We start from the raw sequence: 72,089 nt of genomic DNA, 5'->3' as shown, positions 1-72,089 counted from the left end.
TTAAAAAGGTGCTATATAAATGAAAATGATTGTTACTGTAATTTGAAAACTTTGATCCTTATCATTGTGCAATGTTGTAATTTCCAAGGGAAACTGAAATAGGCTAGGTAAGCTTAGATTCAGTTGTACAACTTGCATACAAATTTACTGAAAGTTACTGAGACATTGATGACCAGACAGCTTCATATCCTGAGCTTGTTAGGGATAGTTGCAATTAGTACAACCAGACAGTTGTTGCGTGAGATAGCAGACTTACCATCATCCGCTACACCCTCCTCTTCCAGCACTTCTGCTCCTGGGATATAGTCTTTGGAATCCAGTTCACCATATCCATGACATCTGGCTTCCTTTGAGGCTTCTGTAGGTTTACCCTATCACAAATATACATTTTCTGTTTGATAACAATTTCAAACAAGTTTTCCTTATGCCTATTTAATAAACTTCAACATTTAATATTTGCAAACTGTGCCCTTTAGTGTCTTTGCTCTTTATCTACACCCCACCCTTTGTTGTCCAGAACAGCTAAAACTCTGCTCCACAGTTTTCTTCCTCAGCAGAGACAGATACATGGAACAAGCAAGTTTAAAAAAAAATAAAAGACACATAACATATTGCAAGTGCTTGAAGAACCTTAAATCATGATCTGGGTGCCATATTATAATGACAGCAATTGGTTTAATTGCCTAAGAGGGAAAGCGCCTCACTAGACCACCTCAGTTACAGCACACTTTCATTTGGGAACTTGCTTGTTGAACACTAGCACTTAAATTGGTCCTTGGATTGGCCAGGAAGCTAACACTGATTACCTGCCTTAGAACTGAAGAAAATGACATGCAGGTTTAGTGGGCTTCAATGTCAGCCTGCAGTAAAACGCCAAGTTCACAACTAAAATGTAATTTATGAATCAGTCTGATAGAACCTTTCCACAGATTACATGCACTACAATGATAGTCCAGCACAGGAGGAGGCTGGTTAGTCTGTACCGACTCTTTCGAAGAACAATCTAGTTAGTTCCACATCATGCCACCACCACCTCTCTTGACCCTTTCAATGTGTGCAAATTTACATATATCCAGTACCAGATATTTCCTCTATATATTGGGAAGACCGAGGCCATGGTCTTCAGTCTCTACAACAAACTCCATTCCTCTCTCTGCTGGCATGCTGCTGCAACATGCTTATATGTGATATTAATCTTTAATTTCATTGGCTGATCAAATATATATTGAAATTCTTTAAAAGGACTTTTGAAAAAGTAAGCCAGGGCATTTACTTATGCTGCCTCAGGTCACCTTACGTCTGGTATTATAAGCTGGCCAGTTTCTGGAAGGTTCCAATGTCGATTACAATTAAGACATGCTAACACAATCTCCCTTCGCTGGCATGTTCAAGACTGTAGGGCAGGATTTTCAGCTACTGGAAACAGTTTCTTTTTATATTCTATTCAAAGCCTTCAAGATTTTAAACACCTCTATCAAAGCCTCTCTTAGTCTTTTCTGTTCTCGGAGTCCAGCTTCTCCAATCTATCCAGCTAACAGTAATCCCTCATTCCTGGAATGATTCCGGTAAATCTTTTCTATACCCTCTCCAAAGTCTTCATGTCTGTTATAAAAATTCTTACCCTGTCTTTCTTGTGCAACATCTGAGGGTTCATTGTTCTAAAAAGCTGAATCAAGGATCTGGCAGACATCATTACATCTAGGGAAAAGAAAAAAACTTAAGAATGCATGGCCTCAGAAATAGACACTCGTCCCATCAAATCCACATGTACAGTCTATTCGATTATGGATCCTACCACATTCTCTTAAACTTTACAGGAAATTCTTTGTAAGTACCCGCATTACCAAAAGTAATCAAGCAAAACTTCACAAAGAATGCATCTTCACCATCTGATCCTAGATATCTTATCTCCAATAAGGGTGACTTCTCCTTTCAGCACAGTGGTTGGCACTGCTGCCTCACAGCACCAAGGACCCAGGCTCAATGCCGGCCTTGGGTGACTGTCTGCGTGGGTTTCCTCCGGGTGCTCTGGTTTCCTCCTACAGTGCAAAGATGTGCAGGGTAGCTGGATTGGCTCTGCTAAATTGCCCCTTAGTGTCCCAAGATGTGTAGATTAGCAGGTTAAATGTTCAGGATTATGAGGATAGGGCAGCGGGTGGGCTTGATAAGATGCTCTGTCGGAGAGCACGGTAGCTTCCCAATTATGGAGAGAGAAAAAAGCAAATTCTGTTTTCCCTCAGAGCAATCTTTGATGACAACTAGTTTGGATTCTCTTGAGTGCTGGGTTCAAATCCAGTACAGACCAATGGGATAAATGCGTCCCCATCTGCAGTTTTTAGGACCCTATAAGAAATATGCTTGGAAAGTCTCAATCCAGTTCCAGTGACCAAGGATTAAAACAAACTGTCCTAAATTTGACACAAATTAGCAACAGTGTAGGGAATGGCATAAATCTCATAGGTAAAGTAAAAGGTAAATCTCATACTGGTGCAGTAAAGAACGTTCTTCGAGGAGTCAATATTGGGAACAGCAGAAAGAACTTTACTCTGTGACTTGCCCAGAACTAATCTGGGATCATAATACTGACAACAGGTATTTGAAGCGGAGAATATTCCAATACCTAGCACCACCCTTCCTCGACTTTGGTAAAAAGGGAAAAGGGAATTTCAATCCTACAGTATCAAAAATAACCACTGATTAACCACTAAAAATGATTATTTTATTGTATTGAAACATATTTCTGTCCTTCATTGCAAATCAAAAATAAATCAGTTTTGCAATGGGTTGGCATGTTCATATAGCTAAACACAGTCCATGCCAGAGTTTGTACCACCACCGTATGACTGATAAATCTTGGATATAGTGTAAAATACATATTTCCCGTTAAACCTCTCAAAATATTTGTGCTCAATTCAGTTAGAACTGGAGATTTGAACAGAATATTCAACATATTTTCTATCTGAATAGTCAAAGAATATATTCAAAATAAAGAAAGACACTATTCACTATTGTTACTGATAATGGCAATACCATTATAAAATAATAATTTTTAAATTAAATGTTTAAATCTGACCACTCACTTTTGTCTTTGTGCGTCTTGTATTGAGCAAGGTCCTGGAGCAGATCTTCTGTGATGGCAAGGGGACATCGCGCACTTATTTCTTTGATAGTATTAATCCTGTTTGTGAAAAGATTTGTTTTAAGATGTTAGTCCATTAATCAAACTAGGTTCCCTGAAGCATAGTGGGGCTGTAAAGTCATCAGATCTTTGTCAATCTTAAGGATTCTGAATCATTCCATACTTATTGGCTTACCCATCCATTATTTCTGCTGCTATTTACTAATAAATTCTTTACGTGAAATGATACAACTGTTTTCCATACTATCATAGTCTTATGATAGTTAAAGTGAGATTTCCATTATTGTTTGTATTGCCCTAAAGTTCTTCATTCAAAGAATTACTTTTTATGGGCAAGCTGAAACTGCAAACATGCCCAATTCTGACTTCATTCAATATCCACATGTTAGCAGCGGCCAGAAACTGAAGTCTTGATTGAATGCCCATTACCAAACTCAGTTTAACTGAGGCCAGTCATGATGCTCCCACTGTTCCTTCAGATCAGTTCAGCAAACAAGGACTAAAGGTTAAGTTTGGGACTTGATCTGTATAACTCAGTCTCACAGCAGGAAACATATTTACTCACTAGGCCACCAGGGACTTATTTATAGAAACTAGGAGCAGAAGTAGGTCATTCGGCCCTTCAAGCCTGCTCCGCCATTCATTTTGATCATGGCTGATCATCAACATTCAATTATTTTAGAAAAATGGAGGTCATTGTATTAAATGCATATATATATATTTAAAGGAAATAATAAATTAATGATTATTTTACACACCCAACCGTCATAACTTCACCGGAATTTCGGTCTGTGACGAAGTTGTTTGCTATAGTCATCACCATTGTTTGGATCATCTAGAAAACGGTATAAAACATTAATGACAATATTCTTAATTCTAATAATGCTCACAATATTTGTTGATTTGGTAACATATATCCTTCAGCAAGAGGAATTTACATGCAATTTATCCGTTGACAATTGTCAAGGTTAAAATTAATTCTCACTTAGGGGAGCATGCGTTAAGAAGGGACAGCCAGCATAGATTTGTTAAAGACAAATCATGTCTGTCTAACCTGTTTGAGTATTTTAATGAAGTAACAGTGAGAGCTGATCATGCAAAATATATTACATATGGGCTTTCAAAAGATATTGATGAAGCATCACTTAACAGATGTCAGAAAAATAGAAGCACATGATATTAAAGAGGTTGCAACTTGGATATGTAATTGGCTCAGGGTTAGGGGACAGAGAGTAGTAGTAAATGGATGCTTTTCTGACTGAAGAAAAATATGCAGAAGACCACTATTTACTTGTTTATATATAAAGGATCTAGACTCCAGTTTAAGGAGAACAATTTTGAACCTTGTGGATGAAACAAAACTTGACAGGGAATGGGAAGGCAGAGGAAGACATGGATAGACTGATAAGAAGAGCAGACATATGACAGATTGCAATTTAATGCAGATACGTTTGAAATGGTACACTTCGGAGGAATCCACGTGGAGAGATAGTATAACCTAAATGGTACTATTTTGAAGGGAGTGCAAGAGCAGAGGGACTGGTAAAGGGGTAGGGGTCATATTCCCAAATCTTTGAAAGTGGAAGAGCAAGTTGATAGGGCAGTTAAAAAAAGAGGATGGGATATTTGGCTTTGTGAACAAGGACACTGGATACCAAACCAGGAAGTCTTGCTAATCCTTTAAAACAATCCGTAGGCCTTAGCTGGGGTATAGAGTACAATCCTATTTAATAAAGATGTCAAGGCCGTAAAGAGGGGAAAGTGAGGTTTACGAGGCTCATACTAGGGATGAGGGACTTCAGTTATCTGGAGAAATTGGAAAAGCTGGGATCATCTTCCTTAGAGCAGTACAAATTAAAGGGTGACTGTTACGAACTCGGCTGACGTTATATGCACCAGTATCTCGACTTGAAAAACTGGCTCGAAGTGGTGTAGGTTTGTTTGGATTAATGTGAGGAGCAACCCAGTGAGAAAACAGTCCAGTCCTTATGCAAAGTAATAAAGAGCATTTATTAAAGAAAAAAAAGTGACAAGTCACCAGGTGGAAAAATCTGTTTGATTCCGCTGCCTTTTCAAGACGCATATTCCAGATCTTAACAATCCCTGGGGGATAAATTTGTTTGTTTAGTGCCGTCACAAATGACTTCCATGGACTCAACTCAAATGCCTGGGGGCAGACAGCATGGTGGGCTGCTATTTGTGCGGTATTCACCATTGATACATCATTGAAGAACACTGTATAGTCTGTATGACTTTGCCCACAGAGAGTTATGATCTGGAAAGCACCAGTTGAAAGGCTGGTGGAATCAGGTTCCCTAGGAAGCTTCAAAAGGCAATTGGGCATGTATCTGAACAGGACCAATTTACAGGTATAATGGAGAAGAGGCTGGATATTGGGACTAAATTGAATAGCTTTTTCTTCCCAAAAAGCAGCAATGATGGGCCAAACAGCCTCCCCCTGTGCTGTTAGATGCTACGGTTCTATTTTAATCCTTCACTTTGGAACTATCCACTTAATGTGCACTCTTCAACAGCTGTGAGTAGTACAGAAGAACTGGCTGAGACAATACACCCTAATGCCTGGAGATAAACCAGCAAATGGCTGGCAATGTACATGCATACCAGATGACCAAGATCTAGTTTGACTGAGGCTAATGAAATTTCCATAATACAAATAGATAGAACTGGTGGAACTTTTAGCTTTCCAGCACAGCCTCAGTATTTCCAAATGGAATACCAACCTGCATTGGACATCAACTTTGAGTTAAGTATGTTGCGAAATAACTGGAGCAGTGGCTGCACAGATTAAATCACTACTAGACATCTATTACATACTTGAATGTGTTCACTATTTGAGAAATTCTGTACACATTTAAGGCACAGTTCAAGATCCTGGCAATACAAGGGGGTAGTCACAAACCTTTGTAGGTAAAAGATTGCATTACAATTGGTAATAGTTATTAACATTTCAAATATAAAGATTTTAGATTGTGAGATTAAAAACTAAACATAGCAGCAAATGCTTTCTAAAAATCTAAATGGGAAGCATTTTAGATATTGAATCATTACCTCTGGTGGAACCAGCTGGTGGCTGGCCTGTGCTGCATACAGAAGAATCTTGGTCACATCTAAAAGGGGGGGGATATAGAAAGATCACATAAACAAAACAAAGAACAATACAGCACAGGAACAGGCCCTTCGGCCCTCCAAGCCCACGCCGCTCCCTGGTCCAAACTAGACCATTCTTTTGTATCCCTCCATTCCCACTCCGTTCATATGGCTGTCTAGATAAGTCTTAAACGTTCCCAGTGTGTTCGCCTCCACCACCTTGCCTGGCAGCGCATTCCAGGCCCCCACCACCCTCTGTGTAAAATATGTCCGTCTGATATCTGTGTTAAACCTCCCCCTCTTCACCTTGAACCTATGACCCCTCATGAACGTCACCACCGACCTGGGGAAAAGCTTCCCACCGTTCACCCTATCTATGCCTTTCATAATTTTATACACCTCTATTAAGTCTCCCCTCATCCTCCGTCTTTCCAGGGAGAACAACCCCAGTTTACCCAATCTCTCCTCATAACTAAGCCCCTCCATACCAGGTAACATCCTGGTAAACCTCCTCTGTACTCTCTCCAAAGTCTCCACGTCCTTCTGGTAGTGTGGCGACCAGAACTGGACGCAGTATTCCAGATGCGGCCGAACCAACGTTCTATACATCTGCAACATCAGACCCCAACTTTTATACTCTATGCCCCGTCCTATAAAGGCAAGCATGCCATATGCCTTCTTCACCGCCTTCTCCACCTGTGACGTCACTTTCAAGGATCTGTGGACTTGCACACCCAGGTCCCTCTGCGTATCTACACCCTTTATGGTTCTGCCATTTATCATATAGCTCCTCCCTACATTATTTCTACCAAAATGCATCGCTTCGCATTTATCAGGATTGAACTCCATCTGCCATTTCTTTGCCCAAATTTCCAGCCTATCTATATCCTTCTGTAGCTTCTGACAATGCTCCTCACTATCTGCAAGTCCTGCCAATTTTGTGTCGTCCGCAAACTTACTGATCACCCCAGTTACACCTTCTTCCAGATCATTTATATAAATCACAAACAGCAGAGGTCCCAGTAGAGCCCTGCGGAACACCACTAGTCACAGGCCTCCAGCCGGAAAAAGACCCTTCCACTACCACCCTCTGTCTTCTGTGAGCAAGCCAGTTCTCCACCCATCTAGCCACCTCCACCTTTATCCCATGAGATCCAACCTTTTTCACCAGCCTACCATGAGGGACTTTGTCAAACGCTTTACTAAAGTCCATATAGACGACATCCACGGCCCTTCCCTCGTCAACCATTTTGGTCACTTCTTCAAAAAACTCCACCAGGTTAGTGAGGCATGACCTCCCTCTCACAAAACCATGCTGACTATCGTTAATGAGTTTATTCCTTTCTAAATGCGCATACATCCTATCTCTAAGAATCTTCTCCAACAACTTCCCCACCACGGACGTCAAGCTCACCGACCTATAATTACCCGGGTTATCCTTCCTACCCTTCTTAAATAACGGGACCACATTAGCTATCCTCCAATCCTCTGGGACCTCACCTGCGTCCAGTGACGAGACAAAGATTTGCGTCAGAGGCCCAGCGATTTCATCTCTCGTCTCCCTGAGCAGCCTTGGATAGATTCCATCAGGCCCTGGGGATTTGTCAGTCTTTAACTTCTCTAACAAACCTAACACTTCCTCCTTTGTAATGGAGATTTTCTCCAACGGTTCAACACTCCCCTCCGAGACACTCCCAGTCAACACATCCCTCTCCTTTGTGAATACCGACGCAAAGTATTCATTTAGGATCTCCCCTACTTCTTTGGGCTCCAAGCATAATTCCCCACATGTAAATACATTCAATGGCTTTGCTACAAATAAATAATACTGGAAATAGTCTCACCTCTTTGATGTGGCTGAAGGAAACGTTGTGCGAATGGGTAGAAGTTAAACAGGAATAACTGGGAGGAAAAAGGAGAAACAAGTGAAACAACGGTGCACAAGGCTATTCTTTCCCTTTTCACGTCAAGGAAAGAGTTAAAAGTTTCATTTTGTGGCTATAAATGTCACTAGCCCATGAATACAAATGTTCCAGGCAAAGGCAATGCCTTGGGCATCTAGACTCTAAATTAAGATTACAGGGCAATTTTCTGGCTGTGTTGCACCCAGTGCAGATTGAGGCTGTGCGGGGTCAGAGATTCACAGGCGCGGGGCCTAGCACATTTAGCTCCGGCAAGAACCCCTTTTGGTATTTTCCCAGCCCTGCGCCCCAATGTAATTTGGTTCCCACCCAGCAAGCGCAGGAACCAAATTAGCATTTTAAAATATAAATACGTTTAGCCAATTTCAAGTTGGATTCTCCCTACTCCCAGGACTCTCCAACCTTCAGGTGCAGCAGGAACCTGGTGTGAATCACTACTGGACTTCACAAACGGAAACCAGGTATAATGGCCATGCCAAGGGGCTTGGAGCCTTTGAAGCCCCTGGGTAGTCGGGGACATGGCTGGGCAGTTCCCACCTGGCATTGCCCCCAGCACCCTGGCGACCCAATGTCCAAAGGGAGAGGGATCTTCAATTTCATGTTGAGATTGAGACACCCTTTAAAAACGGTGCCCGATCTCTGTGAAGCGAGGCTTGCCAGCATGTTTAGGCTCTCAGAACTGGTGCAAAACTTGCCCCTCTTCCAGAAAATGACCAAGTTTGGGAAGATCACAATCCAATTCGTACTTGCACCAGTTTTCTCACCTGAAATTGTTTTATCATATTTTGGGGAAATACTTGTGCTCCAATAGAATACAAGATTACAAATCTATACAATATAGCGAACATTCAATTATTCTTTGAAAAATAACTATCCAAGCCTCAATCTGTAATCAACAGGGTGCTGCCCCAGTGTTTTATCAAGTTCAAAAACATAAAGTTAAACACAAAATTCAGAAAAACATTAAAGGTAGAGTGTCTCAAAACTGGCAATCTCAGGACCAAGTCCGTTGCAGATTTCAGATCTTGTCAGTTTTTGAAGGCAAAGAACATCAGAAATAGAAGGAAGAGGAGACCATTCAGCCCCTTGAGTCTACTCCATCATTCAATTAGATCACCTCAACACCATTTTCCTGTTCCATCCCCATATCTCTTGATGTACTTACTATCTAAGAATCTACCAATCTTTGTCTTGAACATGCTCAATGACTGAGCCTCTGGCAAGGAACATTCCAAAGGGTTACCATCCTCTGAGTGAAGAAATTCCTCCTCAGCTCAGTTCTAAATGGCCTACCTCCTTATTCTGTCGTAAAAACCCATCTGGTTCACTATTGTCCTTTAGGGAAGGAAATCTGCCATCTTTACCTGGTCTGGCCTACATATGACTCTGTTAATTCTCAGTCTTATCGCCAGTATATTGCTCCCAATCCACTGTGCTCTAACTTTGTTTACTAACCTCGTGCGGGACCTTATCGAAAGTCTTCAGAAAATGCAAATACACTCCACCCAATGGTTTGTTCTCATCTATTGTGCTAGTGAGGTGATAGTTAGTTTCAGCCTCATGTATATTGCAACATGTCTGCTCCTAGGTGTTGATCTCTCCTTTATGGGTCTTGTTGGCCCTGGAATCTTATGGGTCTTGTTGGCCCTGGAATCTGGCTATTTGCCTCTGCTATGTTGCTTCTTTTCATTCTACAGGTCATGTCGTTTCCATGGATGGTCCTAGGTGCTGCTTACCTGTCAGTAACAAAGGAAACTGGCATACAGTACTTCCATTCACCAGTGATACCTGCAGCAGGGCACTAATGGTGAGACTGGCACCATGTTGTAACTAAGGTTTGACTTGGGCCTAGCTAGGTTGGGCCTAGCTAGCTCGTTGAGATCAAGGGTCACTTTGACTACTTGGAACACGGGAAATGGCAGGCACGTGATACTGCATGGAAGCATTCACTCTATTCTTCATTCTCCTACAGGCAAGAGGCCACATCTGCAATTTTGCTTTGTACTGCGGATTGGTGGTTAATTCACTAACTAAAACCAGCCGAGAATTTAAAATCTTTTGGAGGCTGAATGCTTAAATTATTAAACTTTTAGTTATGCACTTGTCTCCATGGGGTATTCTTGCATGGATTGTTTAAAAAATGTCGAGTTTTTAGGTAGCCAGATTTGAGTACTATACCTATAATGAGAATCTGGAGCAAGATACAAAAGTTCAATTGAAAATAGTGTTCATAAACCAAGAGATCAACGTGTTACCAGAGACAGGTTAGCAATTCACGCCAGCAGCTATTTTGTTTCTCTTATTCAGTTGTCTGATGTCTCCGGGCCTGCTAGCCTCCACATCCCCGTCCCCGGCCAGGAGAGCTTCACTCCAATGGGGTTTATGATAGCTCCCCACTGGCAGGAGTGATGGGGGGCCATGGAGGCCCAGAGTTCCCCCAGGAGGTATGGGGTGAGGGGGGTACCCCTGGGCATTGCTACCTTGGCAGTGCCACTCTGGCCCCTTGGTACTGCCCCATGCCCAAGGGCAAAGTGGCAATTCCCAGGGGGCACCTTGGCACTGCCCACCAGGTCCTGGGCAGTGCCAAGGGCGTGGGGCCTAATGGAGAGGTGGAGCCTCTAGGGGGAGGAGAGATGAATGGAGGTGGAGGGCCCCACTGCCACTCTGCACTCGGCAGTGACAAAGGGAGGTCAGTTATTGGGGCTGGCCATCCAGGTGAGGGAGGGGGGAGTGAGGTAGGCTGGGGGTAGGGGGGTGGCTGGCCCAGACACATTCGGAGGGGCAACATTACGGGGTCACGGGGCTGGCCAGCAATCGAGTTGGCCAGTGATCAGGAAGCCGGCAGTGCAGGGCAACTGCACATGCGCCGATCTCAGCGCTGACAGATCAGCGCATGTGCAGTGGCCCACTTGGCACTATACTGCCAGCCGCTCCACCAGGGATAGGCTCAGCCCACAGCTTTTTTGCGTGAATCACGCTGGTGCACTCTGCAGTGCAGAGTGTGGGAGATTCATTTTGAAAGTCCTGCTGAAAAAAACAGCGGGATTTACTTTAGTTCATATGCGAATTTGACATTTAGAATGTTTTTAGGAGAATTGTCCCCTTCATCTTTTAAAGATCTGAAAATGCTGGAAAAACTCAGCAGATGTAACAGCATCTGGGAGAGAGAATAGAGCCAACATTTCGTGTCAGGATGACTCTCCATCAGAGCTGCTCTGTTTTTGTTTCAGATTCCAGCATTCACAATATTTTGCCATTATCTTCTAATGATCTGTGTTAATATCTCATGTGACTCAATATTAAATTTTACTTGGCAACAGTCCAATTAAGTATCTTGATATGTTTTATTATTTTAAAAGTGCAATAGAATGCACTTATAAATGCAAGTAGTGGTTGTTATTTGGCACCTTTCACATTCCCAGACTGTTTCAATCAATTATTTTTGAGTCATTGTTTCAAAACATAATCTGCACACAGCAAGGTCTTGCAACCAATGAAGAAAATGACTAATTAATTGGTGGCACTGCTCGAGGAATAAATGTTGAAGACAGGCACCAGGAGAACTACTTTGTTCTGCTTTGAATAGTAGGAGATCTTTTATATCCTGAGTTTAATGTCTCATCCAAAGGATAGCACATTTGACAATGGGACTCACCTTCATTACTACAAGAAGCACCACCCTAGATCATATGCTCAAGTCTTGGAGTATGGCATAAACCCACAGCTTCTGATTCAGAGGCAAGGATAGTACTAATGAACCACTGAAGCCTGAAGGATCCTTTGATGACTGGCCTGGTGTTACCACAATGATTGGGGGGTCGGTTAGCTCAGTTGGTTGGACAGTTGGTTTGTGATGCAGAGCAACGTCAACCGCACAGGTTCTATTGTCACACCGGCTGAGGTTATTCATGAAGACTTTCCCAACCTTGCCTCTTGCCTGAGGTATGGTGATCCTCAGGTTAAATCACCACCGGTCAGCTCTCTGCCTCAAAGGGGTGAGCAAAGGGGTCATCTAGGACTGTGGCGTCTTAACCTTTTTTTTAAACTATAATGATTGCTAGTGCTGCATATTTGGTTATTTAACACAATGGAACCTTGGTTTCCTTTGCATTCATCATTTGAATTGTACTGCCAAAGAATTATTTCTGTAAAGTTTTGTTTATGAAGGTTAAAAAATTCACCTCATGAATCCCAATCAATCTTGATATTAGATCCATCATCATCATCTTAACTTCAAATCTTTCCTTAGAATCTTCCAAATGTTTGAAAAGTTTTTCTGCAAAACCTGCAACAAAATGAATCATAAAAATTTCATCAAGTGACACAGGTTAAAGCAAATTTTGACCAATTAGGGACAGATGCAGAATGTTTCTGTATCATTTAGACCTAAGTAACTTGACCAAGTTTTCATTTCCATGAATTTTACACAAGGGAATGCTACCATTTTCTTATCCATAATGTAAATCAGTCAAAACAAAAATATTTCTATTCCAGAAGTTAACATCTTTCTCTCTATAAGGAACAACTTCACTAATAGTTTGAACGGACTAAAGTCATCACATGGGCAGTAACTAATTTATGGCATTAGCATCTAACAGCTTCTCAACTTAGAACCACAAAAGGTATGAGGCAAATATTCGAGTGCTCGATCATCTGACAAGGACTGTATCTGCAAATTAATAGAAAAGGCATTGGGGGAAAATTAATGCATATAGAACCAACTGATTTTCATCAAAAAGGATAAACTTATTGGCAATAATAGCCTTGTACCATTTCTAAAACTGTAATATTCCTATGTACATAACTGCTGATTATTCAATTGATAAAATCCCAGGACGCAAATTAACTCACAGAGACCTGATGATTCCGAGGTAATGCTTGTGCTACAAATTGAATAAATTTAGAAAATCCCAGATCTCAGCTGAGGCAATATTAAGGTCAATACAGTTGTCCACAAGTGCTCCAGAATTTGGGATGAGCAAATCTTATGCTACTACTTATAGTTGTAATTTGCTATCCCATATCACAACACCGTGCATGTGAACACAGCTCATGGTCAGGGGATCATATGGGGGATGGGGCGGGAGGAGTGGCGCACGAATCTCCCATCCCGCTTTACTGATTTTTTAGTGCAGCGGGCGGGAGATTTCAGCGGGGCCGGATTAGTGTGATCCGCACTGGGCGTCCAACCCCAAGTATGTCTCCCAGCGCCGAATTTCTGGTGCCATCAGCGGCACGAAGTTGTATGCCAAAGAATGTTTCACTCCAGCAGGGTTTACAGTAGCTCCCCACTTGCGGGGAGCTAGCGGCCCGACCCTGCTGGAATCCCCTCGTGCATTGGCACTTTGGCAGTGCTAGCCTGAGCCCCCTGGCACTGCCTAAAGGGCAAAGTGCCAATGCGCAGGGGGCACCTTGGCACTGCCCACCGGGCATGGGGCAGTGCCAATGCCACTCTGCATTTGGGATCACGAGCAGAGGGAGAGAGGCCAGCGATCAGGGCTGCCCATCAGGTGGGAGTGGTCAGCCTGCTTGGGGGATGACGGGATTGGAAGATCGGGGCTCCGGCAGGGTGGTGTGGGGGGGGGGGGGGGGGGGGGGGGGGGGGGCCGAGACTGGTCCTGGGCATGCTCGTGGGGCCAGCAATCAGGTCAGTGGGGGCTGGAGTTGCAGGGATCACAGGGCTGGCCAACAATCGAGCTGGCCAGCAATCAGGAGGCTGGCAGTCAGGGGCCACTGCGCATGCACCGATCTCAGCGTTGACAGATCAGCACACACGCAGTGGCCCTTTCAGCGCTATGCTGCCTGCCTCCTGGGTGGGAATTAGGCCCCGCCCACTGATTTCTAACATGATTTACGCTGGTGCACTCAGTAGTGCACCAAGTGTGGGAAATTCTTTTCTGAACTCCCACTGAAAAAACCAGTGTGATTTACTCCAGTTTTCGCGTGAATTCGACACTTAGAATTTTTTCGGGAGAATCGCCCCTCTGGTGCTCGTCACAGTCAAATAGCCTCTCGGTATTTACTCATAACACTTACATAATGAATATAATGACAATTACTTAGAGAACAGAACTAAACAATAACTACTGGCCATTTGGACTGCAGCAAAATGAGATCAATTGTTTTATCAGCCACAAGGGGAGAAACGGTGAGACAGAATATTCATTTGGAAATGGTTAACCGCGTCACAACTTGACTTTGATTTAATGCAGTTAATTTTTTACCTTGTGGATCATGAATCAGGTGAATAGCTGAAAAATTAAATACTTCTGCCTTTTTCTTGTTTTTATGTTTCTGTAAAAAGTAAATTGAAACAGAAACTTAAGTTAATAAATTAATAAACTAAAATTAAGGGCCTTTAGAAAGGAACCCATACACAAAGATAAAAAGCACCTTGGATGCTTATTGTTCTTTAGTAAGCACAAGCAACATTTAATCAAATTATAAAGTTTATACAATTTTATAATTGTAAATCTTTTTTGATTTAGAAACTTTTTATGCTTATTGAGGAGAGGGATTCTAGTATTAGAAAATCTAACACTTCCCCATTGAGAAGCCGGTGTCAGTATTAAGCAGCCAATTCACTCTTAACAAGATGCACTGCCCCCAACCTCAGAAGCATCGCGCAGGACTGTGACATCCCCAGTTCCCTATACTGTACCTCTCACATATCCGAATGTGGCTGCTAATTTAGTGTCATCTTGCACTGAATTTTGAACAGTTTTATGCTGAAAAGCCAACAGGAAATAGGCTGAGTCTGACCCATTGCATTTCATGCAAGTTCCCCAACAAATATAAGTTCAATTACAGGAATTGGATGCACTTCTATCCCAGACTTATGAAAACCACTGTCCAGCTAACAGCACAACTCAACAGCCAGGATTCTGCACCATGGCGACAGCAACATGGTTGCAAAATCCCGCAAGAGACAGAAAACTAGAATCTTGCTGGCAAAATCTCTTTTTCAGATTTTCTCCACTCGCTGCTGGTGACATAATGAGGTTCATTTAATAAATTATGACAGCAAAGGGCTCCTCTGCCATATACTCTCCCCACATTGGGATCTCCCCTCTTGCCGACATGACGCCATGTCGGTGAGGTTTACAACAGGTTTTAAAAAACGGGAACCAGGCAGCTGGACCCCACTAGGGGGGACACAGCTAAGTATAGGCCCGGGCGGCAGGGGTGGGGGGACATGCCCAGGCAGTACCCTGGCACCACAGCAGTACCAAGGGGGATCCCTCTGGGAAGTTCCAATGGGTGTGGAATTCTCCTTATAATTCCCCTTATCTTGGGGAGGGGGTTGGGGGTGGGTGTTCCCCCGTTTCCTGGAAGGGGGGTTGGGAAGTTGTCCGTGTGTGTCGGGGGAAAGGGAGGGGGGGATTCCTATTTTTCTGAAATCAGAGATCGGGGAATCCTGACGTCGCTGGCTTTTTCCAACCCTCCAGCCACACCTTTTTTTTGCACAATGTGGCGTAAAAAGCCAGCTGTCCAGCTGCACACTGGTTTTCACACCTCAGCCAGCACTCAGTGCAAAAAGGTAAAATTCCACCCATAGTGCTTGATGTTAAGTCAATTAATTGTTATTAAAAAAGCTTATATGTTGCACACAATGAGGGAATAAGTTGGCAGATAACTGCTGATTTCACCTGGAAAACTCTAGATATTGCTAGTGTGGGAAATCTCACATTTGTTTAATAAATTACATGTCTCCTCCTCCTTTATATAACAGCTCTAAGTTTAACTGCTGGCATGACTAATCTTCATATTAGCTATTATTCAGCAACAAAAATACTTCACTGCTCAAACAATGGCTTACTTTTAGGACTTTCAGAGCCTTTTCTAGCTTCTTTTTGTTTTTTGTAGATTTCTTTGCCGTTGCGTATTTCAAGGTTATGTCTCGTGTTGTTGGTCCTTCATCCTTAAAATAAATTGTCCATAAGATTATTTAACAGATAACGCTTGCCTTTTGCATAGAACTGCACAGAAATTATGATATATAGCAGACTGTTGTTTGGCCGAACCAGTCCATGATGGTGGTTACCATCCACGTGAGCAGTAATCCTAAATCTTCCTGCCAAACTGGACAATTTCACATTTTCCCACATTATACTCCATTTGCCCACTCACTTAACCTATGTCATATCGTAGTCTCCTTACGTACTCTTCACAACTTACTTTCCTACCTATTTTTGTGCTGTCATTAAATTTAGCAACCATATCTGGCCTTGGAAAGGGTCCAGAGGAAGTTAACAAGAATGATCCCTGGAATGAGGGATCTTCTGAGGAACAGTTGAGGACTCTGGGTATGTACTCGTTGGAGTTTAGAAGGATGAGGGGGGGGGGTGGAATCTTATTGAAACTTACAGGATACTGCAAGGCCTGGATAGACTGGACATGGAGAGGATGTTTCCACTAGTAGGAAAAATTAGAACCAGAGAGCACAACCTCAGACTAAAGGGACGATCCTTTAAAACAGAGATGAGGAGGAATTTCTTCAGCCAGAGAGTAGTGAATCTGTGCAACTCTTTACTGCAGAAGGCTGTGGAAGCCAGGTCATCGAGTGTCATTAAGGCAGAGATGGATAGGTCCTTGATTGATAAGGGGATCAGGGATTATGGGGAAAAGGCAAGAGAATGGGGATGAGAAAAATATCAGCCATGATTGAATGGCGGAACAGACTCGATGGGCCGACTGGCCTAATTCTGCTCCTATGTCTCATGGTCATATTGTCTGTCCCATCAAAGTCATTTATAGATATTGTAAAATGTTCAGGCCCCAGCACTGATCCTTGTGACACCACTCATTATATCCTGCCAAACAGAAAAAGACAATGGTGACCCTCTGTTTCCTGCTAGCTAGCCAATCTTCAATCTATATCAATATGTTACCCCCTACAACATGAGCTTCTATTTTCTGCAATAATCTTTGATGTGGTACCTTATCAAATGCCTCCTGGAAATCTAAGTACAATGCATCCACCAGTTCCCCTTTATCCCCAGCACAGGTGACTCCTTCAAAGAACTCCAAGAAAGTGGTTAAATGTGATTTCCCTTTCACAAAGCCATGTTAATTCTGCCTGACTGCCTTAAACCCTGCTATAACATCTTTAATAATAACTTTTAACATTTTCCTATGATAAATATTAAGCTAACTTGTTTACTAATGTCCCTTTAGGGAAGGAAATCTGCCATCCTGACCTGTTCTGACTTACACATGACTCCAGACCCACAGATGTTGGTTGACTCTTAAATGGCCTAGCAAGCCACTCAGTTGAACAAATGTCAGCCCAGCCAGCGACACCCACATCCCATGAAAAAAAAATCTTATTTTGGGGTTACTTTTAATGTCTTCTAACCTGAACTTCCAAATTCTTCTGCTATTTCACATCATCCATTACTCCTTTGCTTCCTACTTTATTACTATCTACATACTAAAGCACCACTCCCTCTCATCTTATATCTAAATCACGCATGTATACGTTAAGTAATCAAATCCTACCTATTTCCAATCATTCTGAAAATCTGTCCTTAATGCCTCATCTGATTCAAGAATAAAGCTTTCAGACATACCTCAGATTCCAAATCGCTCTCATTTTTTTCATCTTCATCTTTACCCAGAAAGAATTTCAGAGCACCAACCAAAATCTGAATGTTCAAAAACAAAAGTCTTTTTGAATTACAAGGCTAAGGTGACAAGATGAAATATAAAATGCTGAAGTTTATATCCATCATACAGTAGTTTGTTTCCATAAAAGAGTCACCACTCAAAAGGTCAGAACAATGGTGCTGAAATTTGGAACACAAACTTAACACTGAGGATGATCAAGTTCTGAAATACCAAGCATAAATGAATGAGGAAAGTGAAGCTAATGGGATCCAGCTGGAAAAAGAATCAAACATAAGATGTTGTTAAAATTAACAGAAGATTCCTTAAGATCAAGAGAGATCAATAGAATTAAGAAATATAAAAGAATTGTAAAACGGTAAGCCAAACCCACACAACAAATAGGGAAGAAAAGGAAAAAAGTATTAGCCAACCAGCAAAAATCTAACATCACTGAAAAAAAGGATTCAAGACAATTAAAATCATAGAATCCCTACAGTGCAGAAGGAGGCGATTCAGCCCATCAAGCCTGCACCGACAACAATCCCACCCAGGCCCTATCCCCATAACCCTCTGTATTTACCCTGCTAATCCCCTTGACACTAAAGGGCAATTTAGCATAACCAATCAACCTAACCCGCACATCTTTGGACTGTGGGAGGGAACCGGAGCACCCGGGGGAAACCCATGCAAACTCAGGGAGAATGTGCAAACTCCACAGTCACTTGAGGCCAGAATTGAACTCTGGTCCCTGGAGCTGTGAGGCAGCAGTGCTAACCACAGTGCACTCTAGATGGCACTGTTGTGGTCCACCTCAGGGCTCAAAATCTATTCTCGGCCAATTCACCAACATTGGAAGTTACCACAAGGAAAATTAAAAATAATCTTCCATTTTTTGAAAAAAGGTTTCCCTCTCTGTTCTTTGTCCAGCTCTATGGGTGCAATTTCTTTTTTCTTTAGAACCAACCCTCCCCAAATACAAATAAAATATGTTCATAGCTGTGGTATCCAGTCTGCCCCCACTGCAGATAAACAAAAAGGTTATTTGCCTGATCATAGCCACCAGAATAAAGTTATTTCTCTCGTCCAGCCACCAGCTCGGCCCCATTTTTAGCAACAATTTAAAAATGTTAATTGCAGCTTCCCGCTACTAACAGTGAATTAACTAGCTCTGCTGTTTAGTCCCACTGACGGCTGAAAAATCTTCCCAGTTCAATCCCTTTCCTCAGGCCACTCTCTCCATACAGCCTTAGCTTTGAACAAATTAAAAATTAATTCATAGAATATTTCCCAGTCCCACGCTCAGTTGCAATGCAAATTAATTAAAAAATATTGCAGCCTCACTCCTGGTTGTATCTGCAAACTTAATAGCCAGACTTTGTTGCAGTAATAATGGTGAATTTGTCAGCATTCCCCACTATTACCCCTCTGACACTGACAACAATTCTACACCTCTGCAATTAAACAGAGTCTGGAAATTACTGTCACTGATTCTACATTTCCCCAATTAGTGCACTTTTGAAATCCCTGCACACCTATGAACAATCAGAATTCAATAAATAGATGAGAATTTGACCGTTTAACATCATTAATACTCTTGAAAAAGTTCTACGTTTTGAATGAGGTGTATTGGATTTTTATAGGCATGCAAAATTCATAATTATTATTGAACAGCCTCACTGGCCCTGAATTTCAGAAATTAAAAATTCATTACTTTATTTTCAAAATTTTCTGCCATAAGTCCAAGCACATGTCATAGAGTCACAGAGTCATAGAGTTTACAGCATGGAAAGAGGCCCTCTGGCCCATCATGTCTGCACCAGCCATGAAGCACCTATCTATTCTAATCCCATTTTCTAGCACTTGGTCCGTAACCTTGTATGTGATGACATTTCACAATTTCTTTCATAAACATTTCACCTAATCTTTGCTACAGCAGCAACTTTCCACAATTTCACTTAGTTCCGAACCTGCTACAAAGCCAAATAGCACAGCTGTATTTCACAATATTTCATATCCACCATGTTTTCAAATGCCTGTCGCACTTGCCACTTATGGTAATTCATATCATGTTCCAATAAAATAAATGCTTTCACTTCAAAGAAAGGTTAGGTCAACTTTATCTTGGTGATGATTCTGAATCTCTGACCCTCATTACCATCAAGATAACCAGCAGAAATAACCTTGTCGCCATTTTCCAGTGGGAACCTTTCATAAGATGGAAGCCCTGAAAAAAGCCCTGGATTTGGAGCCCCTCTTCCAAATTATATATTCGAATACAAATCCAGCAAATCTTCAGCAAACTCCACCTTAATAAGATTGTGCAACTTAGTGGAGAAACTAAGGTGGCAGCCTATAGGATGTCTAAACACAAATTTGCTTGTCTTGCCATCTCTCTTTTGAAAGCTAGCGGTAGTGCTTTTTTTTCTTGATTTTTAGCTTTTTAGAAATTTCATTATTGTTTTCTTTCCTTCATTCCATATCCTTACTTGTTTAGTAAGGATCTGTTGCTGCTTTTGAGAGTACAAAATTTGAATCACTTTGCGTCAAGTTTGGCTTTAAGGCTTAAAAAAAAACCTTTATCGTGATGTCCAGGAAGTTGCCTGTGGACGCTAGAACTCCATAGGGTTAGGAAGAATTTCATGATAGCAGAGTGTGCTGCATCCATGGAATCGTAGCCAAGCATCCGTCAGAGTGGAGAATGCAGGCTGAGGTAAGGCAAGGACTCATAATTACAGGATATCACTGCTGCTCAGCCCTCCTTCTTTCATCGCTCACTTGCAGACAGTCTCAGAACTCACCTCTGAATCAGTAGAAAATGGCAGTTTTCACAATACAGAAGGAAGTCTCAGATAAAATAGACCCCATGACACTCCAGTTTATAACTGTTGGCTAATTAACAGATTATGGGTTTTCTCCCCCCTTCTGTTTGTGGAAAAGTCAGTGACCGCTTAAAAGAGAAACAGCAACATAAAAATACAAATACTGCGCTTAATCTGATCTCCTTCCCCCACCAGTTTACATATTTATGAATAACCAGTTCTACTTGAAGGACTAAAATCAGCATCTTCATTTTGGTTTGCAATATGTGAGGAAATGCCTGAATTTTAAAAACGAAATGTGCTACGGACCTCATTCTAAATGGATTTATTGATTTGACCTGTCAAAGTGGAGGAGGATGGAGAAAAAAACTGTTATTCACAGCCTCACTTCAACTAAGTATGAAGTTAAAGTATACAAACTGCACCTTTTTTTCTGAAAATCAAATTAAAACACGTCTCAAACATTTATTTTGCTATCTGTGAAATTTTTCATTTAAAATTCAGAGCATTTTGCTTCCTGGTTTGCTCTCTGTGGGAAAATTTCAATCTGGTTGGCTGCTTATCCTGATAACATCACTATTCATAGAAACCCTACAGTGCAGAAAGAGGCCATTTGGCCCATCGAGTCTGCACCGGCCACAATCCCACCCAGGCCCTACCCCCCATATCCCGACATATTTACCCACTAATCCCTCTAACCTACACATCTCAGGACACTAAGGGGAAATTTTAGCATAGCCAATCAACCTAACCCACACATCTTTGGACTGAGAGAGGAAACCGGAGCACCCGGAGGAAACCCATGGAGAACGTGCAAACTCCACACAGACAGTGACCCAAGCCGGGAATCGAACCCAGGTCCCTGGAGCTGTGAAGCAGCAGTGCTAACCACTGTGCTACCGTGCCGCCCCAATATTGTTGAACACCTGAAGACCCCCTTGGCATCAGATGTCAGGAAAGGGGAAATCCATGTCAGAGATCACTAGATCTTTGTGGGCAGCTGATGCGAGGATAGCGGTAAGCATTGTCGCTTCACCACTGACCACAAAATCTGGGCCGATGTTTGAAAAAAACTATCCTGGCTTTTCTCTCCACTGTTGAACAATTAATTTAACAACGTTCATTAATAAGTTCTGGGTAACTATACTGTGCTTATTACAAAGTAATTAGAAATTACTTCAAAAGATTGTGAATCTTTGGAATTCGCAATTATCTAATCTACAGGTTGTGGATGCTCCCTCATTGAATACATTTAAGGTTGGGATAGAGAGACTTTTGATCTCTCGGGGAATTAAGGAATATAGGGATCAGGTCGGCAAATGGAGTTGAAACCCAGGATCAGCCATGATCATACTGAATGGCAAAGCAGGTTCGATGGATGATGTGGTCTACTCCTGCTCCTATTTCTTTTTTTCTTATTTCTTTCATTTCATTGACAACGTTTAGCGCAATCTTGTTAAATTAAATGGTCACTGCTACTTAATTCATGACAATTTTGGAGAAATTCCTTTGCAGTAAATGTCTGTTGCTTTTATTTAATTGATAAATCTCAAGGGTGTGGTTCCATTCTTCAGAATTCCCCTCGAATTGTCCTGCCACTCATGGTAAATCATTTCATGTTCTATTACAATAATATATCAATTCCTCCTTACCTTGGTCACTTTTGAGAAGCAAGCTGTTGTAATAACATTCACAGTTTTTGCATCATTCCTGCAAATAAATCATATCTTTGTCTCAGTAAGGTTCAGCCTGATGATTGTCCAGATTCTAGACATTTTATTTGATATTCTAGAGGCATCAATTCACGAGCAGTGGCAACTTTCCAGCATTGGTCAATGAGACCACACTTCACATTTGAGTCGTGACAGTGAGTATCAACAAGTTATTCCAGCATGTGAAATGATTACATTGAACCTGTTCCTATTTTTACCCAACAACCATCTGCATCCATCCTCCAAGAAAGTGCACAGGAACAGGAACCCGGGACTTTCTACTTCCTAGCTAGAGAGACACTTAAGCCAACTGGTGCATTTCCACCAATAGTTTGGATGAATTGAACTAATTCATCACAGAACGGATTTACTGTAAATTCAACTTAACTTTGAGATCAAGGTGCCCTTTAGAAATGGCAGCCGGATCTCTGGGGAGCCAGTCCTGCCGATGTCTTTCAGTCCCACACATCACTTTGCCGGCTCTACCTTCACAAGCTCTACAACAATTACTAAGTTTGGATGAATCGTGATCTGTATTGTGCTGATCCACCCAGTGGGAATCTTATCGCTTTTCCCACTGGGGATAACAGTCATTTATTGAAAGAATTCAGCCCCACATATTGTCAGGTCGAGTTTATTAAATCCTCAATCATTTACATACTATTTATAAGTTTTATGAAATAGAAGATGGGTTGTTTCATGTTATATTCATTCTGCATCTTATTTGCTCAATGGTGTCTTTCCCCTCAATTCCTTTGCACATTTACTTTTGTGTGGTTCTTCCCCTGCTTGGTCTCTCTCTCTCGACGGGACCTTGTCAAAAACTTTGCCAAAATCCATATAGACTCCATAAATCTTTCAGTCCTCTGGCAGCAGTTCCATGTCCAAGGAGAATTGAAAAATTGTAATCAATTTTTCTATACTTCCTAGGATACAACAGCCCTGGGATCAAACTTGCATCTTTCTGATCAGATCAATATTTTCACTGAACCTCCGTATGAACAAGGTATATGGCTGAGGTTCTAATATTAATTATTTGAGAAGCACATCGCTATTTGCGGATAGCGATGAGCATTGTCGGGCAATACAGCAAGATATAGATAGGCTGGAAAATTGGGCGGAGAGGTGGCAGGTGGAATTTAATCCAGATAAATGCAAAGTGATGCATTTTGGAAGAAATAATGTAGGGAGGAGTTATACAATAAATGGCAGAGCCATCAAGAGTATAGAAACACAGAGGGACCTAGGTGTGCAAGTCCACAAATCCTTGAAAGTGGCAACACAGGTGGAGAAGGTGGTGAAGAAGGCATATGGTATGCTTGCCTTTATAGGACGGGGTATAGAGTATAAAAGCTGGAGTCTGATGATGCAGCTGTATAGAACGTTGGTTAGGCCACATTTGGAGTACTGCGTCCGGTTCTGGTCGCCGCACTACCGGAAGGACATGGAGGCGTTAGAGGGAGTGCAGAGAAGGTTTACCAGGATGTTGCCTGGTATGGAGGGTCTTAGCTATGAGGAGAGATTGGGTACACTGGGGTTGTTCTCCCTGGAAAGACGGAGAATGAGGGGAGATCTAATAGAGGTGTACAAGATTATGAAGGGGATAGATAGGGTGAACGGTGGGAAGCTTTTTCCCAGATCAGAAGTGACGATCACGAGGGGTCACGGGCTCAAGGTGAGAGGGGCGAAGTATAACTCAGATATTAGAGGGATGTTTTTTTACACAGAGGGTGGTGGGGGCCTGGAATGCGCTGCCAAGTAGGGTGGTGGAGGCAGACATGCTGACATCGTTTAAGACTTACCTGGATAGTCACATGAGCAGCCTGGGAATGGAGGATACAAACGATTGGTCTAGTTGGACCAAGGAGCAGCACAGGCTTGGAGGGCCGAAGGGCCTGTTTCCTGTGCTGTACTGTTCTTTGTTCACAGCTAATGATGAAACTTGAAAGCACAAGCATCTACTAAATATTAAGTTGGAAGAAAAATAACCCACTTTATAAGTAACTACTTAGGAACACCTAAACTTACCAGATGTTTCTTTTGTACAGTTCTATCATCACATCCAGGGACATCTTGGCTGCTTTCGGGTTGCTGTCCCTCAACATGGTGTACATAAAATTTTGCAAAACCTGAGAATATACAAGCAAGGTTAATTTAATCCCACAGGAATACATTGAGTAGCATTCACCAATTTGTTTTTTTTTAAAATGTCTACAATTAAATAAATTTAACTGAAAATACATTTCAGCCTAGGGGAAGAAAATCAAAATCAGTTTTTTTTTCAATAAAAGAAACATCAAGATTCCTACCAGGTAGGGGGGCACGCGTGAACGGCACCAATTCTTGATGTCACCAGTGAGAATATTCTTGTATGCCCCTCAGAATATCTCCATAAAAACAGCAAGTATCACAACCTCTGCCCAGCACAAGAGTCAAACTGAAGTCATGAAACCCCGGAAACATTACACCGCTGTCTAGAAGTGCAGTTATAACTCCAGTAACTTGTCTCATTAAATCCCTACATATTCCTTGAAATATGAAGGATGTGAAGAATGAATGGGGAAATTACCGGATTTAACCCAGTGAAGTCACATGGGATCCGCGGTAAGTTGGATACAGAACTGGCTTGATCATAGAAGACAGAGTAATGGTGGAAGGATGTTTTTCTGACTGGAAATCTGTGACCAGTTCCACAGGGATCAGTGCTGTGACCCCTGTTTATAATATATATAAATGTAGGAGTATGTGGGTGGTCTGATTAGTAAGTTTGCAGATGACACAAAGGTTAGGGGAGCTGCGAATAGTGAGGAGGATTACCAGAGGATACAACAAGATATAGATAGGCTGGAGACTTGGATGGAGAAATGGCAGATGGAATTTGATCCAGACAATACGAGTTGATGCGTTTTGGAAGGTCTAATGCAGAAGGTCTAATACAGTAAATGACAGAACCCTTAGAAGCATTAACGTACAAAGGAATCGAGGTGTACTGGTCCATATTTCCCTGAAAGTGGCAAAACAAGTGAATAAGGTAGTCAAAAGGCCTTTGGTATGCTTGCTCGCCTTCATCAGTCATAGCACAGAATATAAAATTTGGCAAGTCATGTTTGCAGCTGTATAAAACTTTAGTTCGGCTGCAGTTCTGGTCACCACACTACCAGAAAGATGTGGAGGCTTTGGAAAGGGGACCAAAAAGTTTACCGAGACGTTGCCTGGTTTGGAGAGTATTGGCAATGACGCAAGATTGGACAAACTTGGTTTGTTTTCACTTGAACATCGGAGGCTAAGGGGCCACCTGATAAAAGTTTACAAAATTATGAGAGGCATGGATAGTGGGAGTCTTTTTCCCCAGGGTAGAAATGTCAATTACTAGAAGACATAGATTTAAGGTAAAGGGGGAAAGTTTAAAGGAGATGTGAGAGGCAAGTTTTTTTTTTACACAGAGAATGTTAAGTGCCTGGAATGCACTGCCAGAGGTGGTAGAAGCAGATACAACAGCAACATTTAACAGACATCTTAACAGATGCCTCTACACGGTCCATATCCTTCTATTCCCTGCCCATGAATAAGTGGGAATAGAAGGATATGGACTGTGTAGAGGCAAATGGTCTTTAGTTTAAAAATGCATCATATGTCGGCCAAGGCTTGGTGGGCCGAAGGGCCTGTTCCTGTGCTGTACTGTTCTTTGTTTCTATTACAATGTGAAACTACAGTGACACCTACAGGGGGGAGATTAATAAAACTGTTACTGTAGTATGATCCATTTTAATATGCACGTGCTACAATGAGGTTTTACTCTACCATGCTACTTAAAGGTCACATGCGCACACCCTGTGTATAGTTCGTTTCCAATGTTGCTTGAGAAACCCTGCTCTATTTAAGTCTATTTAGCCCAGTAACGTTGGAAGCTTGGCTATCATGCAGACCCAACCTCCATGGTAGACTGTGAACTGTTTGCATTTCACTGCCAGCAGTTTGTGCTGAATACAACAAATGAAATGTATATTCCTGTAAGTTATTGCTCTTTCCAACAGCAACATTATAATGTTCCTCATACCGAACGTTCATCACAGAAGTTATTCTTGTTACTGAAAGCATCCCTTAACAGGAGTGGGCCAACCTTGTGACACAATTACTTTGTGAGAAGACTGATTCTGATCAAATTAATTTTGAATCATTGTATATTGACACCAAATTTAAGTTTCATTTATTGCAATCCTTGTACCTTTTATACCTAATTAATGCCGGTCCTTTTTTCATTCTCCTCTCCTTCAGTTCTGGCTATTTTTCTGCTTTTAATTACAGCCTCTCAATCTCTCCTCCTTCACTTTTCACTATCTTTCTTTCGCCTTCCCTTTCATACCCTATTTTTATCTCTTCTGTTTGTCTCTTCAACTGTTATTGGAAATAAAGCAGAAGCCACTGTATCTGGGGCTACAATGAGAAGCAATGCTGGAGAAGCTGATGTATTCTGGGGTCAGAATACAGACTCTCCTAGCGATGGACTTTTGTAAGGGGCATTGGCATATTCATACTGAGGACTTATGAGCCTTGGTCAGTGATTTGCTCCAAAGTTGGATATGCTCCTTCCCAATGCTAATCCAGCAGGATAATTAGAAAGTAACACAGGGTGAGTCTTAGTAAGAAAAAGCTCTTCTCATCTGTGAGAAACCTGCACAGATGAGAAGTGTAGGTGCAAGAATTATTTAAGATTATAGTCAGCACATCCAGCTTTCTCAGCAAGAGGGGACTGGGCTGGTAAGCATAGAATAAAGTCCCACCATCAGCAAATTTGCTTATCCGTGCAAAACATTATGTTGACCAATTGTTGGTCTAAGGTTCACTTATCTGCAGTTTTCAGAAAAAGAAACTAAAAGAAAAGGAGAACATGTCATAAAATAGAAAAACCTTAATGAATATAAAACAAATGCGAAACAGAAGATGTCCATGATGCATTTCCTGGACTAGAAGGTGTGCACTGCACGTATATTGTCCGTCATGTTGTTGACTGCAGTGTTTGCACGTGGTGTTCATAGTTGTTACAATATCTTTTTTGTCTATTGTACCATACAGTGCAAGAGCTGAGCAATCTTTAAGTCACTATTATTGAACAATGAGTGAATCTGAACTAAACAGTAAATGGTTTAAAAGAGTGATAACACTTGCTGAAAATGTTAGCTAGGCTGAAAAGCAGCACTAGTGCTATCGCTTTGATCAGGGAATACAGTGTTAATGAATACACAATTAGGTGCATTAGGCGGTCTGAAGATAAAATAAGGACCACTGTTAGTGTTTCTGGTTATCGTGCTGCCAGATGAACGTTTGTAATTAGGAGAGATCCATACTTTGTAAGAAATGGAGAAAGTCTTCAATATGTGGGTGGAGCATCAACATCAAAAACAAACAATGATTAGAAATACAAAATACTACAAAATTATTCACTTGTCCTAAATAAAGTTTATAAAGTTCTCTTAAAATTACTCACTGTGTTCATTTTGTTGTTTTTGTGTTTGGCGTTGATATTCTTAATATCAGTCACAATATGCAAGTAGAGAGTCTTTCGCAGGAGTTTGTCATTACACCTCAGAAGTTCAAAGAATAATTCCAGCAAATTTGTAGGATTCAGGAGATTCTTATTTCTCAACAAAATCAAAGCTTTACAAAACGTCTAAACAAGATTTGAACAAAAAAAAATTATACACTGAGACAAAGACCAGAGCACAACATTAAATAAGTGACTAAGGAACTTGATGCATTTGATCACTTTTCATGAGTGCTTTCTACATTACCAGCCAAGAAAGCAGAAAGGCGCCCTGCTTCCAAGGTTGTTCTGGTTGGTAACCAGCAGCTAGGTGTGCCAGGGTGGCTAACTGCCCTCTGAGAAAGCAACAGGAAATTGCTGTACTTCTCCAATCCAGTCACAGAAAACTAATTGGGGGTGCTATCCAACTTCAGCAGTAACATGGCAGTTAAAACAGGTTGCCAATTCAGTACTCCTTGCTTCGCAATGCTCTTGAAGTTGAACTTCTCTCCCATTACGTGGAGAATTGTGGCCATAAATTCCACACCCCATCCCTGGTCATTCTGCAGCTACAGTACGTCAGACTATTAATTCATTATGTCAGCAAATAATAATTCGCAAGACAGGCTATCTGATCCTAAAACTAACAAAATGAATTCAACAGTACAGCTTTTACTATATATTCAAACTTAGAAGTTAAAGTATAATCAAGGATTTGCAATCTTTGATATGGATATACAATCAATGTTTTAAAATTAAAATTGTCCCTTGGTAAAATTCTTGAAAAAGATATTTTAAAATTAAATAATAATTAAGTATTGAACTATTATCCTATCAGGTCAACATCAAAAGGCATATGTGTTTCCAAACTATCTAAGGTTTTAAACATAAACTCATAGTGGAATAACTAAAATCCTGAATATTTCAATATACCTAATTGAATAATATGTATTACTTTCTTATCCTCTATGTAACACATCTCCTGCAATAACAAATGCTGCCCTCCCAACAATGGTTACAAAACATCGTCTAAAGGAGAATTTACTTTGATGTGACAAAGAAGGGATCAATTATTCACCAGTCAAAAAGAAATAAAAAATGACATGATAAATAATTTATATCAAAATAGTTCACCATTCGCAGGCCTGGGTCCAGAATTGTGTGATGAGAGAAAATGAGGTCTTTCAACTCCTGGGCAAAGTCAGCCAACTGTGTTGGATAGCAATGAGCAACCTGTAAAAAAAAATGAGGGGAAGACATTCAATCACTTTTACAATTAAACACGATGGCAGGAGGGCTGCTATAATAGTCCAAAGATGTGCGGGCTAGGTTGATTGGCCATTCTAAATTGCCCCTTAGTGTCCCGGGATGCATAGGTTAGAGGGGTTAGTGGGTAAATATGTAGGCATATGTGGATAGGGCCTGGGTGGGATTGTGGTTGGTGCAGACTCGGTGGGCCGAATGGCCTCTTTCTGCACTGTAGGATTCTATGATAATAGCCTTAATACACCTTGGTTAGGGTTTAAAATTCCCACTTCAAATTTCCATCCACAAATTATTGTTGGAAATACAGATAGGAAGATTTGGGATAAGGACTGGATTGGGCTTTCCTGTATTATTGCCCCTGGCCAAACAGTTGTCAACACTCATGATCAAGGCTCCTACATGAATGGTAGTCAATTGGACAAGGCATTGGCATCCACTGAATGTCCCATGCAAGGAGTCAATGCCTACAGCGAGCAGCGAAAACAATCAAAACACAAATAACTCCTTCAAATCATTCTCAGTGATTAATATGATCCAGTAGTAGAAATTTAATGCAAATTCTTGAGGAAAAGAAACATTGCCACTAATGACAAATGCATATAAAGTTTAATTCAAATCGTTAAAGTTAGAGGTATTGTAATGAAACAGTAAACTTTTATCCTTGTACTACACTGTACAGGGGTTCTAATCAACCTTCACAAGAGAGAATATGCTCACTGTTTTTAGCCCCAGATAAATTGCACTGTTGACAATCCTTTGTTAACAATGCAGATAGACTTACTTGTGCCAGAAACATCACTAGGTCAGAAAGTTCTTTACTTGGCTTGTCTGGCTGTAGCTTGAAAATCCGTACAGTAGACTGATAGTGATGAAACTGCTGTGTGAACTGTTGGGAGATAGAAAATGTTTTATATGGAAATTGTTAATAAGCAAGTTTGAAATTACATTCAGTACATGAGGAAGCTTTATAAATAACTGCAATGTCCTCCCTTTGAAAGTACTATGATAACTAGTTTCAATGTTAAAAGTATCACTTTGTAACATACAAACACTGTTATTTTATAATTAATATATGGCCATGTGATCGCAGTCTAGCCATCAGATTCCCAATCACTCAAATGTGTAGTTTTTTTTAAACTGCTTTTTGTTTCAGCAACTGGAATTTCCAATGTCCAAAGGTTTATATGAAATAAATTCCTAATTACATATTTCACAATTATATGATTAAATTTATCAACTACATTGTCTGCAATCATTATTAAATGCCAACCCACATTGCTGTGCATAACCGCATACTTGTGAATCAGAGGGTAGGATTAGGCTTGACTGTGTTTTGCCCACTTTATTTGTTCATGGGATGTGGGTGGCATTAATAAGGCCACCATTTGTTGACCAGCCCTAACTGCCTTTGAACTAAATGCTTACCCACACCATTTCAGAGGACAGTTAAGAGTCACCCAAATTGCCGTGGAGTCACATATAGGCCAGATCAGGTAAGGGTGGCAGTGAACCACAGAATCAGATGGATGGGTTTTTATGATAATCGACAATGGTTTCATGATCACCATTACACACGCACCCCGGACATTCTCTCTTCCACCTTCTTCTCATAGAATCATAGAAGAATCATAGAAACCCTACAGTACAGAAAGAGGCCATTCGGCCCATCGAGTCTGCACCGACCACAATCCCACTCAGGCCCTACCCCCATATCCCTACACATTTACCCGCTAATCCCACTAACCTACGCATCTCAGGACACTAAGGGGCAATTTTAGCATGGCCAATAAACCTAACCCGCACATCTTTAGACTGTGGGAGGAAACCGGAGCACCCGGAGGAAACCCACGCAGACACGAGGAGAATGTGCAAACTCCGCACAGACAGTGACCCAAGCTGGGAATCGAACCCAGGTCCCTGGAGCTGTGAAGCAGCGGTGCTAACCACTGTGCTACCGTGCCGCCCCTGTCGGGAACAGATACAAAAGTCTGACAACAAATGTGCAACCGACTCAAGAACAGCTTCTTCCCTGCTGCCATCAGACTTTTGAATGGACCCAACTCGCATTAAGTCAATCTTTCTCTACGTTCTGCAATGACTGTAACACTACATTCTGCACTCTATATATGGTATGCTTTGTCTGTATAGTGCACAAGAAACAATACTTTTCACTGTATACTAATACATGTGACAATAATAAATCAAATCAACTTAAGAAACTAGCATTTCTCTTCCAGATTAATACTTGAATTCAAATGCCACCAGAACATTAGCCTGGGCTTCTGCATTACTGGTCCAGTAACATTACCATTGCCCCACCCTAGGTCCGAAATGATCTCTCCCATAGCAAACAATGAAAATTAGTTATTCACTGCTACTGAAACTGTATTCCAGCATAATTTGTTCAGGGAAGGAAAAAGTATGGAAAATTTCTCTTTTAATATAGCTTCATTAAAACTTTTACTTAAATCCCTAAAAGCACGGGCTTGGATTTGATATTTTTGTTCAAAGCTGAGACTTTGAAGTGCATTTGGATTTTGCAATATAGCCACAACTTGTTTTTAATTTAATAAACCTTTTCAAGGCACTTCACAACAACGTCAAACAGAATTTGACTCCAACCCACATTAAAGAGATATTGGGAAATCGATCAAATATTTGGCCAAAGAGACAAGTTTTAAGGAGCATCTTAAAGCAGGAGAGAAATTTGGAGAGGGAATTCCAGAGCTCATGACCATAGAGGCTAAAGGCACGATCGCTAATAGTGAGAGATCAGGCATGCCTCAAAAGATAGAACTGGAAGGACAGATATTTTGGAGGATCGTGGGGCTGAAGGAGGTTACAAAGAAATGGAGTGGGCGAGGCCATGGAAGGATTTGAAAACGAGTATAAGCATTTTAAATTCAGGGTATTTCCAGACTGGGAATCAATATAGGTCAGTGAGCACAAGGGTGATAGGGAATGGGACTTTGTGCAAGTCAGGATCCAATTTTTCAGTGTTAGTCAGCTATACTGATAGGATATTATAGAGTCATAGAGGTTTACAGCATGGAAACAGGCCTTTCGGCCCAACTTGTCCACGCCGCCCTTTTTTAAAAAAACTCCTAAGCTAATCCCAATTGCCCACATTTGGCCCATATCCCTCCATACCCATCGTACCCATGTAACTATCTGAATGCTTTTTAAAAGAAAAAATTGTACCCGCCTCTACTACTACCTCTGGCAGCTTGTTCCAGACACTCACCACCCTCTGTGAAAAAATTGCGCCTCTGGACACTTTTGTATCTCTCCCCTCTCACCTTAAACCTATGCCCTCTAGTTTTAGACTCCCCTACCTTTAGGAAAAGATATTGACTATCTATCTTGTCTATGCCCCTCATTATTTTATAGACCTCTATAAGGTCACCCCTCAGCCTCCTACGCTCCAGAGAAAAAAGTCCCAGTCTATTCAGCCTCTCCTTATAACTCAATCCATCAAGCCCCGGTAGCATCCTAGTAAATCTTTTCTGCACTCTTTCTAGTTTAATAATATCCTTTCTATAATAGGGTGACCAGAATTGCACACAGTATTCCAAGTGTGGCCTTACCAATGTCTTGTACATTGATAGAATATTGTTTGTGCAGTTTCTATTCAGAAATTGTGCAAAATAATTTGAAAGGCAAGAGGACAAATTTCAAAATCAAATCTCAGGTAAAATTGGTATAAAAATATCTACTGTAGCTTTTGTCTTGTGTTCTAGAAAGTATTATGGTGTGGGGGAAGCCAGGAAAATATTAAATGTTTCTTCCTTTATTTAACGGTACTCCAATTTCCAAAAAAGTTGAATTTTGATGCCAAGGAATTAGCTCCAGCCATGTTCTGTTGGTAGTTACAAAAAAAAATCACAGCTAATCACCTGTACCTGTGAGACTGATTCTAATTTCTTTAGGCTCCCCCAATAATTTGCTCAGTTAAAAAAGGTGATGGTATTCGATTCCTTTGGAATTTTCAAAAGGCAGTCGGACATGTATTTGAAGAGAACTAATTTGCAGGATTATGGGGCTAAATTGGACAGCATTTTCCAAAAGCACAGCAGGCTGAATTGCCTCCTTATGTGCTGTAAGATTCTATTCTATTCAATGGAGGGAAAGAGACAGAGATACAAACACACAAAGAAAAACACAAATGAAAGCAATGTAAGAAGACATTTTCTTATCAGATTCAATTTAAAACAAGCTGAACTTCAAAAGCAAGCCGCAAGGCTGTAAGGGAAACAGATGGATAGGATAGGAGGAAAACTGAATGAGGGCAAGTAAGTCTGATGTCTCGCTCCTCGCATTTGATCAGCGCAGATTAATTAAGAATATAGTTTACATGTATAGTAAGAATATTAGCAATAACTTCTATCAATTACAAACAACACAAAACAACCACGATAATGTATGACCCTGAACGAATATCGGAGCTGTCCCAATCAAACCAAACTCTTGGAATAGACAAAACCCTTTAAACAGGTTCAACACAACATACACTAATGCTCACATGATACTGGAATTGAGTTCTTTGGATGAAGTCTGCAGTTCTCTGGATAGACTCATAACAGTTTGAAGTCAGAACAGCTTCCCAAAACACAGGGACTCTAAGCAAGCCACCAACAGCAGCTTTCCCCCTTCAGAAAGGCAAGACCTTGTTTTCAGTTGACCTGCAGAATTGGCCCGAACAGGCGCCAGATTGTGGCGACTAGGGGAATTTCAAAGCAACTTCACTGCAGTGTTAATGTAAGCCTACTTGTGACTAATAAATAAACTTTTATAAACTCAGGGAGAGAGAGAGAAACTTCTTTTCAGCTTGCTGTCTCTTCTAAAACCGAAAACTCAAAAGCTGCAGCTCAGAACTGAAAATGAAAGAGCTCCTGCCACCTGATCTGCCAACCAGCGGCACGGTGGCACAGAGGTTAGCACTGCTGCCTTACAGTGTCAGGGACCTGGGTTCGATTCCCGGCTTGGGTCACTGTCTGTACGGAGTTTGCACGTTCTCCTTGTGTCTGCGTGGGTTTCCTCCGGGTGCTCCAGTTTCTTCCCACAATCTGAAAGACAAGCTGGTTAGGTGCATTGGCCCGAACAGGCGCCAGATTGTGGCAACTAGGGGAATTTCAAAGCAACTTCACTGCAGTGTTAATGTAAGCCTACTTGTGACTAATAAATAAACTTTTATAAACTTAAACCAGTTTTTCTCCTAGCAATGCAGAGTCATAAAAGATTCCACCATAAAAATAAACAAACCTCCAATTAAGTAGCAATAAAAGGACATCTCCAGACAAACAGGCACCATCATGAAAAAGCAACTGAAGCCAGAAAGGCCTGCTTACAACTGCAGAAAATATGACTTCGAAACAAACAGCTCTTAAAGATACACTAACGTCACAGTCAGACTCCTATTTATTGACTACAGCTCAGCCTTCCACACCATCTTCCTTACAAAACTCATCTCCAAACTCTGTGGCCTACGGCTCAGCTCCTCCCCCTGTGACTGGATCCCAGACTTCCTAACCCACAGACTGCATTCAGTAAGGATAGGCAACGACACCTCTTCTACGATTATCCTCAACACCAGTGCCTCGCAAGGCTGTGTCCTCAGCCCCTTACTATATTCCTTATACACTGATGATTGTGTGGCCAAATTCTGCTCCAATTCCATTTTCAAGTTTGCTGATGACATCAACATAGTGGGTCAGACCTCAAACAATGATGAGACAGAGTACAGGGAAGAGATAGAGAATCTGGTGAAATGTTGCAACGACAATAATCTTTCCCCTAATGTCAGTAAAACGAAAGAGGTAGTCATCGACTTCAGGAAGCATTGTGGACATGCCCCTGTCTACATCGATGGGGATGAAGTGGAAATGGTTGAGAGCTTCAAGTTGCTAGGTGTCCAGATCATCAACAACTCATCCTGGTCCCTCCATGCCGACACGAATGCCTCTACTTTCTCAGGAGACCAAGGAAATTCGGCATTCTGCTACAACTCTCATCAATTTTTACAGATGCACCATAGAAAGCATCCTTTCAGGATGTACCATAGTTTGGTACAGCTCCTGCTTTGACCAAGACCACAAGAAACTACAAAGGGTTGTGAACATAGCCCAGTCCATCACGCAAATCAGCCTCCATCCATTGACTCCCTCTACACTTCCCCTGCCTTGGGAAAGCAGCCAGCATGTACAATAACCCCACGCACCCCGGACATTCTCTCTTCCACCTTCTTCCGTCGGGAAAAAGATACAGAAGTCTGAGATCATGTATCAACCGACTCAAGAACAGCTTCTTCCCTGCTGCCATCAGACTTTTGAATGTACCCACCTTATATTAAGTTGATCTTTCTCTACACCTTAGCTATGACTGTAATACTATGTTCTGCACCGTCTCCTTTCCTTCTCCCCTATGTAGTCTATGAACAGTATACTTTGTCTGTGACATGTGCAAGGAACAATGCTAATAAATCAAATCAAATGTAGGTATCAAGGTACATCAGGGACTGAGGGGGCTGAGAGTTCATGATATCCAAAACATCAGGGAATTCTGTACCATCACAACACAAGCTGCCCAGCAATGCCTTTCATTTGGATTGCATTCCACAAAAAAAAAATGACAAACTTGCATTTGTACTTTTTGAAATAAAATGGTTAATTTGCAAATGGCAATACAATGATTATATAATACATTTTGTGGTGATGATTGAGGAATAAATATTAGCGAGGCACTGCGGAGAACTTCCCTACTCTTCCTGAAAAAGGTGCCTGGGATATTTTACATCCACCTGAACAGGGAGACAGGAGGGTTTAACATTTCTTCCTAAGGATCAAACCTCCGACTGGAACGCAATCCAAAGGAAAGACAGCGCTGGGCAGTTTGTGTCGTGGTGGTTCAGAAATCCCTGATGTTTTGGATATCATGAATCTCAGTACCGCACTGGGGGGGGTCAGCCTCGATTCCAGTGCTCAGCTGGGACCAGAATCCAGAATGGCATGGTGGCATAGTGGTTAGCACTGCTACCTCATAGCGCCAGGGACCCAGCCTCAGGTCACTGTGTGTGGAGTTTCCACATTCTCCTTGTGTCTGCGTGGGTTTCCACAGTCCAAAGATGTGTGGGTTAGGTTGATTGGCCATGTTAAATTGAACCTAGTGTCAGGGAAATATGGCCTGTGTGGAATTGTGGTCAGTGCAGACTCGATGGGCCGAATGGCCTCCTTCTGCACTATAGGGATTCTATAAACCTTGTAATTTAGAGTTGGGAGTGCTACCAATAAACTGAGTCACAGCTGACACTGATTAAGTGTGTTTGAAATGGAAATCACTTTTTGATTTGATTTATTATTACATGTATTGAGATACAGTGAAAAGTATTGCTTCGTGCGTGCTATACAGACAAAACATACCATTCATAGAGTACATTGGGGAGAAGGAGAGGGTACAGAATATAGTGTCACAGATGGAGTGTGGAGTAAGATCAGCTTAATATATGGTAAGAGATTGAAGCAGAACATTATTAGACAGAGTACAGTTTTAAATGAGAGTAAAAGATTGAATTAGAGCGTATGATGGAGACAGCTCGCAAGAATAAAATCTACTCATAACAGCTTTATTTTGGTTGGCGTTGATAGGATTACTGCAGGTTTACAATGAGCTACCACGGTCATTGTGTGGATGGGGGAATGATACATAGAACCCCACAGTGCAGAAAGAGGCCATTCAGCCCATCACATCTCCACTGAACCTTACACAGGCCCTATTCCCTAACCTCATGTATTTTACCCCCACTAATCCCCTTAACCTATATATTTATCTTGGGACACGAAGGGGCATGACCCAGCTACTTAACCTGCATATCTCTGGACTGAGAGGAAACGTGCAGAGTCCACACAGACAAGTGACCCGAGGCTGGAATTGAACCCGGATCCCTGGCTCTGTGAAGGCAGCAGTGCTATCCACTGTCACCATGCCAGTACATTGAGCACTGAACTGGGCTTGAGCCGAGGTTATGGGGCCTGCGGCTCACTCACCTCCTCTATGTAAGAGTGCGGGTCCCGCTTAATGAGGTTCTGCAGCTGCGGCAGGTTACTAGGCAACCTGTTGTTGTTCCTCGCGGACATGGTTCTAGCTGCCGGGATCCGAACCTCCGAACCACGTGGCCTCTCACCGGAACCGCCGCCGCTCACAGCCCAGCCACTCCTACCGTGCCCGCCCGGGGTCAAAACTCACAGCGACAAAGCACAACCATTTCAAAATCCCAAGCTGAAGATCAAGTGCAGGCGCTGGGATTTCGCTCCTCAGTTGCTGTCGTTACATTTTAACCTTTAAAAACACGATAATCTTTCGAAGTTGATTAATTATCATCAACAGATATCTAGGGGATTTTTTTTTTTAGTTCGAACGTTATTGTGGTTTTTATTTTGATTAGAATTCAGCTGGGACTTTTTCAAATTTTGGATGGTTGGATTGCACAACAGAAGATAAAACCTGTGGGGGATAAGAGAATACTGTAAGAAGTCTCACAACACCAGGTTAAAGTCCAACAGGTTTATTTGGTAGCAAAAGCCACACAAGCTTTCGGAGTGCTGCTCCTTCATCAGGTAAGTGGGAGTTCTGTTCACAAACAGGGCATATAAAGACACAAACTCAATTTACAAAATAATGGTTGGAATGGGGATTCCAATCATTTTGTAAATTGATTTTGTGTCTTTATATGCTCTGTTTGTGAACAGAACTCCACTTACCTGATGAAGGAGCAGCACTCCGAAAGCTAGTGGCTTTTGCTACCAAATAAACCTGTTGGACTTTAACCTGGTGTTGTGAGACTTCTTACTGTGTTTACCCCAGTCCAACGCCGGCATCTCCACATCATGGATAAGAGAATGTCAGCAGCATAGACGATGGTGTTCAGCTAGTGGAAATTGTGGCTCATCCAAGATTGGATGGTGGGCAAGTAGTTTGATGGCATGGAGGGGGGATAGAGGGCTGGAGAAAGGTGGTAGAGATGGGTGTCATCAGTGTATAGTCATCAGTGTATATGCAGAAGCTGATCCATGTTGACTGGTGATGTGGCCTAGGGACACCATGCCCACGATGAAACCAAGAGGACCTAGGGTAGACCTGGGGGACTCCGGAGGTAACGATGCAGTGTTGGGAAGAAAATCCATTGCTGGAGATGCTGTAGCTCCAATCAAATAGGTGAGAGTCGGATCAAACAAGGATAGTCCCACTGTATAGGACAAGAGACATTGGAGGAGTACTGTTATGGTCAATTGTCTCGAAAGTTAGAGAGGATGAGGAAAACGATGAGATTAGTGCAGTATGGTCACTGTCACAGAGGGTCGTCTGTAACTTTGGGCTGGGCTCTTTCAGTACTGTGGCAGGTAGAAACCTCCTTGGATTGATTCAAACATGTAGCCATGGAAAAAGTGCACATCGATTTGGGAAGCGACAGCATGTTAGATCTTTGCAGATGAAAAGGAGATTGGAATTGAATCAGTCGGCTGCAAGGATAGAGAGCTTACATTTTTTTTGAGAGGGTGATGATGAAAATGTGTAAAAACAGAATAATACCCTAAGAAGGGGGGAACCATCCACATTGTCATTTAGAATGGGGTCAGGAAGGGAAATTGGGTGTTCAGTAGAAATTAGGTCAAGGGAACAGGAGGTAGATCTCAAAGATAAGATGAACTTAGAGTGAGCAGACGGGAAAATAGATTTGGCAACATAAAGAGAATGATGTTATAATTCAGAGAAACTGGATGAGAGACTAGTAACTGGTACAATTGCACAGGAGCTCCTAGTAAGAATGACTCATGGGATTTGTGGGGTCTGACAATATTGAGAGATGAATCCAGGATATGTAAAAGCTCAGAGCAGGGAATAAATTATAGGGTCTGGATATTGTAGGTAGTTCCAAGCATATTTGCAATAAAAGTGGATGTTCTGGGATATGACAGCACAAGTAGGTGGGTTTCCAAGATCTTGTACTATGAAGGATGGGCAAACCAGGAGTCTGCCAGTACTGGAAGGATGATCAATCATCTGGCAACAAGGAAAGATGGGCAGAGAATACCTACACTCCCCAGTCTCAGATACTCACTTGCCACTGCATCCCCTGCTGCTTCCATTCCGACTTCCTTGTTTCCAATATATTCCTCCCCCCCCCCTCAACCTTCCCACACTTAACACAAAATCTCCTCTCTCTCTTTCCCATACCTGCAATTTCTCCCTCTCTTAAATAAATGCATCCCTTTTATATCACTTTAGTTTTGATCTCTATTTTGATTCAGAATCTATCCTTGAATTCACCTGTGTTCGTCTTATAGGAATATACCCTGTATCTAATTTGTGCAGTATTTAAAGATCCCTTACTCCTAATCAATTGCTGTGTTTGTCGACTTTCTTATCTAGTTAATTTGGGTGATACCTTTTTATCTCACTGAACTTTGCCATATTCCAGTCTCACATCCCTCGGTTTAACTCTTCATAACCATTTCCTATTTTTGCTCACTGATGCTGCGATCACTATTTGTTAATTACTCTCAAATTAGTTATTATTTACTAGCTATTTTATTCCTAGAACTTAATCACACAATACTTTTTTTTAAACCCTGAAAATAAAAGGATGTCAATAGTCAACAGAATAGACAGCATCTGGAAAAACAGAAGTCAATGTTTCTAGTCATGGACCCTTCCTCAGGAATGGAAGATATTACAAATAGACCACATTTGAAAAGGAACAGAACAAGGGAATAGAAGAAAAAAATACTTTCAGCAGGAAAATAAATCTGCAAAGTGCTTAGGCGGTCAACAAGATATTAGCAGGAAGCAGAAGGAGGCATAATGAGAGAAATCAAAAACAGACATAAGATATACAGAATATGTGAATTGCCCAATTAAGTTTAGTAGAACACGAAACATTCAAACTAACAAAGCACAGTAGGCTTCAGTAGTATGGTGGGAGAATAAAACAAACATATATATACCAAGAGTGCAGATCCTCATTTTGTAACTGATGTAGTGGTCCCAGCATCTCCAGCAATGGATTTTCTTCCCAACCCTGCATCGTTACCTCCGGAGTCCCCCAGGTCTACCCTAGGTCCTCTTGGTTTTATCGTGGGCATGGTGTCTCGAGGCCACATCACCAGTTAACATGGATCAGCTTCTGCATATACACTGATGACGATACACTAATGACACCCATATCTACCACGTCTCTCCAGCCCTCTATCCCCCCTCCCCAGAAATGTCTAGACATCAATCCCACATTTCCAGTATCTACTGGAGATAAAATGGGAGCTTTGGTGAAGGCGTGAAGTTATTAAAGTCAGTGTTGATACTAGAAGAAATTGTTCAACTAGAAACATACTAATCCAAGAAGTATTGATAAGATGGCCCCATGGAGTTTATGTAAAAATTATAATGGACTCTGATCCATCTGGTAACAGCTAAGTCAAGTTTCTTTTATTAATTCTTTGTTGTAAACAGGAACGTTAGCCTCATGGCTTTGTGGAGATAATTATCACACCAGATGGATAGCTCTAACAGGCATACATTAAACACCTTTCACATGATTTACTTTTTACAGCCACTTCCCATTCATTGTCTCCGTCTACACTTCCCGCTGCCTCGGAAAAGCAGCCAGCATAACAAGGACCCCACACACCCCTGACACACTCTCTTCCACCTTCTTCTGGCAGGAAAAAGATACAAAAGTCTGAGGTCATGTACCAAGCGACTCAAGAACAGTTTCGTCACTGCTGCCATCAGACTTTTGAATGGACCTACCATATATTAAGCTGATCTTTCTCTCCAACCTAGCTACGACTTTAACACTATATTCTGCACCCTCTCCTTTCCTTCTCCCCTATGTACTCTATGAATGGTATGTTTTGTCTGTATAGCATGCAAGAAACAATACTTTTCACTGTACCCGAATACATGTGACAATAATAAATCAAATCAAATCATATCCACATAATCTAAAATTTTATGTGAATATACCAAAGGAGATAAACTTTTCTAATATACAATTTATGGATTCAAATGCAGGTAGGCAAAAGGACATTAACATTTTCATTTTCTAAAATAGGACTTGATAAAGAAGTTATGAAAAAGTTTAAAACATTGGTTGGATCACAATTAGAGGACTGTGTGTGAAATTTGTATTGCTGGTGTTACTTCCTTTGGAGCAGAGAGAAATAAAGGAGATTTAATCAAGTTTTTTTGAAATGAATTATAAAGGGTTTTTATGGAATGAATGAAGAAAGACTGTGACTAGGAATTGTGCTGTTTCCACTCCTCCATTGTTTATGTGTAAATGGGATTTTCACTACACTTGGGGTAAAGTTAAGGTGCCAGAGCAGGAGCAATTCTGAAGCATTTCCTAGCAAAAATCTTCTAGTATGGGAATTAGTGAGGAAGAATCATTCATTTAAAATTGTCATTGCGAATGAAGGGATTGGTGAGAAGGTACTTTAGGGGCCTGTTGAAGAATGGAGTGATTTAACACAGGAAGTAAAGTAGTGAGTTTTGTATGGTTTAGAGGAAAATTAGATAAATAATAGATAAAAGGGGAAGGAGAAAGAGCGGAATAGTGGAATTTGTTTTATAACCTAACATCTCAATGTAGTATTAAGGCAGTGCTGTGTTCTCGGAGATGAACCAAGGTACAGTCTACCCTTTCAGGTTTATGTTAAAGATCCCCATACCACCTTTCAAAAAGCAGCAGGAAAATTCCTACCTCCTGTGGTGTGGTTAATATTTGTCCCTCGATCAGAAAGAGAACACCTGGTCATTATTGTGTTGCTGTTTATGGGACCTTGCTATGTGCTCACTGGCTACTGTTCTGACAGTGCAACAATGACATCAGATTTTCACAGAGTCAGGAGACTCCATAAACCTTTAAAAATGGCAGGCAGGATCCAGATTAGGAAGTCCCACCCTCATTTCTGACAGATCCTATTTTTGTTGGCGGGGGAATGGGGCAGGGTGTGAATCAAACTCAAGGGAAACCAAACTCAGCTGGGCCATTTGAATACAGTGCTGAATTCAAACAGACCCCATTTTCACTGTAGCAAATGCCTTTCCACACTGTGTGGTAGTCACAATTTTTAGGGTAGATGTAAATCCTTGTAAAGGGAAGATAAGTCTATAGATCTGTCAAGCTGTGAAATTATATAAACCCCACCCCTTTAAAAATTAATCTAAGAATTGGCTACTGGTGTCGGTGACAATCGATAAAAATCTGTTCTGGCAGTTGCAACAGCTGTTGATATTACCTTAAGGACTATTGTTATGACAGCAATATTTGGCTGCTTTCCACTTCAATTATCTTAGCAGGAAGCTTGAAGCCCACAGGTTGGTGATAGCTCAAAAGAGGTTATTAAAGAATTAGTGTCTTTGATGTGCAGTTATCAATACAAGTCTGTTATTATAAGGGATTGGGTAATTGAGGGGATTTGAATGTTTCAATGGGCTTTCATGAATGGAGTGTTTTTTAATATGGTAAAGGTTGAAATAGATATTTAGACCTTTTTATTTTATCCCAGCACGGCTCCTGAAATCTGGCCGCAGTGGATACTGGGTGAGTTGGCATTGGTGGTTATTAAGATGGAGGATGGATTGGCATGAAGACTATAAGGGAATGGCAGCACAGTGGCATAGTGGTTAGCACTGCTGCATCACAGTACCAGGACCCAGGTTCAATTCCAGCTGTGGGTGATGTGTGGAATTTACACATTCTCCCCGTATTGGCATGTGTTTCCTCTGAGTGCTCCAGTTTCCTCCCACAGTCCAGGTTAGGCAGATTGGCCATGCTAAATTTCCCCTTAGTGTCCCAAGATGTGTAGTTTAGGGGGATTAGTGGGGTAAATGCATGGGGTAATGGGGATGGGGATTTAGGGGTAAGATGTTCTGTTGGCAAGTTGATGCAGACTCGAAGGGCCAAAAGGCCTTCTGCACTGCAGGGATTCTATGGATTCTATGAAATTGGCATTACCTGTAAAGACTCGCATTCCAACCATTATCTTGTAAATTGAGTTTGTGTCTTTATATGCCCTGTTTGTGAACACAAGTCCTCACTCACCTGAAGAAGGAGCTTGAGGCTCCGAAAGCTAGTGCTGCCAAATAAACCTGTTGGACTTTAACCTGGTGTTGTGAGACTTCTTACTGTGCTTATCCCAGTCCAACGCCGGCATCTCCACATCATGGCTTTCAGAACATCCAAGGACAGTAAAGTGTGCTTTAATTATTGCATAGGGTATGACATGTAACTTGAATACCAATGTACCTAACCGCGCGCAATCTGTACTGTGGTAGACGTGTGCCTTTTCTGGCTGCTGACAAATTCCGGCCTGTGCCTTTTAATATTTTCTTGCTGCTGGGGTTTGCGGAAATGCCAGAGTTATCAATAACGTGAGGTGGGAGGGCTGGGCTTGGGCAGTCACCCGGAAACAACGCAGTTTGTGGGGAGCACAGATTGCGAAAAGATTTATTTTCCACAAAGTGAGTATACCCTGTTCAATTGTATCGTGTAAAGCATTTGGAGAATTTTACTCCTCGTTATATGGAAGGATTGTTGCATTTTTAGTTTGTGCAGTTCGTAACAGAGTTAAGAGTAACAACTTGGTCGCGCATTCTCATTATTTCTTGCCAGTGTGGATGAAAATCCAGCTCAAATTGTGTTCAACCATAAAACATGCACGTTCTGAAACCAAAGCAAAAAAAAATCCTGAAAAGTTAGGCAGCATCTGTGGCGAGCTGAAACATCAATTTGTCAATCTATTCTGGCTGCTGACTTGCATTTACCCACATAACAACAGTTCCAAAATACTTGATTGATTTGAAGTGTTTTGAAACATCCCGCATGTGAAAAAGTTCTTGTGGCTTGTCTTCGTTTACTGAACAGAGGTTAAACCTGATGCTCAGCATGACGTTCTCCGGCTACTAAATGCGAGGTACTGTATTCAAACTGATAGTCTTTGATTTTTCTTGTTCATAAGCACATATATTGTTACAAATTCTAATAGTTAATAAACCAGGACTGTTTTAGCATACTACTCAAAACGCTCAACATGATTTGACAGCCTGTGACTCTTAAATGTTACTGCTAAAATTTCTCCCCATGTTCCCAGCTCAATATTCCTAATTGAGAGTTAGGAACAAATATAAAATCACAAAATAGACTTAAGATGCAATTATATTGTGAGTTTAGTTTTGTTTCAAAGCAGTTTCAACTTCTTACCAATGTAAGTCAAGTGTTAAGGTACAAACTAACTCCAAGCTCTGGTATCAGGTTAGGTCCTGACCCCAGGAATATTAAGGTCATATTAATGTTTTATTTGTAGTTGAACCCTTAAAGACATTTTTGTCACATAGGGGGAGGTCTGGATCAGGCTTATTCCAGGAACATGTTGGCAACTGTGGCCACTCTAAATATTCCATATCTAAGAATGCTTGCAACTAATCAGAATTAAAACAGATTCCTTCTTACTTCATATGGTCCACTATGTGATACTTTCTGTGGCTAAAATGTAACAGACCTTTATTATTACAGATTTAATACTGCTGATAGAATCTTCCTGTTCTGATCATCTTGATGAGGTATAACACTGAATGTATTTCTACCATAATACAAATAGAATGAAATCTTTGCCTTAGTGTTGCATTTGTTATGAAGTCTCTTTCTAGTTTGTGAAAACTGGGTTGATGTCAAGCGCAAATGATTAACAATAAATAAATTCTGATCTGTTTGTTCCAAAGAGGGTGATTATAGATAGTTTTCCGATTATCACACGTTGAGAACCAAACTTTTTAATGTCTAAGGGAAGTCAAAATCCTAACATGATTTATGATTCAGAGGGAAAGTTAGTCAACATTTGGGTTGAGTGTGCAAATTGTTAATCAAGGCCCACAATTTTTATATTGTAAACTGGAAATCAACAATCATTTGTTACATGCTATCCTCAATGGAATTTTAGCTTTTTGCAGTTATTAATGAAACCTTTAGTCCTGGAAGAGATGTCATCGAGGAAGTGCATTAGAAAAATGCTTTAAAGTAAGTTGATTTTATTGTGACAGAAAATATCATGAAAGTTGGTTTTTGAAATATAACTTGACATCATCTAATTTGAAAATGGGGAAAACTGCCGCCATTGTAATGCTTTATTAGAAGCAACACCTAGACAAGAACATGCGTTGTGGTTGAATTCCATTTTAAAAGGTAGCTTTAGGCATATATTACTAAAAGATTATTTTAGGGATATATTAATAAGATAATGTGTCCTTAAGTCTCTTCCAAAAAGTGTATTAATCTCACGTAACATTCTAAAATTCTGATTTATTCAAGGAGAGAAAATTTACTCACTTTATATTACAAAATATTGATTTTTTACCAACATTTGTAACAAAGCATCATTCAGTCGTTACTGTGGGACCAAATTTTCCCAATCCCACTTGTTGCCATTTTTTTTGACCAATTTCCTCAAATGGGTGGAAAGCCTAACCCGCTAGAGATTCTAGGTACAGGAATTTTACATAAAAATGGTGGGTACAAGTGTTATCTTGGCATCAGCTGGAGCTTGGCAGTGGAATGGAGCGTGGGGTGTACTGTGGTGGGGTGCAAAAGATGATGCTTGGGTAGTGACTTGTGGAAAAAGCTAGCCAACCAGACTGACAATTGCGAAGGCTGTGAGAATCAGCCTCCATTTTATAAGATATAGCATTAGTTTTCCCATGTATACTGACAACATTCAATTCTGCCTCTCCACCATCTCTGTTGACCCCTCCACTAAATTGTCAAATTGTTTGTCTGACATCCAGTGCAAGATCAGCAGAGTTTTCTTCCAAATAAATATTGTGAAGGCCAAAGCCATTCTGCCACAAACTCTGTTTCCTAGCCAGCAACTCCATCTCTCTTCCCATCCCTTACCGAAACACTAAATCAAATTAGTTAAGCAAGATTGGTTTTTAACAAAACTATGCAGGCATTCATTAATTAATCCCACTTGTCTCAGTGACTGCTCATTTTGTCCCAGATTATAATTTCCAAAAGCTTTCCCATCACTGAAGTTAAATTAACTGGCCTATAGTTGCTGGTAGATCCTTACACTCTTTTGCAATTCTCAAGTTCTCTGGCACCAATCCCATATCAAAGGAGGATTTGATGATTATAGCCAAAGCCTTAACAATTTTCTCCCTTACTTCCCTCAGTATTCCCACATGAATCTCATTCTGTACTGGTGATTTATCAATTTAAGTTTAACCACCCTTTCCAATACCTCCTATTTATCCAGTGTCTCAACTATCGCTATGGCCACGATTTTCCTTGGAGCAGCAAAGGCTGAGAGGGGACAGATAGAGGTGTATAAAATTATGAGGGCATCAATAGGGTGGATAGAAAGGCACTTTTTCCATTTGTAGAGGAGTCAAGAGCCAGGGGACGTAGATTTAAGGTAAGTGGTAGAAGGCTAAGAAGGGAATTGAGAAACCTTTTTCACTCGGAGGATGCTGGAAGTCTGGAACTCACAGCCTGAAAAGGTGGTTGACTCAGAAACTCTCGTAACATTTAAGAAGTATTTAGATATTCACTTGCGCTGCCATAGCCTCCAGAGCTATGGGCCAAGAACTGATCCAAGAACTGATCCAAGAATATAGATCCTTGTTTACCAGTGTAAACATGATGGGCTAAATGGCCTCCTTCTGTGCTGTAAATGTCTATAAATCTAGTTATTTCATATCTCAACCATGCCCGCTGCCTCCATAAATACATCCCCATTGTGGTCTTGCTACCTCTTTAATATTTATATGTCTTTCTAAGAATTTTGGATTCACTTTTATGTCTGCAGTCAGTCTTTTCTCATGCTCTCGATTTGCTTTGTTTTTTTTCCTTTTCCCTCTGAACTTCCTATATTCAGACTGATTTTTCAGCTGTATAAACCTGAGGCGGAATCTTCCCCCAAAAATTCCAAGTGTCACAAAAGTCTGAAACTTTTTTTTTACAACAAGCTACCCTGTGTAATGTTTCCACACTGTCAATTTCTTGGGCAGCCGGGAGTTTTCTGTTGGTGAGGGGAGTGGAGCCTAAGCTCACCGGGGAAGCCGGCTGCAGACTGCTAGGCACCTGCTCTATTCTCCCATATACTGTGTACACAGCGGGGGGAATTCTTCTGTCTCGCCTGCCTCGGGAATCATAGTGGGTGGGGAGCGGACCACGCAAATGTCCATTAACCTCGGGTTGGATTCTCCGGTTTTGGGGCAATGGCAGCCAGAGAATCCCATCCAGTATATGGAAGACCTGTCAACCACCTCCAATGGACATCGCCACCCTGCATGGATCCCCTTCTGATGGCCACCTCCCACCCCCAGACTATTGCATGCATCCCGGGCTCACTAATCACATTTAAATGAGCCTATAAATATTTAAATCAACCTCGCGCCCATTATATTATCAAGAACGGCCTGACGTCTGGCGTGATTCGTGCTTTTGTCCCGTTTGGATTTCCAACCTCGCTATGCTAATTGACCAGTGGAGTGGGGTAGCGAGATTGCGCCCTGATGTCTGTCATATGGGCGGAGATTAGAAATAGGAGAGGAGAGGTCACCCTGTTGGGAGTCTTTTATAGACCTCCTAAAAGTTCTAGAGAGGTTGAGGAAAGGATTGCGGAGTCAATCCTGCTTAGGAGTGAAAGTAATAGGGCAATTGTTATGGGGGATTTTAACTTGACTAATATTGACTGGAATTGTTATAGCTCTAGCTCGTTAGAGGGGTCAGTTTTTGTTCAAAGCGTGCAGGAAGGTTTTTTGACTCAGTATGTAGACAGGCCAACTAGAGGTGAGGCTATATTGGATCTGGTGCTGGGAAATGAGCCAGACCAGGTGCTAGACTTGGAAGTTGGTGTGCATTTTGGTGATAGTGACCACAATTCGGTTACGTTCACCTTAGTGATGGAAAGGGATAGGCATGAACCTCGGGCCAGTGGTTTTAGCTGGGGGAAGGGTAATTATGAGGCTATTAGGAGAGAATTAGGAAACATAGGTTGGACTAGGAGATTACAGGGACTGGGAACGTCCGACATGTGGAGTTTTTTCAAGGAGCAGCTACTGCGAGTCTGTGATAGGTATGTCCCTGTCAGGCAAGGAGGAATTGGTAGGGCTAGGGAACCGTGGTGCACCAAAAAAGTTTCTTTGTTGGTTAAAAAGAAAAAGGAGGCTTATGTTCGGATGAGACGTGAGCACTCGGGTAGTGCACTAGAAAGCTTTAGATTGGCTAAGAGGGAGTTGAAGAGCGAGCTTAGAAGGGCTAAAAGGGGACATGAGAAGACTTTGGCGGATAGGGTTAAAGAGAATCCTAAGGCGTTCTATAGGTATGTCAAGAACAGAAGGTTGGTTAGGGCAAGTTTAGGGCCAGTTATAGATGGCAGAGGGAAGTTATGTGTGGAACCGGAGGAGATTGGTGAAGCATTGAACCAATATTTCTCTTCGGTGTTCACGCAAGGGGACATGAATATAGCTGAGGAGGACACTGGGTTGCAGGGGAGTAGAATAGACAGTATTACAGTTGATAAGGAGGATGTGCAGGATATTCTGGAGGGTCTGAAAATAGATAAATCCCCTGGTCCGGATGGGATTTATCCAAGGATTCTCTGGGAGGCAAGAGAAGTGATTGCAGAGCCTCTGGCTCTGATCTTCAGGTCGTCGTTGGCCTCTGGTATAGTACCAGAAGATTGGAGGTTAGCGAATGTTGTCCCATTGTTTAAGAAGGGGAACAGAGACTTCCCCGGGAATTATAGACCGGTGAGTCTCACTTCTGTTGTCGGCAAGATGTTGGAAAAAATTATAAGGGATAGGATTTATAGTTATTTGGAGAATAATGAATTGATAGGTGATAGTCAGCATGGTTTTGTGGCAGGTAGGTCGTGCCTTACTAACCTTATTGAGTTTTTTGAGAAAGTGACCAAGGAGGTGGATGGGGGCAAGGCAGTAGACGTGGTATATATGGATTTTAGTAAGGCGTTTGATAAGGTTCACCATGGTAGGCTTCTGCAGAAAATGCAGATGTATGGGATTGGGGGTGATCTAGGAAATTGGATCAGGAATTGGCTAGCGGATAGGAAACAGAGGGTGGTGGTTGATAGTAAATATTCATCATGGAGTGCAGTTACAAGTGGTGTACCTCAGGGATCTGTTTTGGGGCCACTGCTGTTTGTAATATTTATTAATGATCTGGATGAGGGTATAGTTGGGTGGATTAGCAAATTTGCTGATGACACCAAAGTCGGTGGTGTGGTAGACAGTGAGGAAGGGTGTCGTAGTTTGCAGGAAGACTTAGACAGGTTGCAAAGTTGGGCCGAGAGGTGGCGGATGGAGTTTAATGCGGAGAAGTGTGAGGTAATTCACTTTGGTAGGAATAACAGATGTGTTGAGTATAGGGCTAACGGGAGGACTTTGAATAGTGTGGAGGAGCAGAGGGATCTAGGTGTATGTGTGCATAGATCCCTGAAAGTTGGGAATCAAGTAGATAAGGTTGTTAAGAAGGCATATAGTGTCTTGGCGTTTATTGGTAGGGGGATTGAATTTAGGAGTCGTAGCGTTATGTTGCAACTGTACACAACTCTGGTGCGGCCGCACTTGGAGTACTGTGTGCAGTTCTGGTCCCCACATTACAGGAAGGATGTGGAGGCTTTGGAGAGGGTGCAGAGGAGGTTTACCAGGATGTTGCCTGGTATGGAGGGGAGATCCTATGAGGAGAGGCTGAGGGATTTGGGATTGTTTTCGCTGGAAAGGCGGTGGCTAAGAGGGGATCTTATTGAAACATATAAGATGATTAGAGGTTTAGATAGGGTGGATAGTGATAGCCTTTTTCCTCTGATGGAGAAATCCAGCACGAGGGGGCATGGCTTTAAATTGAGGGGGGGTAGTTATAGAACCGATGTCAGGGGTAGGTTCTTTACCCAGAGGGTGGTGAGGGATTGGAATGCCCTGCCAGCATCAGTTGTAAATGCGCCTAGTTTGGGGGCGTTTAAGAGATCCGTAGATAGGTTCATGGACGAAAAGAAATTGGTTTAGGTTGGAGGGTCACAGTTTTTTTTTTAACTGGTCGGTGCAACATCGTGGGCCGAAGGGCCTGTTCTGCGCTGTAATGTTCTATGTTCTATGTTCTATATGCACCATTTTGCTGCTTTGCACCTTACTCTCCATCTCTCTCACCACCTTCATTTGGTTGTCCTATCTTTTCCCTTCATGGGAATATACCTCGGCTATACCAAAACTATCTTTTCTTCAAAGGGAGCTCATTGTTCCTTTACAGGTTTTTCAGCCGCTTTTCATATCTGTTTGCCTGGGCCCGATCCATGCAAAATCTCTTTGAAATTGCTCATCCTCCCCCTTCTCCAGTTAAGTCTTTTTAACTCTAGACTGTTCCCTGTCCTTTTCTATCGTTAACCTGAAGCTTATGACAATATTATCAATGTTCCCTGAAAATTCCCCTATTATACAATCTGCTTGACCCACCTGATGCCCCAGAACCAAAACCAGCAATGTCTCTTCCCTTGTTGCACCAGAAACACACAAATCAAGAATGTTTTCCTGAACAAATTTCAATAATTCTTCCCCCTCTCTGCCCTAATACTCAGTTGATGTTAAGGTAATTTGAGTGCTATAGGCCATAAAATACAATCTGTAGTTTTGCTCCTTTCTGTTATTGCCATACACTTTTCCTCCTGTGTATCTTTCCCATTAGTTGGTGGTTGTAATGTGAATTCCATGCAGTTTAACCAAATAGACTCTAATTCTGACCCATGTAGGACATTCTCTCCCTCTCCAGCTATATTCTCCCTAATCAAAACAGCCTTTCTTTCCTTTTCTATCTTTCTTGAACACCTTTTATCCAAGAATATTTAGTCCTATCCTTTTTTGAGTCAGGTCTCAATTATTGTCACAACGTTATTGTAGTGGGGCAATCCCAGGGAGTGTGGGCTGCAACACGAGAGGAATGTGTGGAAAGGGTTAAACGAACAGCACTGTATTGTCCACACTCACTGCAGGCAGACATGACAAATTACAAATAACTACATCCCAGACGGCGTTAAAACAGTCACACCCCAGGTGGGATCGTTCCAAGGTTATAACAACAATAAGAGAATTGATATTACTTCTCAAGGCTCCAAAAAGTCTAGAGGAGCCATTGTGCCTCTGGAAAACTAATCAAGTATCAGGAAGATGGAACAATTAACACACCATCGAAATCGGTTTGACAAAACAACGCTTTGACATTGTAAACAGGCAGGCACAGTGGTTAGCACTGCTGCCTCACAATACCGGGACCCGAGTTCGATTTCCGGCTTGGGTCACTGTCTGTGCGGAATCAGCATGTTCTCCTCGTGTCTGCGTTGGTTTCCTCCGATGCACCAGTTTCCTCCCACAGTCCAAAAGACATGCTGGTTAGGTGCATTGGCCATGCTAAATTCTCCCTCAGCATACCTGAACAGGCGCTGGAGTGTGGCGACTAGGGGATTTTCACAGTAACTTTATTGCAGTGTTAATGTAAGCCTACTTGTGACTAATAAATAAACTTTTTACTTCAAACAGCATTTTTCCAGAAAAAGATTAAAGTTAAAGTACACAGGACAATGGATCTGTATAGTGTGATCAAAGACAGAACTGCAACTAATTCAAAGTAATAATCTGATGACCTAATCAAAACATAGCACTGTGTGATGCGAAGGGGTATAAGAATATGTAAGAACAGATGATTAGTAGAGTAGCTCAGAAGCAAGCTGGAGTTACAGCCAGAGTTCTGCTCTCATAGAACATAGAACATAGAACATTACAGCGCAGAACAGGCCCTTCGGCCCACGATGTTGCACCGACCAGTTAAAAAAAAACTGTGACCCTCCAACCTAAACCAATTTCTTTTCGTCCATGAACCTATCTACGGATCTCTTAAACGCCCCCAAACTGGGCGCATTTACTACTGATGCTGGCAGGGCATTCCAATCCCTCACCACCCTCTGGGTAAAGAACCTACCCCTGACATCGGTTCTATAACTACCCCCCCTCAATTTAAAGCCATGCCCCCTCGTGCTGGATTTCTCCATCAGAGGAAAAAGGCTATCACTATCCACCCTATCTAAACCTCTAATCATCTTATATGTTTCAATAAGATCCCCTCTTAGCCGCCGCCTTTCCAGCGAAAACAATCCCAAATCCCTCAGCCTCTCCTCATAGGATCTCCCCTCCATACCAGGCAACATCCTGGTAAACCTCCTCTGCACCCTCTCCAAAGCCTCCACATCCTTCCTGTAATGTGGGGACCAGAACTGCACACAGTACTCCAAGTGCGGCCGCACCAGAGTTGTGTACAGTTGCAACATAACGCTACGACTCCTAAATTCAATCCCCCTACCAATAAACGCCAAGACACCATATGCCTTCTTAACAACCTTATCTACTTGATTCCCAACTTTCAGGGATCTATGCACACATACACCTAGATCCCTCTGCTCCTCCACACTATTCTCCCTCATGCATGTTGAATAAAGCTGTTTTTGTTGAAGTTTTACATGGTCTCGGAAGACTGAGTTCATTCATTCCCTCCTACAATTATACTCCCATGTGGTTATCTGTGCCTGCAGCTCACCAACCTTATTTACCATATTTTGTGCATTAACTTACATGGACAGTAAACCCAATTTAGACCTTATTGCATTCCCTCCTTCTCTAGCTTGCCATTTCCTATTCTAGTATTCTCTGTCTCTCCTAAACTTTTTTGCATCTTGTTTCCCTGTTCTAATGGTGCATCCTGGTTTCCCCCCTACCAAATTAGATTAAACCCTCGCTAGCAGCATGAGCAAACTGCCCTGTGAGGACATTGGTCCCAGCTCTGTTTAGGAATTAGAGTCTATTTGGTTAGACTGAATGGAATTCACATTACGGACCACCAACATTGTAGGCCACCAACTGGTGGGAAAGATAGGGAGGAGGAAATTTGTACGGAAATAACAAAGAGGAGCAAAACTACAGAGTAGTTTTTATAGACTATAGGATTTAAGTTACCCTAACATCAACTGAGTGTTAGTGTAAAGGGCAGAGAGAAGGAAGAGTTATTGAAATGTGTCAGGAGGACTTCTTGATTATATGTTTCTGGTGCAACAGGGAAAGAGACTATGGACTCTCTAGGGCTCACCTTCTCCAGAATTGGTCCCAATGTCTCAGGAATCTAAATCCCTCCCTCGTGCGCCATCTCTTCAGGCACACATTCATCTGTTCTATCCTATTTCTATACTCACTCGTGCATAGTAACAGGAATAATTTGGAGATTACTACCTTTTGCAGTCTTACTTGTTTGTCTCCTGCCTAATTCCTAAAATCTGCCTGAAAGATCTCACCCCTCCCCCGCTTCTACCCATGTCTATGGTATTGAAATAGACTATGATCATTGGCTGTTCACCCTCCCCTCTTAAGAATGCTAGAAATTTACCAGAAAATTACTTTCAATGTAAGATCTCATTTTAAATTATAGGTCCGGCCATCTGCTGATATAACCTCCTGACTGCTGCTTTTGCATTGAAGAATGAAGCTCTTGGTGCTAGGGGCCACAGGACAAACTGGACAGTTTTTAGTGAGACAAGCCCTAGAACAGGGCCACGTGGTGAAAGCTGTTGTAAGAACTCCCAGCAAGCTTACCATTCAGCATGAGAACCTGACGGTAATCATTGGTAACATCAAATATTTCTGAGTACTTCAATGAAACCCATTTGTTTGAAAAGATTTCCAAAGAGGGAGAATTATACTAATCATGAATTGTATTAAGTTTTAGTTTCTAATATAGATGACAACTCACACCCCAAGTTAATCTGTTCCCTATATGTTATTACTTTTCTTGCAGGTGGTGAAAGCAAATATCTTCTCAACTGACAGCCTGGTGGAACACTTTAACGAGCAGGATGTCGTCATGTCCTGTCTTGGGTTCCCAATAAGCATATTTTCTGAAGTTACAGGATATACAGAATCAATAAAAGCTATTGTCCCAGCTATGCGTGAGGCAAAAGTGACTCGAATCATAGCAATGACGTCCTGGTATACTAAGCGTGAGTTCTTCTCAGACTATATTCATATTTATAATGGAAACTGCCAATGTAAATTTGTCAGGATGCAACTGCAGTGCTTTGGTGGTGAGAAGTAGTGAACGTAGGTAAAGAAATTTATCATGGAAATATGAAAATAATAACACATGACTTGAAAATGCGGACATCAGTTCTGTGGTTCAATTACCCTTGCTGCCTAACTGCTTTACCTGAAGACTACCACATTTGGTCTTGACTTCTCATGCACTGACTAAAGAAGAACTATCTGTCTACACTTTCTGTGATATCATTAAATGCACTTTCTTCATGTACTGCAATCATTTTGACTATATAAATCTTCCTGGGGAAGACCTGCCACTGCCCAGTTAACTCCCTGATTGGCATCAAATGGAATGGGCCTTTCTGAAATGGGATGATGCAGGGCCTTCACTGGCTTACTACCTTACATTCAGTTTCATCTGATGAATGCAGATTAGTTTGATACTCCATTTTATGTAAGTCAATAGAATGGATCTGAAAGATAGTATTTCCAGTGGCGCCAAAGCACTGTGATGGAATATGACTTGTGTCACTATCTTGTTCCCACTGTAACCAAATTCCATATTAAACTGTGTACATCTGCCCATGCTTGTTGCAACACAATAGAGTTTCTATCAGTTGGAATATCGGAGCAACAAGGAGCTACTCTGAGAGGAGGAGCCAAGCTGGTTGGGATAAAAATTTTAAAGTTCTTGCTCTGTTAGGTCTAGAATTGAATAATTTTGAATACTTTGGGGATTAATTACTGTATGACTCTCTGATCAGGGCTATGACTATACAAACCTGAGTCCAATTTGCACCATTAACGCCATAAGCAAAGACATGGATATATAAACTTGACAGCAGAATCTCACAGGGGGATTACATCAAGGAAATACTATAGTCCTTTTTGAATAAAATCATGATTGTGTATTTATTTTAAAGCTGAAACTTCTCATCAGACCTCCTGGACATTGCGGTGGTTCTTGATTCCCATGATCCGCAATATACTGATCAACATGCACGAGATGGAGGATTATTTAAACAACGAATGCCAGGATCTCAACTGGACTACAGTGAGACCACCAGGGCTTCAGAATGCACCAGAAACAGGTTAAGATCTTGCTTTACAATTCAACCTCCCCACATTCTACGCACCTTTGTAAAAAGAACTTCCTGTAATACATACCTACTCCTCATCCAGGACAGATCCTGTCGCCAATTCTTTTTTTTTTGAGTACTTAAGCATAACAAATTGCATTTGTGCTTTTGAGATGATGTAGTTTGCAGGTCGGTTCCTGGGTTTGAAAATATCACTGGCCGATATAGTTCCTGGGGGACACTTCCACATTGGCAGCATTATTTTAAAGGAGAATATACAATCCAGCTTCATTTCTGTCGACACCACTTCTTCTTACTCCCCACATTCTTTTCTAATCTCTTCTTGAGCTGGTTTCCATTTCATTTTTCAAGTTGTTCCAGTTTAATTCGCATTATTCCATTTTTAAGTTGCTTTTGTTTTTTTTCCAGGCTTTATACACAGCTCCCATTTTCTGGGGATAATTTTGATGTGTGAAATGAACAATATAAATTCAACCACCCGGTCGGTATATGCCACTCACAATTTTAATCTCTAAATCACCTCCCAGCCCTGCAGACTACTCCCGCTGTTTGATTTTTCCATGCTTTTCTTGTTACTCAGGATTTCTGCTCTTGGTACTTGGCTTTGGCTGTACCTGTGTTTTCTTTCCAGGTCCTTGCTTTGCACATTCTGTCCACAGCATATGTGAACAGCATAAAAATCTCTTTGAGGTAGCATCTACAAATAAAGTGGGTGGCATGGTGGCACTGTGGTTAGCACTGCTGCCTCACAGCACCAGGGACCCAGGTTGGATTCCAGCCTTGGGTGACTGTGTGGGTTTCCTTCCAAAGATTTTCAAGTTGGGTGGATTGGTCATGCTAAATTGCCCTTTAGTGTCCAACGATATGTAGGTTAGGTGGATTAACCATGGTAAATGCACAGGGTTACAGAGATAATGCAGAGAGGGCCTGGGTAAGATGCTCCTTCAGAGAGACGGCGCAGACTCAATGTGCTTGAAAGAATGGGGTGTTAGTTAAACAACTACATTACCTATATCCCAACAGAAATGTTCATTTGTGCTCTATGGTGGGTAACTGAATAATTCACTGGTATTTTTTATTTAATGATTTGTATCTCGATTTTCCCAATTAAGAGCAATAACCAACTTAAAATGTGATCTTCTGTACATTTTACTGCAAAGAAATGACAGTATAGTTAAACGGAAGGTGATGGAAGTGCTCAGATGGAGTGAAATCAGAAGCTGCTAGCTAAGATAGGATAAATGGGTGGGCAGACAGTAATTCAATGTGATCTGTGTCTGTGCGTCGCAATTAAATGTGAATGTGAGTAACTGCCAACCTCATCTAATCAATAGAAACCCCAGGCTCAGGACAACCAGGCAGCATGATGGTTGTAATTCAGAAAGGAATTGTGTATTTGGGTAGTTGAAAGACCTTTATTCTGTGCAATGTGGTATTTTTTTGAACTTGGATTGTGATGAAGGAAATCACTGATTCTGTGAACCCTCGAGTTGAGATTATCAGTTTTAAACTCATTTCCCTAAAGTAGCTATCGTTTTAAAAGAGAAAAAAACGCTGGAAAATCTCAGCAGGTCTGGCAGCATCTGTGAGAGAAAAGAGCTGACGTTTCGAGTCCAGATGACCCTTTGTCAATTTTCACTCTGCAGCCAGATTTAAAAAAAATCTCATTCCATCAGGTTTATTGTTCAGTGAACCAGTTTGCAACTTGATCTGCCTGATTCCTGGAGCCTGACTGAAACAAACGCTGTGTTTGTTTATTTCTCTCTCCACGAAGCCAACTCTCTATTTGGGAATGTAGTTTTCCGTAAAATAAAGTGCTTGTTAAAGACATATATTCTTTTATTTTCATCATATGGGCTACCATTTGTGCTACCTATTCATGAAATTTCAGACTGGCTTCTTTCAAAAGAGGTGGGCAACTGTCTGGATCAGATGAGCCACTGGATTTACCCAAGTATTCTATCTATTGATGTCTGTGGCAACTAAATTGGATGTAGTGTAAAATAGGGGAAAAAATGGGTGACAAATCTGATCTCATCACGTTCGCACCTGATGGGTTGGGTTAAAATTATTCCCAAGGTCGATAGACTGAAGTAGGTTTTGTCCCATTGAAAAGGATCAACATTTAAGTGTTTGATTCGGCTTTGTGAAAATTGCATTGTTCGGAGAGAGTTAAAACTTCATCAACAATTTTGTGTTCTGTCGGAAAGGGATCAAGGGATGTGGAAGAAGGTGGGATCAGGGTATTGAATTTGATGATCAGCCATGATCAAAATGAAATGGCGGAGCAGGCTCGAAGGGCCGAATGGCCTACTCCTGCTTTTATTTTCCATGTATGTTTCTATGCATGTTGATTAAATAGTTGTGTCACGTTTATTGTGAAAATTGTTGCATAAACCAGGCACAAGTAAATATGATTTAAAAATACAGATTGAAGTAATTTTACTCTAGAGATATTGCTTTTGTCCTCGCATAATTGCTTGTACTTATTTCATCCAACTAAAGTGCTTTCATAATTAGTTTATCTCTTTTTATACTTAAAATGAATCACTGTCCTCAAGTTGGCAGAACCTGTTTTTTCACTGGAGTTTTGGTTGTGTAACGATTCATGAAGCCTGATTGGAAAGGAACATAGTTTATTACAGAATGCAGAATAAAACCACTGCTGTGGTGTACACACACCAGCCCCTGCCTGGGACTACAGTTCAGCAGGCCCAGTCCTGGGCCTGCCTTATAAAAGGCTCTGGTGAGTTTCAGCTGGGTGGGCCATTACCTGTTACCAGGGGAACTTGTACTCAACGAGTCCCACAGGGAGAACAATCAATGATTTCCCCATGGACCTCGTGGGGGTTATCACATGTTGCAAATTATGAAAACTTTTCATATAATATTATTACTTGACCTTGAAATGAATCTAAAGGTTACTTCCAGAGTTGGTGATGGAGGGGTCGTGTAGCGTTGGTGCTGGGCAGGGGTGGGGGTATAGATGTAGGTGTGGATTTGCACTGGTGAGTATTTTGGACAATTGTGGTCTCCTTACTTATGAAAAGATAGAATTGCATTCAAAATAGCATTCAAAGGTTCACTGAACTGATACGTGGGATTAAGGCCTTATTTTATGAGGAAAGGTTGAACAGGTTGGGCTTGTATCCATTGTAGATTGGAAGAATGACAGTTTCAAAATCATCACCTGAGGGGACTTGACAGGATGAATGCTGGGAGGATGCTCCCCCTTGTGAGGGAGAGTAGAACTCAAGGATACAGTTTTTTAAAAAGTGATCACCCAGTTGAGACAGAGATAAGAGAATGTTATTTTCTCGAGGGTCACTAGTCTGTGGAATTCACTTTTTGCTATTGGGATGTTAAATGTGATTAATTAAATATATGTTATTTAAACATCCAGACTAGAATTTGAAAAGTCTCTATAAGATGACCTAATAATACTGCACACTATTTTTCATAATATTTTGTATTGCTGACATGAATACATGTTGTGGAGATGCCGGCGTTGGACTGGGGTAAACACAGTAAGAAGTTTAACAACACCAGGTTAAAGTCCAACAGGTTTATTTGGTAGCAAAAGCCACACAAGCTTTCGGAGCTCTAAGCCCCTTCTTCAGGTGAGTGGGAATTCTCACCTGAAGAAGGGGCTTAGAGCTCCGAAAGCTTGTGTGGCTTTTGCTACCAAATAAACCTGTTGGACTTTAACCTGGTGTTGTTAAACTTCTTACTATGAATACATGCCACATGCAATTGGAATATGAATACATTCATAGTATAGCATAAAAAAATCTTCAGGAGTATAAAGTGAGATAACTGAAATTATTTTAAATTAAGATTGATATTTAAATGTGCATTAATAGGTTTTGTATTAATAGGTGGTAGACTAAAAAAATTAACAGCTTTAGAATAGACAAATGTCGTGGGAGCTCTTTCAAGGTATAATGGGAAATTTAGCCAATGTTATTGCATGATGGGATGTGTATCCAATACTGTAGGAACCTAGCTAACCATAAAATTTAATGGCATTCACAACTTGGGTAAACAAGGTTTTAAGGAGAAGGGGAGTCATCAGACCCCAGACACAGACAAACCTCACAAGGCCAAAAGCTGAGATAACAAGGAACCATCTGCAAGCATGAATTGTCCTACTCATTGAGTGGTTTATGTGAGGTATGTGCTAAAGCAACATCAATGATTGAGGAACATACCAAGCAGTGTACTGCAATGTAAGAACCAAGAACTATAAATTATGACCCAGACTTTGGATTATTGAGAGATCCTTGGGTAAACAACCAGGATCGGTCTAATCTCTCCCAGCAAATGTTTGAATAAGATTTTGCTTGCTTAAAGCTCAGAGACTCAGAGTAGTCATTTTACTACAACAAGTAAAATGTTTGGAATCATTTATATGGGTCCAACAATTAAATAATTAACTACCTCACTAATTGCAGTGTTCAACTAATACTGGAATTTGCACAGGGAACTTAACCTTCATAAAAAATATTCTTCACAATGAAGGTGCAACATGCAGTCTGGCAGTAACATTCTGGGGAGGGTTGAAGGGAAACAGAAATGAACAAATCTAAGGAAAAGAGTGAAGGCTATAGAGCATGTAGCATTTTGGGTGAAGTGTGATAGAGACAAAGAATGGGATTTTCTGGCCTCTTCAGTTCCTGCTGAAGTCAACGGAGGTGTGAATGGCTCATTCCCCCATCGCGGATCCAGAAAATCCCAGCCAAGATGCCTAATGATAACTGCTTATCACTGTACTGTACTGTATAAGTTCAAGTCAGAGAATAGTGGTAAAGAGTTAAAATATTTAACCAAATGCATATAACATTCAGATTAAAGTGAATGAATTAATGGCACAAAAAAAGCAAAATGAGTTTAATTTAATATCCAAAATGTCAGGCTACAGTGAATGGGCTGGTGAGTGGAACGGGCTAAGTTGCTCTTCTAGAGAGCTGTCACAGGCTTGATGGCTGAATGGTCTCCTTCTATGCTGCAAACTATTCGATAATTCTATGACCAAATACCACATCCATGGCTTTACAAGGCCTCATTGATCTCTGCCAAGCTGATTCTACAACACAATGGTTAGAGTGACAATGGCACTGATCAAGAAGAAGGGTGATGTAAAGGGGCGACATTAAAGTGAGAACTCCACTATAAATACTCTTAATTCTCACTTGCTGTCCCCACCATTTAGCCAATACCCAACGTACTGCCTCGTCTTATGATAGGCAACACTGCCCCTGCACAGGTGCAGGTAGAGCAGTCTTTGGTAGGGCCCTCAGGGGCACCAGAATCCAGAGGATATCAGTGAAGAGCATGTCAGCAATCAGAGCAGGGATCTGAGCAGCAGCCTCTGCCTCTTCTGAAAGCTAGGTGCAACAATGGGAGTGAGTGCACGGATGAGATACAGTCATGATCAAAAATGTGCAACACCTCCACCAGCCCAAACCCACCCATTTTTGGTTAAAATTCCATCCTTAGTTTATTTTTTAAAAATTCTTTCATGGAATGTAAACATTGTTGTCAAGGCCAACGATTATTGCCCACCCCCAATTGCCCTAGAAAAGGTGGTGGTGAGCTGCTGCCTTGAACTGCTGCCATCCATATGATGTCTGTATACAAACAATCTTGTTAGGAAGGGGGTTCCAGGATTTTGACCCAGTGACATATCGCAGTTCTGAACCTGGAACAATTTCCAATTCAGGACGGTGTGTGACTTGGAACTTCCACATGGGACGTTCTGCGTGGCTGCTGCCCTTTATGTGATCAAAGTTGTGGATTTGGAAGGTGCTGTCGAAACTCCTTGGTGAGTTGCTGCAGAGCGTCTTGGATATGGTACACAGTATTGCCATTCTATCAGTGGTGGAAAGAATGTTCAAGTTGGTGGATGGAGCGCTGATTCGGTCCATTGCTTTATCCTGAATGGTGTCAAGTTTGAGTGCTGTTGGAGCTACACTTGTCCAGACAAGTGTTGAATATTCCATCGTGCTCCTGACTTGTGCTTTGTAGATGGCAGACAGGCTTTGGGGAGTCAGGAGGTGAATTACTCACCTCAGAATTCCAGCCTCTGACCTGCTCCTGCAGCCAAGTATTAAGTGGCCAGTCCTGTTCTGTTTTTAGTCAAGTGTAACCCCCCACCTCCGTGCCCCTGCCACCCCCACCACCGCCAATGATGGTAATGCCATTGAATGGCCAGAGGACATGGTTAGATTCTCTCTTGTTGGAGATGGTCATTGCCTGGCACTTGTGTGGCGTGAATGGTACTTACCATTTATCAGCCCTAGCCTGAATGTTGTCCAGATCCTGTTGCAAATTTGTTCAGGCTGCTTCAATATCTGAGGAGTCATGAAAGGTGCTCAACAGTGTGCAATCATCAACGAACATCCCCAATTCTGACTATTATGGAGGGAAGTTCTGATGTTGTCCTCTGTCGTGCACTGACAAGAAATCGAATTTAAAATGGGACATAGTATGTGGGTGTTAATAATTACAGCTAATTAATGGGATTTTCTGCTGCCTTTAATTATGTAGAAGCAACAGAAGTATTTCAGGAATTTGTGGTTTTGCTGTTTCCTCCTGACTCCCCAAGATCGTACAAATTAATTATGGTGCTTAGCTTCCATTCCAGTGAACAAAATAGGTTTGAGCGACTTAAGACTATACATATCATCAACATTTCTTCATTGTTTCTTCTTTAATTTTTTACAGATAAAGAATTATTAACTCACGAAGGGTACTTTGTGCCTGATCCGGATGGAATTCCCATTACCAATGCAGTGGCACGAGGGGATGTTGCTCGTTTTATGCTTTCACTCCTTAAAGATGAATTATGGATTAAGAAGGCAGTGGCCATGACAGCAAAATGAACGATAAATTCTTGCACTAGAAGATTCTCCATTTTCATTATTCCCAATTTCCCAGCCAAATCCTATCAGTGTGTCTAAACAAACAGAAATAGTGAAACTACAAGAACAAAAAACAAAGAGAGTAAGGAAGTAAAAACTAAAACATGAATAGCATACCCTGTAATTATGTTACCAAACAAGTTGATGAGCTCTTGTTCATGTACGTAAAGCTTAATTGCATAGAAGTTGTACGATGTCTTTCAGATTAACAATGATAAAACAGCTCATCTGTTTTCTATTGGGATTAGTTGAATATATATTGATACACTGTATTAGAATCTGATATAAAACTACCTGATCATATTATAAACTGTTTTGAGCAAAACACTAGTCTTTCAAGTCCAGAAATTTGCTGTTTGAAAACATCAGTTGTGCATAAATTTTTCGGGCCGACCCAAGCTGTCCCTTGATGTCATCTGCATTGTTTAATTCCGCCACAGAAACATGGAAGGTGTACGGTATTCGGATAAGTAAAAGATTTTTTTATTATTGCTTTGCAATATTTTATCATTGTTTTATGTTTCCGGAAAATAATTATATCCACGGTGTTTTCTGGTTCACATGCGTGTGGTTCAGCTTTCTAACGTCATTGTATAATCCAGAGAATTCCAAAATACAAACATGATTTGATCTCAAGCATCCCAGACTGGGGAGGTTGCAGTGTATAGTGTATTAATGACATGAATTGAATTAGTTTGTAATCTAGGTGCAGGCAGGGTTCTGCATTATTTCAGAGAGCATGGGGATTTTTAAAAAATGTTCAAACTAAAGGTGATATAGATAAAGGCAACAATATTCTACCTCTCTCTGAATATATAATCTGTATCTAAATCAGCGTTTTTTGTAAATTTGAAATGACTAATAATTCACAATGAATGATGCTTTTTGGTGTGGGTTCTGTTCATATGCTAATTAAAGAGTTCTATGTATCCAGTTTGGAGGCTGTTTCAGATGGTCGTTGTGTCCATTTTATTTGATTGCTCAGGTGCAAATATTTCGTAGTGTTTACCTTTTTACCTACAAAATGATCATTAACGTTGCTTCCTGATCTCCCATTAAGATTTGAACCCTCATTTATATTGGAAATTCTATCACATGTTAGAAGAAAATAGGATAACAGAATATTGCGTACAGAAGGAGACCATTTGGGCCATCATGCCTGTATCAGCTTTTTGCTGGGACTAGCCAATAATCCCATAATCTGCTCTTTCTGCATAGCCCTGTACGGTTTTCCCCTTCAAGTATTTAACTAATTCTTTTTGGCATCTTACCATTGATTTTGCTTCCACCACCCTTTCTAGCATTGCATTCCAGATCACAACAACTCTCAGCATCGAAGAATGCACCAATTTTGAGGTGCAGGAGCTCTGAGAAAATGCTTGGAAAACACATCCTGGAACATCTAATTATCTATCACCAATGAAAGAGCACATCCGGTCAGAGAGTTTGCCCACGCCGTAGAGGATCCTGTTGCCTCCTTTACCATCTTGCACCATTTTTTCTGTCATGGCAGCATTAAAAGGAGTCCCAGGCTTGAAGTGTCATCAGTTACAGGTTCAAAGAGAAGGAAACAGTACCCAGTGACCCACAGTGCTCCACACAGCCCAGTGACCTCCCCCTTCCAACTTCTGCGAAGAGTTCTCCCAGCTCTCCAGTGCTGGCTTCCCTCTGGTGCTGTGGCACGATCAGCAGATTTCTCCCTTAGGTCTCAGTGTTGTTAGTTGCTGTGCAGTTTGAACCAATTCCACATCTCATCTCAATCTCGCACCCCTATGCCTCTAACTGGACAGAGAATCTGACTGCATATCAGTTATGGGCTCACCCCTGTGAAAATCAGGGCTTTAATCAGATTCCAACAGGAAGCAGGTTTCTGACCCAAAAACTGATTCCAACTCCTTCCTGCCTCCATGCTGAAAATTCAGCCCAAAGTGATAAGCTACTCCTTCCAGTAGGTTGGGTCCAAAATTAATCCAAAGGCCACACATTGATGCTGGCCTTGGTGATTCCATATTTCAGAGCAATGTTTTGTGGGGTCCTTGCTTATGCTGGCCGCATTTCTGAGGCTGCGGGAAATGTAGACAGAGTCAATGGATGGGAGGCTGGTTTGAGTGATGAACTGGGCTTCGTTCACAATCATTTGTAGTTTATTGCGGTCTTGGACAGAGCAGGAGCCATACCAAGCTGTGATACAACCAGAAAGGATGCTTTCTATGGTGCATCTTTAAAAGTTGGTGAGAGTCGTAGCGGACATGCCAAATTTCCTTTGCCTCCTGAGAAAGTGAAGGCATTGGTGGGCTTTCTTAACTATAACATCAGCATGGAGGGACGAGGTTATTGTGATCTGGACACTTTGAAACCTGAAGCTGTCGACTATTTCTACTACTTCTGTCGGGTACCAACTGACTCAAGAACAGCTTCTTCCTTGCTGCCATCAGACTTTTGAACGGACTACCTCGCATTAAGTTGATCTTTTTCTACACCCTAACTTTGACTATAACACCACATTCTGCACTCTCTCCATAGAACCATAGAAAATTACAGCTCAGAAACAGGCCTTTTGGCCCTTCTTGTCTGTGCCGAACCATTTTATGCCTAGTCCCACTGACCTGCACTTGGACCATATCCCTCCACACCCCTCTGATCCATGAACCTGTCCAAGTTTTTCTTAAATGTTAAAAGTGACCCCGCATTTACCACTTTATCCGGCAGCTCATTCCACACTCCCACCACTCTCTGCGTGAAGAAGCCCCCCCTAATATTCCCTTTAAACTTTTCTCCTTTCACCCTTAACCCATGCCCTCTGGTTTTTTTTCTCCCCTAGCCTCAGCGGAAAAAGCCTGCTTGCATTCACTCTATCTATACCCATCAAAATCTTATACACCTCTATCAAATCTCCCCTCAATCTTCTACGCTCCAGGGAATAAAGTCCCAACCTATTCAATCTCTCTCTGTAACTCAGCTTCTCAAGTCCCGGCAACATCCTCGTGAACCTTCTCTGCACTCTTTCAATCTTATTTACATCCTTCCTGTAACTAGGTGACCAAAACTGTACACAATACTCCAAATTCGGCCTCACCAATGCCTTATATAACCTTACCATAACACTCCAACTTTTATACTCGATACTCCGATTTATAAAGGCCAATGTACCAAAGGCACTCTTTACGACCCTATCCACCTGTGACGTCACTTTTAGGGAATTCTGTACCTGTATTCCCAGATCCCTCTGTTCAACTGCACTCTTCAGAGTCCTACAATTTACCCTGTACGTTCTTCTTTGGTTTGTCCTTCCAAAGTGCAATATCTCACACTTGTCTGCGTTAAATTCCATTTGCCATTTTTCAGCCCATTTTTCTAGTTGGTCCAAATCCCTCTGCAAGCTTTGAAAACCTTCCTCACTGTCCACTACACCTCCAATCTTTGTATCATCAGCAAACTTGCTGATCCAATTGACCACATTATCATCCAGATCATTGATGTAGATGACAAACAACAATGGACCCAACACCGATCCCTGCGGCACACCACTAGTCACAGGCCTCCACTCAGAGAAGCAATCCTCCACAACCACTCTCTGGCTTCTTCCATTGAGCCAGTGTCTTATCCAATTTACTACCTCCCCATGTATACCTAGCGACTGAACCTTCCTAACTAACCTCCCATGAGGGACCTTGTCAAAGGCCTTGCTGAAATCCAGGTAGACAACATCCACCGCCTTCCCTTCATCCACTTTCCCGGTAACCTCCTCGAAAAACTCTAATAGATTGGTCAAACATGACCTACCACGCACAAAGCCATGTTGACTCTCCCTAATAAGTCCCTGTCTATCCAAATATTTGTAGATCCTATCCCTTATCACACCTTCCAATAACTTGCCCACCACCGACGTCAAACTTACTGGCCGATAATTTCCCGGATTTCTTTTGGAACCTTTTTTAAACAACGGAACAACATGAGCCACCCTCCAATCATCCGGCACCTCCCCCGTGAATACTGACATTTTAAATATGTCTGCCAGGGCCCCTGCAAGTTCAACACTAGCTTCCCTCAAGGTCCGTGGGAATACCCTGTCCGGTCCTGGGGATTTATCCACTCTGATTTGCCTCAAGACAGTGAGCACCTCCTCCCCTTTAATCTGTAAAGGTTCCATGGCCTCCCTACCAGTTTGCCCTATTTCCGTAGACTCCATGCCCGTTTCCTCAGTAAATACGGATGCAAAAAAACCATTTAGTATCTCCCCCATCTCTTTTGGTTCCGTACACAGTCTACCACTCTGGTCTTCAAGAGGACCAATTTTATCCCTCACTATCCTTTTGCTCCTAACATACCTATAGAAGCTCTTTGGATTTTCCTTCACTCTGTCTGCCAAAGCAACCTCATGTCTTCTTTTAGCCCTCCTGATTTCCCTCTTAAGTAGCTTCTTGCACTTTTTATACTCCTCGAGCATCTGATGTGTTCCTTGCTGCCTGTACATTTCATACAACTCTCTCTTCCTCTTAATCAGTGTTACAATCTCCCTCGAGAACCAAGGTTCCTTATTCCTATTTACTTTGCCTTTAATCCTGACAGGAACATACAAACTCTGCACTCTCAAAATTTCTCCTTTGAAGGCCTCCCACTTTCCATTTACATCCTTACCAGAGAACAGCCTGTGCCAATCCACACTTCCCAGATCCCTTCTCATTTCATCAAATTTGGCCTTTTTCCAGTTCAGAACTTCAACCCGAGGACCAGATCTATCCTTATCCACGATCAGGTTGAAACTAATGGCATTATGATCACTGGATCCAAAGTGTTCCCTCACATTCACATCCATCACCTGCCCTAACTCATTTCCCAATAGGAGATCCAATATCGCATCCTCTCTAGTTGGCACCTCTATATACTGATGTAGAAAATTCTCCTGAACACATTTTACAAACTCTACCCCGTCAAACCTTTAACAGTATGCGAGTCCCAATCTATATGTGGAAAATTAAAATCCCCTACTATCACAACTTTGTGTTTCTTGCAGTTGTCAGCTATCTCTCCGCTGATTTGCTCCTCCAATTCTCGCTGACTATTGGGTGGTCTATAATACAAGCCCATTAATGTGGTCATACCTTTCCTGTTTCTCAGCTCCACCCATAGGGCCTCTGTAGACAAGCTCCCTAATCTATCCTGCCTGAGTACCGCTGTAACATTTTCCCTGACCAACAATGCCACCCCCCCACCTTTCATCCCTCTGCCTCTATCCCGCCTGAAACATTGGAACCCTGGAACATTGAGCTGCCAGTCCTGCCCCTCCTGTAGCCAAGTTTCACTAATGGCTATAATGTCATATTTCCACGTGTCTATCCACGCCTTCAGCTCATCTGCCTTCCCCACAATACTCCTGGCATTGAAATAGACACACCTCAAAAAATTATTTCCACCACACTCTACCCTTCCATTTGTGATTTTGCTTGAACTAACCTGTCTTTTTACCCCTGCTCCACTATCTGCTCTGGCACTCTGGTTCCCACCCCCCTGCAAATCTAGTTTAAACGCTCCCCAATAACACTAGCAAATCTCCCTGCAAGTATATTGGTCCCTTCCTTTCTCTATGTATGGTATGCTTTGTCTGTATAGCATGCAAGAAACAATACTTTTCTCTGTATACTAATACATGTGACAATAAATCAAATCATTCAGTTGGCAGAGCTTGTGGCAAAAGCTTGCTGTGGTGACATGAAGACCTATTTTCACTCACCAAACTGATTATAAGTCCAGTCGTTTGCTGAGTGTCAAACAGAGTTAACTTGAAGGGTCTGGCTGATAAGTATGTCTGTGAACAGTTTGGATGAATGGATTATGTGAGGTGGTTCAATGAAACATTTGCCAAGTCTTCACATTCTATTACTTAATTAAAATGTTCATCCAGTGATTTGAATGTGGAAAAAGAATAGCAAATATATAATGCTGCAATGGAGTGGCTGCACTCAAATCCACAGCATCGCACCAAGAGATTTGATCAAATGGTTGTCCAGGTAAGGTTAACACTAATTTAGAGCTGGAGATTGGAGAGAAGTCATTTTGACACTGCTCAAGAGGCTTCAGTTATTTAAAATGGGAAGAAGAATTATTAATTGTAGATCAATTTTCAAATAGGATGAACACTACAAATAGGAAGCATTATTGGTACACGGGTTTTTATATTGTAGTGTGAGTGTGATCTATCCATGTGGCTGAATAGCTTCACTGTATTTTTCAAACAGCAAAGCAGTCAGTCAGATGTGTCTATATGGAAAAGACAGTAAGAAGTTTAACAACAAGTTAAAGTCCAACAGGTTTATTTGGTAGCAAAAGCCACACAAGCTTTCGGAGCTCCAAGCCCCTTCTTCAGGTGAGTCAAATATGGAAAAGCCCAGAATGTCGGTGTAATTTGACACTCAGAGACCTTGTGTCCTTTTCCTGATATCTCGCGATTGGGTTCAGGAGGAGGAACTTTTGAATGATTTCAAGAATTAACAGGAGGGAATGTTGTAGAGGCCTTTGAAATTATGAAAGAGTTGATAGGGTAGGTGTAGTGAAGATGTTTCCACTTGCAGGAGACCAGAACTATGAGATAGTCATTAAAATATCTAATAGAGGGACTGAGGAGAAACTACTTTACTTAGAGAAGCTTATATTAGTTTATTATAATGGCCTCGATTCCAGGTAGTCATGATGTGGAGATGCCGGCGTTGGACTGGGGTAAACACAGTAAGAGTTTTAACAACACCAGGTTAAAGTCCAACAGGTTTATTTGGTAGCAAATGCCATCAGGGCTGATGGCATTTGCTACCAAATACACCTGTTGGACTTTAACCTGGTGTTGTTAAAACTCTTACTCGATTCCAGGGTCAGTGACTGACATTGAAGGAAACTGCCTTGTCAGTTTCAGAAATGATGGTGAGTGTTGGCAGTTTCAAAATCACTACAACCACAAAATCCAGGACAATTTTCATCTTCTCCAATTATATTTCTCATGTGTGCCTTGTGGTATTTTCCTGTGCTAAGGGAATTGCATATTTGCATGTTGTTGCTGATCCAATATTTATAAAATATTTTACCACACCATTCTTCTCGTATCCCTCTGTCAGATTTTTGTCCAGGTGTAACTCGCTCTGAAACCTGCTCGTACAATGAGCCCAAATGCTTCCCTTGAAAGCTCATCCCTATACATACACCACTCTGTGCCTCAGGTAGAATAGAATCCATACAGTCCAGAAGGAGGCCATTCATCCCATCGAGCCTGCACCAGCAACAATCCCACCCAGGCCCTATCCCCGCAACTACATATATTTACCCTGCTATTCTCCCTGACACTAGGGGGCAATTTAGTATGGTCAATCAACCTAATGCACACAACTTTGGAGTGCGGAAGGAAACTGGAGCACCCAGAGGAAACCCACGGAGACATGGGCAGAACGTGAAAACTCCACAGTCACCCAAGGCCGGAATTGAACTCGGGTCCCTGGTGCTGTGAGGCAGCAGTGCTAACCACTATGCCAGTTGTGATGCCAAGGCGTACAAGGCTATGAGCCAAAGTTCTGGAAAATGGGATTAGAATAATTGGTGGTTTGTCTTTGGCTGGTGCAGATGCAATGAGCTGAAGAACCTTTTTCTGTGCTGTATGACTCTATGACTAATGTAAATTTGATATCAAAGGGCAGGATTTTCAAGCCTTTCCCGCCAGCAGGATTTTCCAGTTATGCCGAAGGCAACCCCCCATGGCAGGAGAGGTACACCACGCAAAATGTCACAGACATTGGCAGGACCAGGAGATCCCACCAGTGGCAATGGCAGGCCACATCCTTCACCGGAAATCCCACCTCAGGGGTAGGGGGAATGGTGGGAAATTCCCACCCCATGGGCAGAGTTTTACCGGCATGCCCCACCCGCCAATGGGCGGAGTGAGCTGGTAAAATCACGCGAGAGCCGCAAAATCAGGATCATGCCTGATTTCTCAGCTCACATAATTTTGCGAGAGCCGGATTTCTGGCAAGGTCAGCCTCTCGCCGGAAATGGGCGAGAGGCTGAATAAATTACTTAAATTCGTTTAAATCTTAATTTACATCTGTTTAGTGTGCCCGGTGCTCCACTGTGCGGGCTCACTTGCCTTTATGACCTCACTGGGAGAAGTTCTCTTCGGCGAGGAAAACACCTGCTCCCCATGAACGGGGAACAGCTGTGTTGGCCTCGCCGGTGGAACTGGAAGCCATTGAGGCCCTTCGGGGAGGCCAAAAAAAGGGAGCAATGCCCACTGGGGGTTGGGCCTATAGGAGTAGGGTCAATGGGGGCATGGCCTGAAGGGGCACCCTGATGTGGAGGGAGGAGGCCCACTGCCACTCTGCAGATGCGATGGGTGGGGGAGGGGGCATGATTGGTCTGGGTGGGTGGGGGGCTGCCTCTTGGGTGGTGTGGGGCTCACGATTGGCTGAAGGCTCCCATGATTGCAGTGGGGGGGAGAGTTTGTTAGGCTGCCTGCAGCAGCAGAAGCCTGACAGCTCTCTCCCCATCAGTCAGACCCCTGCTGCTGTTCTGGAACATGTGTAGCATCAGAGGTCTGCACACGCGCAATAGCTCCCTCTGCAGGCTGGCTGGTGAATTAAGCCCAGCCCACTGCCTGCCACAGCTAGAAATGGTCTAGCCCATATCTTCAATGACTAAGTGCATAAGATTGGGCATGGAGGGCCTGATTTTGCCACTGCGTCACACCTGTTTTCGGATGCGAAAACTTGCTAAAGTCGGGTGTGAGACGATTAGCATGATCCGTGCCTATGTCCATGCAGATGCCCACTTAACCAAGGCCCAAAAATGGCCACGATCCGAACCGCACCTGAAACGGGAGCGATGGCGATTTAAATGCATTTGCATGCATTTAAATTGAATTAATGGGCTGCCCGCCCAACTTTACCAGCATTTCCCCCTTTACCATTGCTTTCGCCCGTCCAGATTCGGCACGAAACAGACATGCTCGGCAAAGGTCTATTTCGGGCACTCCAGCTTCTGAAGAGGTAAGTTCAGAGATTCCGGCGGCTCTCTGACTCAGATCGGTGGTTGGGGGGGGGAGGAGGGAGGGAGGCCCGATCATTCTCTGGTGGGGGGAGGGGGGAGGGGGGAGGCACGATCATTCTCTGGTGAGGATGGGGGAGGCGTGATCATTCTCTGGTGGGCAGGGAGGAGGGAGGCGGGTCATATGTATCTCTGGTGGGGAGGCGGGAGGGAGGCCCAATCGCTGTCTGGTGTGGGGGGAGGAGGAGGAGGAGGGAGGCCAGATGGATCTCTGGTTGGGGGGATGGGGGGGGCAGGGGGGAGTCTGCTGGCACTCTGTGGGCGATCGGTGGGCAGAAAGGTGGGACCGCTGCCCCTCTGCGGGCAATCGGTGGCGGGAAAGGGGGCAGGGGGTAGTGATCGGTCTGGGTAGCAGGGGGGGTTGGGTGGATAAGGGGGACAGTTATGTTGTGGGGGTGGGGCAACGTCCGTGGGGGGCCATCGCCCCCGGGCCGCTTTATCCGCTTTTTGCGGCCCGGGAGCGATGTGACAGGGGTGCGTTTTTCAAAATTCTTTCTCACCGTGCCTGTGCAGTTCAAAGCTCTGATCAGACCAGCAGCGTTTCAGGCACGATAAGCCCCGCCCACAGCGCGTCAGACTTGCGATTTGTTTTCAGGCTGAGTGTGTGGGAGCACCAGAGAGCAATTTTACAAGTTGGATCTGAATTGCGCCCAGATTCAGCACTTAGAATCAAAATGGTAAAATTGGGCCTGAAGACTCAGCCAAAAACAGATCAGGAACTCTCCCATTTTCACGCTAAGCTGGACACTTAGAAT

General features: G+C 42.1%; 2 protein-coding genes across 4 annotated transcripts in view; one reads left to right on the top strand and one right to left on the bottom strand.

Moving 5' to 3' along the window:
• sdad1 (SDA1 domain containing 1) overlaps positions 1-37,313 on the bottom strand; it is a 45,305-nt gene extending 7,992 nt beyond the window's left edge. Inside the window, exons 1-16 of one of the 2 annotated variants that reach the window (XM_078214166.1) lie at positions 37,136-37,313; positions 29,878-29,982; positions 28,965-29,063; positions 27,795-27,977; positions 24,338-24,438; positions 22,250-22,307; positions 17,742-17,816; positions 15,989-16,090; positions 14,394-14,463; positions 12,351-12,454; positions 8,092-8,149; positions 6,209-6,267; positions 3,898-3,974; positions 3,081-3,178; positions 1,622-1,698; positions 257-371 (exon numbers count right to left, since the gene is read on the bottom strand). In XM_078214166.1, the coding sequence (XP_078070292.1) occupies positions 257-371; positions 1,622-1,698; positions 3,081-3,178; positions 3,898-3,974; positions 6,209-6,267; positions 8,092-8,149; positions 12,351-12,454; positions 14,394-14,463; positions 15,989-16,090; positions 17,742-17,816; positions 22,250-22,307; positions 24,338-24,438; positions 27,795-27,977; positions 28,965-29,063; positions 29,878-29,982; positions 37,136-37,225 (1,471 nt within the window). In that variant the 5' untranslated portion in view covers positions 37,226-37,313. Of the gene's footprint in view, positions 1-256; positions 372-1,621; positions 1,699-3,080; positions 3,179-3,897; positions 3,975-6,208; positions 6,268-8,091; positions 8,150-12,350; positions 12,455-14,393; positions 14,464-15,988; positions 16,091-17,741; positions 17,817-22,249; positions 22,308-24,337; positions 24,439-27,794; positions 27,978-28,964; positions 29,064-29,877; positions 29,983-33,618; positions 33,758-37,135 lie in introns of those variants that run through there. The other variant, XM_078214176.1, reaches the window with a different exon arrangement.
• Positions 37,314-43,417: 6,104 nt separating this feature from the next.
• LOC144494791 (uncharacterized) lies at positions 43,418-63,005 on the top strand. 2 transcript variants are annotated; one of them, XM_078214153.1, is made up of 5 exons: positions 43,418-43,613; positions 53,629-53,814; positions 53,995-54,196; positions 55,157-55,324; positions 62,060-63,005. In XM_078214153.1, the coding sequence occupies exons 2-5, from the start codon at positions 53,680-53,682 to the stop codon at positions 62,215-62,217; spliced, it is 663 nt and encodes a 220-aa protein (XP_078070279.1). In that variant the 5' UTR covers positions 43,418-43,613; positions 53,629-53,679; the 3' UTR covers positions 62,218-63,005. The 2 variants fall into 2 exon arrangements, with proteins under 2 accessions (XP_078070279.1, XP_078070269.1); XM_078214143.1 differs by having other exon boundaries at positions 43,609-44,065.
• The last annotated feature ends 9,084 nt before the right edge of the window (positions 63,006-72,089 follow it).

The sequence above is a fragment of the Mustelus asterias genome, chromosome 1 (assembly GCF_964213995.1).
Source record: "Mustelus asterias chromosome 1, sMusAst1.hap1.1, whole genome shotgun sequence".
NCBI classification, from domain to species: domain Eukaryota; kingdom Metazoa; phylum Chordata; class Chondrichthyes; order Carcharhiniformes; family Triakidae; genus Mustelus; species Mustelus asterias.
Note: the sequence above shows the minus strand (reverse complement) of the source record. Positions and strands in the feature narration are given on the sequence as shown.

Excerpts from the sequence above, each read along its gene's own strand:
- LOC144494791 (XM_078214153.1), top strand. The coding sequence starts at position 53,680 with ATGAAGCTCTTGGTGCTAGGGGCCACAGGACAAACTGGACAGTTTTTA. Across the intron at positions 54,197-55,156 it reads GACGTCCTGGTATACTAAGC|CTGAAACTTCTCATCAGACC; the intron begins GTGAGTTCTTCT and ends TTTATTTTAAAG. Across the intron at positions 55,325-62,059 it reads TCAGAATGCACCAGAAACAG|ATAAAGAATTATTAACTCAC; the intron begins GTTAAGATCTTG and ends AATTTTTTACAG.